At 41.5% G+C, this 72,089-nt stretch overlaps 1 protein-coding gene across 2 annotated transcripts; it reads left to right on the top strand.

The window, feature by feature from the left end:
* Positions 1–35,642: 35,642 nt before the first annotated feature.
* Positions 35,643–61,237, top strand: BLACAT1 (BLACAT1 overlapping LEMD1 locus). Of its 2 annotated transcripts, XR_012475684.1 has the most exons (3): positions 35,643–36,092; positions 50,105–50,317; positions 55,592–61,237. XR_012475684.1 is itself a non-coding variant. In XM_074222489.1 (2 exons), the coding sequence occupies exon 2, from the start codon at positions 50,143–50,145 to the stop codon at positions 50,242–50,244; it is 102 nt and encodes a 33-aa protein (XP_074078590.1). In that variant the 5' UTR covers positions 35,644–36,092; positions 50,105–50,142; the 3' UTR covers positions 50,245–61,196. The 2 variants fall into 2 exon arrangements, 1 of the variants encoding a protein (XP_074078590.1); XM_074222489.1 differs by having other exon boundaries at positions 35,644–36,092; positions 50,105–61,196.
* The last annotated feature ends 10,852 nt before the right edge of the window (positions 61,238–72,089 follow it).

Genomic DNA, 72,089 nt, shown 5'->3' with positions numbered 1-72,089 from the left:
AAAAAAGATGTATAAAAATTTACTGAAGAAAAGAATTGCTCAAATAGAAAAAGAGATACAGAAGTTCACTAAAAAAATTCCCTTAAAAATTAGATCAAGTGGAAGGTAATGACTCCAAGAGAAATCAAGCAACATTAAAACAAAATCAAAAAATGAAAAAAAAATGATGAAAATATGAAATAGCTTATTGGAAAAATATCTGTCTTGGAAATAAATCAAGGAAAGATAATTTAAGGATTATTGGACTACCTGAAAGGCATGATCACAAAAAGATCCTGGACATCATATTTGAAAAAAATTTTAAAGGAAAACTTCCCTGAAATCCTAGAATAGAAATCTGAAGAATCTACCAATCACCTCCTGAAAGAGATCCTAAAAGGAAAACTCCCTGGATTATAGTCAAATTCCAAAGCTCCCAAGTCAAAAAGAAAATATTGCAAGTAGCCAGAAAGAAACATCCAAACATTATGGAGCCATTGTAAAAAGTCACCCAGGATTAAGCAGTTTTTACATTATGGAATCAGAAAGCTTGCAATATGATATTCCAGAAAGCAAAGGAATTAGAATTATAGCCAAGCATCACCTACTCACAATCCTTGAGGGGGGAAAAAGTGGATATTCAATGAAATAGAGGACTTTCAAGCATTCCTGATAAAAAAGACTAGAGCTGAATAGAAAATTTGGCTTTCAAATGTAAGATTCAAAAGAAGCATAAAAAGGTAAATAGGAAAGGGAAAACAAGAGGGATTCAATAAGATTAAATTGTTAGTGTTCCTACATGGTAAATTGATACTTGTAATTCTTAAGAATTTTATCACTATTAGAGCAATTAGAAGGAGTATACTTAGAGAGTTTAGATATAAATTGACTTTGAAGGGATGATATCTAAAAAAAAATTAAGGGATGAAAAATAAGAACACACTGACAAAAGGGAAGGAAAAGACCTATTACAGTGGAGGGAAAGATTGGGGTGGTGGTGGGCAACATTTGAACCTTTCTCATCTCAAGTGATTTATTTTATTTTTTATATATTTTTTATAATTAATATTTATTCTCATTTTGTACAAATAATGTTTTTAATACATTAATAAAATATTCTTGAGAGTAAACAAAATACCCCCCCCAAAATATAGACTCGCTTGAGCAATGAAGGGAAGAGAAAAAAATTAAAATAAAAAATAATAGTAATAATTGTAGGTATGGCCAGGTGGCGCAATGGATGGAGCACCAGCCCTGGAGCCAGGAGCACCTGAGCCCATATCTGGCCCCATTCACCCAAAAATCACCCAGCCGTGTGACATGCAAGCCACCCCAACCCCACTGCCCTGCAAAAATCATAAAAAGGAAAACAAAAGACCCAAAATAAAATAAAATAGTAATAATAGTAGGGGTGTCTGGGTGGCGGACAGAGCATTGGCCCTTGAGCCAGGAGCACCCGGGTCCAAATCCAGCCTCAGACACCCAATGATCACCCTGCTATGTGGCCCCAGGCAGGCCACCCAGCCCCATTTGCCTTGCACCCCCTGCCAAAATAATACTAATAAAAAATGTGCTTCAGTCTTTGTTCCAACACCAACAACTCTGTTGTGGGAGAATCACATTCTTTATGATAAGTCCATCACAAAAGTTACTTCCATATTTTTCCACTGTTGCCATTGCTGATTGCAACTCCCTCCTTTTTGTATTTCTCCACTACCATGTATTATATTTTCTCTCTCCTTTTGCTCTGGCTCTGCTGTAGGGTCGCTGAGTGGCGCAGCAGACAGATCCCTGGTCCTGGGGCCAAGAGGCCCCGAGCCCCCATACCACCCCTTAGGCCCAGCATCCACCTGGCCCTATGGTCCTGGACAGGCCATCTAATCCCAGCCCCTTGCAAGAAGTAAAAAAGAAAATGTGTTATATCTGACCACTCTCCCCCCCATGGTCCATCCTCTCTTCCTTTATTCACATCCCCACCCCTTCCCCCTGCTCCCCCCCTCCTTCTTACTCCAGATGTCTATACCCCATTGAGTATATATGTCGTTTCCTCTCCTAGCCACCTCTGATGAGAGCAAAGATTCCCTCATTCCCTCTTGCCTCCCCCCTTCCATATCATTGCAATAGCTCATTGTAATAAAGAAAAATCTTACAATATGAAATATCTTGGCCTATTCCCCCCTCTCCTTTTTCTTTCTCCCATTACATTTCCCTTTTTTCTATTGACTCCATTTTTACACCATATTTTATCTTCAAATTCAGCTTTTTCATGTGCTTCATCTATAAAAGCTCCTTCTACCTGCTCAATTAACTGAGAAGATTCATATGAGTATTATCAGTGTCATTTTTCTATGCAGGAGTACATGCAGTTCATCATCATTAAGTCCCTCATATTTCCCCCCTCTCCTCCAATCTCCATGCTTCACCTGAGTCCTGTATTTGAAGATCAAACCTTCTGTTCAGCTCTGGCCATTCCAACAGGAACATTTGAAATTACCCTGGTTCATTGAAAGTCCATCTTTTTCCCTGGAAGGGGACATTCAGTTTTGCTGGGTAGTTGATTCTCAGTTGTATTCTAAGCTCTTTTGCCTTCTGGTATATTGTATTCCAAGCCCTACGAGCTTCCAATGTAGTTGCTGCTAAGTCCTGTGAGATCCTGACTGCAGCTCCACGATATTTGAATGGTATCCTTCTGGCTGCTTGTAATATTTTCTCTTTGACTTGGGAGTTCTGGAACTTGGCTATAATATTCCTAGGGGTTGGTTTTTTGGGATTTCTTTCTCGGGGGGGGAATCGGTGGATTCTCTCCATTTCTATTTTGCCCTCTGCTTCTAGGATATCAGGGCAATTTTCTTGTAGTAATTCTTTGAAAATGATGTCAAGGCTCTTTTCCTGATCATGACTTTCAGGTATTCCAATAATTTTTAAATTATCTTTTCTAAATCTATTTTCCATAACAGTTGTTTTTTTCAATGAGATGTTTCACATTTTCTTCTAATTTTTTATTTTTTTGGTTTTGAAGTATTGAGTCCTGATTTTTAGTAAATTCATCAATCTCCCTGAGTTCTATTCTTTGAAGGATTTGTTTTCCTCAGAGAGTTTTCTTATCTCCTTTTCCATCTGGCCCATTCTGCTTTTTAAAGCATTCTTCTCCTCTCTAACTTTTTGAACTGTTTTATCCATTTGACCCCAGCTGGTTTTTTAACATGTTATTTTCTTTAACTTTTTTTTGGATTTCCTTGACTAAGCTGCTGACTTCATTTTCATGTTTTTCTTGCATCTCTCTCATTTCTTTTCCCAGTTTTTCTTCTAACTCCCTCATTTGATTTTCAAAGTCTTTTTTGAACTCTGTCATAGCCTGAGCCCAATTTCTGTTTTTCTTGGAGTCTTTAGATGCAGGAGTTTGTGCTTCCTCATCTTCAGACTGAGTATTTTGATCCTTCTTGGGATCATAGATAATGTATTTCTCAATGTTGTTCCTCTTTTTCCTCTGCTTGCTCATTTTCCCAGCCTAAGCCTGTGTTTGGGGTGCTTCCTGAGCTTTTGGGACACTCCCACAAGGGTCTCAGTGTGAGAGGCTCTGTCCTCCCTCGTGGTCTGTGAATGACCATAAGTGCCCCCCTCTGCCACAGGGCTGAGGGGGGGGGGGCCCTGCTGTTCTATTGGGGGGGGGCTAGACTGGGATCAGGATCTGAATGTGAGTCCCAGAGTCCTGTTCCAGGGACAGAGGACAGAGTTTGGCAGTCTCTCTCTCTCTTCACTCCCCTCCCTAGGTTCAATGGACTCATGTCCTGGGGGCTCCTGCTTATGGGCTCTGCCTGCTTCCCTTTCCTGGATCTGGAATGCAGTGGTCAAACTGCTTGCTGTGTACCCTGAGGGCTGGGCTTCAAGTGCTCCTTCTGGCACAGTCCCCCACTGTTCCCTCAATCCCTTAATTTGTGCCTGGTAGGAGAACTGCCTCACTGGGTCCCTCTGTGGGTTCTATCTCTCAAAAATTTAGTTAGAGTCTTTAGTTTCAAAGATTTATGAGAGAGCGCCGAAGACAGGATCCGCTCTTGTTGCCATCTTGGCTCCACCCTCTCAGAGGGAATAATATACACACTCAATTAGGTGCAGAAATTTATCTAACCCTATAGGTAAGTAGGAGGGGAGGGAAATACCTGAAAGGGTGGGGGACCTATAGAAGGGAGGGTAGATTGGGGAAGACTGTAGTCAGAAGCAAAATACTTTTTTCTTTCTTTTAAGGAATTATATTCTTTTCTTTTTTTAAGAAAGATTTTATTTATTTTATTTGAGTTTTACAATTTTTCCCCTATTATTGCTTCCCTCCCCCCACCCCCCCCCACAAAAAGCATTTACATTGTTTTCATGGTATACATTGATCTAAGTTGAATGTGATGAGAGAGAAATCATATCCTTAAGGAAGAAACGTAAAGTATAAGAGATAGAAGAATTACATAAGAAGAAAATGGTCCCCCCCCCCCAAAACTGAAGGTAATGGTCTTTGGTCTTTGTTCAAACTCCACAGTTCTTTCTCTGGATACAGATGATATTCAGCCACAAATTGTCCTTGATTGTTGCACTGTTGCACTGATGGAATGAGCAAGTCCATAAAGGTGGATCATCGCCCCCATGTTGCTGTTATGTGTACTGTGTTCTTCTGGTTCTGCTCATCTCACTCAGCATCAGTTCATACAAATCCTTCCAGGCTTCCCTGAATTGCCATCCCTCCTGGTTTCTTAATAGAACAATAGTGTTCCATCACATACATATACCACAGTTTGTTAAGTCATTCCCAATTGAAGGACATTCACTTAATTTCCAATTTTTTGCCACCACAAACAGGGCTTCTATGAATATTTTTGTACAAGTAATGTTTTTACCCGTTTTCATCATCTCTTCAGGGTATGGACCCAGTAGTGGTATTGCTGGATCAAAGGGTATGCACATTTTTGTTGCCTTTTAGGCATAATTCCAAATTGCTCTCCAGAAAGATCACAGCTCCAATAATGCATTAGTGTCCCACATTTCCCACATCCCTTCCAACACTGATCATTGTCCTTTCTGGTCATATTGGCCAGTCTGAGAGGTGTGAGGTGTTATCTCAGAGATACTTTTTTTTTTCTTAGTTTTTTTTGCAAGGCAAATGGGGTTAAGTGGCTTGCCCAAGTCCACACAGCTAAGTAATTATTAAGTGTCTGAGACCGGATTTGAACCCAGGTATTCCTGACTCCAAGGCCGGTGCCTTATCCACTATGCCACCTAGCCGCCCCTCAGAGATACTTTTATAGTAATTTAGAGCAATTTTTCATGTGATTATGGATTGTTTTGATTTCTTCATCTGTAAATTGCCTTTGCAAATCATTTGATCATTTGTCAATTGGGGAATGACTTGTGCAAAACACTTTTGAGGAGGGACAGAGTGAAAGGAAAGAGAAAGTGGAAGATAAATAAAGGAAGAATAGGATGGAGGGAAAAAAACAAAGTAATCATAGTTGTTAATGTGAATGAAATGACTCACCCATAATTTTGTTCTTCATTTTCGAAGAAGACTACAACATCAGGGAGGTGATACCATGACAAGCACATGAATTGGATTTGCATAAGAGTGAGTGCTGTGCTAAATCACCAGCCTCACTTTCTCCTCCAGCACCATCTGGATCCAGTGGTCAGATATGAATCAGGATGACTAGAGATGAATCTGCATGTGAGACAGAGTTCAGTGACTTGTCCAAGGTCACCCAGCTAGTAAGTGGCAATTTCAATCTAATTGAAAGAAATAAGGAAGGAAATCACATCTGCTGAAAAGTATCTTAGACAGTGAAATAATATAAGTACTAAACATAGTATAATAGCCAAAATTTTAAAGAAATTAAATGAGTTATAGGAGAAAATAGACAGGGAAAAACTGTACTGATGGGGGCCTCAACTTTCCCCTCTTAAAAACTAGATAAATCTAATAAAAAAAAAATAAGAAAGAAGTTAACAAGGTGAATAGAATTTTAGAAAAGTTAGTTATGATAGATCTCTGGAGAAAATTGAATGGAAATAGAAAAGAATATACCTTCTCAGCAGTACAAAATGCCTCCACAAAAATTGACCATATATTAGGGCATAAAAACCTCACAATCAATTGCAGAAATATTAAATGCATCCTTTTCAGATTATAATGCAATGAAAATTACATTGGGTAAGCAGCCATGGAAAGATAGATTAAAAATTCATCAGAAACTAAATAATTAATTTTAAAGAATGAGTGGGTCAAAGAATAAATCATAGAAACAATCAACAATTTCATTAAAGAGAATGGCAACAAAGAGACAACATACCAAAATTTATGGAATATAGCCAAAGCAGTACTTAGGGGGAAATTTATATATCTTAATGTCTATATCAATAAGCTAGAGAAGGAATAGATGAATGAATTGGCTTCTAGCTAAAAAAAAACAGTAAAAGAACAAATTAAAAATTCCAAATTAAACACTAAATTGTAAAGATTGAAAATCAAAGAACGGATTAATGAAATTGAAAGTAAGAAAACCATTGAACCAATAGATAAAAATATGAGCTGGTTTTATGAAAAAAAATCCAATAAAATAGATTAAACCCTTAGTTAATTTGAGTTTTTTGTTTTTGTTTTTGTTTTTGTCTTTTTTTTTTGCAAGGCAAACGGGGTTAAGTGGCTTGCCCAAGGCCATACATTAATTTAAGTTTTAAAAAAGAAAGAAGAAAACCAAATTAATGTCAAAAATGAAAAGGATGGGGCAGCTAGGTGGCAAAGTGGATAGAGCACAGGCCCTGGAGTCAGGAGGACCTGAGTTCAAATGTGACCTCAGACACATGATAATTACCTAGCTGTGTGACCTCGGGCAAGTCACTTAACCCTATTGCCTTGTCAGAAAAACGCCCAAACCCCAAAAACCTTATAAAAATGAAAAGGATGAACCTACCACCAGATGAAGAGAAAATCAAAACAATTATTAGCATCTATTTTGCCCAATTAAATATCAAAAAATCTGACAAAGTGAAATGAATGTTTATGGAAATATAAATTTCCCAGATTAATAGAAGAGGAAATAGAATCTCAGAAAAAAAATTGAACAAGTCATCAATAAACTCCGTAAGAAAAATATACCTAGGGCCAGATGGATTCACAAGTAAATTCTACCAAATAGTTAAAGAACCAGTTCCTATATTATATTAAATTATTTGGAAAAAATATTTAAAGAAGGAATCCTACCAAATTATGATGCTGATACCTAAACCAGGAAGAGCAAAAATTTTAAATAAAATACTCTTTCACTTGGTGATCTTATCATCTCTTATGGATTCAACTATCATCTCTATGCAGTAGTTTCTCAAATCTATTTATCCACACTCTGCTGACCTCCATTCTCCCATCTCCAATTCCCTATTAGAAACCTCAGACTGAATGTCCTATAGACCTTAAACTCAGCATGTCCAAAATTGAATTCTTAATCTTTTCCCCCAAACCCGCCTTGCTTCCAAACTTCCCTATTACTGACTATGGCAACACTATTCTCTGAGTCATTCAGTTTCACAATCTCAGTGTCATTCCCAACTCCTTACTCTCCCTCAATTCGTATCTAATCTATTGTCATGACATGTTGATTTTACCATTATAAAATCTCTACACATTTCTATCTTTTTAACATCTCTCACATATGGTATATGCTTTCTTCTCTCCTCTGACTCTACTACCGTCTTGGCATAGGCCCTCATGTTCTCACACCTGGACTATTGTAATAGCCTTCTGAATGGTTTGTTTGCTTGGAGAGAGTTACAAGTCTCTCTCTATTCCAGTCTACTGGGCATGAAACTAAAAAACAAAACAAAACCAAAAATCTATAAAAAGAACAATTTTAAAATCTCCAATTAAACACCGAATTGGAAAAAAATCTAAAAATCAAAAAATAAATTAATGAAATTGAAAGTAAGAAAACCAAAATGATTTTCCTAAAGCACAGCTCTGACCTTGTCATTCCCCTAATAAATAAATTCCAGTGACTCCTATCACTCCCAGGATCATAAACAAAATCTTATTTGGCACCCTTCATAAACTAACAAAACCCTTGTGTCATTTTTCCAGTTTTTTTACACCCTAAATTCTATCCCAGCACCCCCCAGCACCCTACACAGTCTTTGATCCATTGACCTCCTTGCTATCCTTCAAATTAGACACTCCATCTTCCACCTCTGAGCAAATTCACTGACTCACCCTCATGTAGGAAATGCTCTCCCTCCTCATTTCTATCTCTTGGTGTCCTTTAAGTCCTTGATGAAATCTCACATAATCCCTCTTGATCTTAAGATCTTCTGTCTATTGATTATTCCTATTTAGCCTACATAATTTGTTTGTACATAGTTGTTTGCATGTAATCTCCCCCATTAGATTGTGAATTTCTTCAGGGAAGGGACTATCTCTTGCCTTTCTTTGAATCCTGAGGGTTTAGCAATGTGTCTGGCATAATAGGCATGTATTAAAACCATTTCTTGACTGACTGCTAAGTCTTGTCAATACAACCTCCACGATATCTTTCTCACTTACCATCTTCTTTCCATTCAAATTTTCCCTGCTGGCTTAAGCTCTCATCACCTCTCACCTGGGTTATTTCAAAAGCTTTTCTTTGGTCTCCCTGCAGCCAGTTTCTCTTCTCACCAAACCATCCTTCACCTGGCTGCCAAAAGAGCCCAGTCAAATCATTCCTCAATTTAAAGGGAAAAAACCTTTAGTCCTTTGCCCCTATTGTCAATAGGACAAAACCTTTAGACAGTCACCTAAAACCCTCCACATCTGACTCTAGACTGCCTTCCCAGAAATGTTTTATGGCACTCCCCTTTGGGCTCGCTATGCTTTAGCCAAATTAGATCAGTAAGTATTTCCCAAACTCCCATCTCTTCTCTTTTGTACATCGATACAACTATTCCCCAGACTTGAAATACACTCCCTCCTCATTTCCAATTTCAGAATCTTTGTTTTCCTTCAAGTTAGAACTCAGGAAGCATCACTTCAAGCCTGCCATTCTCAGGTTTTAGTTGTCTTTGACTTCATAATAGGCTCAAAAAGATCAATGGCTTTAAAGGAGAACATGAGTTCAAATTGTGCCTCTGTCCTTTACTGTTTAACCTTGGGAAAGTCATTTAACACCAATGGACCTTAGTTTCCTCATCAGTAAAATGTGGGTGGGGGTTCTTCCAGATAGTCTTTAAAAGTCCCTTCTAGCTATGGCCTTCAATAGCAGAGGATCTTTAGTAATTCATCTGAACAAATGAATAAGCAAGCATTTATTGTGTTTGCTATGTTACAAGAACTGGGTTAAGGGAAAGTGGAAGACATATTTATATAACATCTACTATGGACCAGGAACTATGCTAAGAACTTTTTATAATTTCATTTTCACACATACTATATGAGGTAGGTGCTGTTATTATCTTCATTTCTACAGACGATAAAACTGAGATAGAATGACTTACCCAGGGTTAAGGAGCTAATTAGTGTCTAAGAAAGGGTTTGAACTCAAGTCTTTCTGACTCAAAACCTGAGCTCTATCCACTGTATCATCTAGGGATACAAATAAATCAAGACAGTCCTTGCCCACAAAAACTTACATCCTAATAGGGGAAAGACAGGACAAAGAGAAGAGCTAGAAAGTGGAAAGTAGGAGTATGTATAGAAACATGGGACATAGTTCTGGGCAAGATAAACTGGAAGCTGATCCATCAGAGACCAGGGTGATTCCGGGGGCATATTCCAAGGTGAATTGGGATAATGGCTAGTGAGCAGGCAGCATGATTTGTAAATGATGGTCAGGAAGTTTAGTTTACCATGTGATTTGTAAACATGTTGTATTCCCTTATAATATGCAATTTCCTTTAGGACATGGACAATTTGGGTTTTGTCTTTGTATACCCTAAACCTAAGACAGTACTGTATATAAAGCAGGCATTTAATGTTTGCATGGGGTTGTAGTTATTTTTTATTGCAGTCATGTGTGACTATGGTCATATTTGTGGCTGGGACTGGGGTTGGGGTTATGAATATGGCCATGGTTGGTAGCTGTGGTTCCAGTTTTCACTGCAGCTTTGGATATGGCTATGGTTGAAGATACCATTATGTGTGCCACTGATGTCTGGGGACGTGATTACAATTGTGATTCAATTATTGAATCCCACTAGCTTTCCAAAATGATGGCAAAATTCCCAAATCCAGTGTCATATGAACATCCCAGGCCAAGAGAAGGCCCCTGGCTTTGGGGAATTTGACTCCTTTGTAAGAGATTAATCTTACAGAACCATCATCTTCCATTCTTTCCCTAGCAGGGACCCCAGAAACAGAATAGCTAGCCTAAGGGCTCATGGAAGGGCTAGATGGGTAGTATGGCAAGGTTCAGAGGTTCTGGGTGAGAGCAGAAGATTCACTTTAAATGGGAGAGAAAGAAGGAAAATGGGAAAAAGCAGAGCTGGGAGCTCTTGGATTAGGAGAAGGTGCAGGAGGATGCTGACCAGCATGTATGGGCACAAGGATGGGGGGTGGGGCAGTAGGTCTCTGAAGGGTATGGGCTGGGCCCTGCCAGGCCACAAGGGGATATTGATGAGATTTCTGTTGAGAAGTGACAGAGCTTGTGGGGATGTCGTAATGAAGACAGATGATCCTAGGCCCAGCTCTGATCTTCATGCAGAAGGAGGGAGACTCATAACCCAGACACCACCCCATCAAGCAGCTGCTGTACCCTCTCCCCCACCAGTGCTTAGCCCTTTGACTAGGGGCTAAGGTCTTTCCCCTCTCCCTTTCCCTCTTCTCATTAACTTCTTCTCTTTCTCTCTGCATTCCCCACTTTGCCCCTCCTCACCACCTCTCTTCCCCCACCTTTTCTTCGCTCTCTCACTCTCATGCCCACCCCAAGCCTGGTCTGTTTCTCCTCTTCCCTCCTTCTCTCTCCAGCCTTTTGACTTCTTATTTTTCCCTTGTCTATTTTTCCTCATACCCTCCCTTCCTCCCTCCTCTATTTTCTGTTTTGTTCCCTGGGATGGTGATTTCTCCAGTTCAGCATGTTACCCTTCCCCAGGGGGTTTCCTGGCCTGTGGGGGAGACAGGCCTGGGAGGGAGACTGCCCTGGAAAAAGACTGAACAGCAGCCAGCTCCCATTAATCAGCCAAGAAGTATTGAGTAAACAGCTACTACTGGAAAGGCAAGAGCCTGAACTCATGTGCTGATCTGGTTCTGAAAAGAGTTTGGGGGTGAGAATGAGGGGAGGGGAACAAATGGAGCCACATTCAAATAATGAATATTTGTGTGTGCATCAAAACAGAACACTGCTGAAGGGACCAGATACTGTAATTATCTCTAAAGGAGGGGAGATTGGAAAAAGCTTGGGAACTGGATGGAATCAGTTAAACATGCAGAATTCATGAGCTTGGTTAATTAAAAACCTTAAGTAAGAATCACAGAATCACAGCACTGGAGAGTAGGAAGAGATGTCAGTGGCTATCTAATCCACCCTAGTCATGAAATGAATCCCCAGTGTAGCATCCCTGGCAAGAAGGAAAATGGAGTTTCTTTAGAAGACAGCTACAATAGAATGTAAACTACTTGAAAAGAGGTATTTGCAATGCCCAGCAGTGTCTAAAATATAGTAATAAATTGCAAATGATTCTTCATTCATTTATCAGTAAAGCATTTATTGAGAATCTACTTATCATAGCATTAGCCACAGTGTAGGAAGCTGAGGATAGAAGCCCCCCAAAATACGATTTTTGTCTGCCTTGAAGTCATAAGCATTTATTAAGCTCCAACAAGCACTATGCAAAGGATTAGGGATACAAATAAAAGCAAAAAAACAGTCCCTGCCCTCAAGGAGCTTACAGTCTTTTTTAATCTTTTTTTTTCTTCAGTTTTTGCAAGGCAATGGGGTTAAGTGGCTTGCCCAAGGCCACACAGCTAAGTAATTATTAAGTGTGTGAGGCTAGATTTGAACTCAGGTACTCCTGACTCCAAGGCTGGTGCTCTATCTACTGTGCCACCTAGTTGCCCCAGAGCATGTAAAGTAGTTTTCAGCATTCAGTTTTCTTTTCTTTTCTTTTTTGAGGCAACTGGGGTTAAGCGACTTTCCCAGCATCACACAGCTAATAAGTGTCAAGCATCTGAGGCTGGATCTGAACTCAGGTCCTCCTGACTCCAGGGCTGGTGCTCTGTCTTACTGCACTACATAGCTGCTCCTCAACATTCATTTTTGTAAAATTTTGAGCTCCACATTTTTTACCTCCCCCCTCTGCCCTCCCCCCTTCATGACAGCAATTAATCTGATATGGGCTATATGTGCACAATCTTATTAAACATATTTCCATAATAATCATGTTGTGAAAGAGGAATCAAAGGAAAAGGAAAAAAACAAATTTAAAAGAGTGAAAATATTATGCTTTGATTGACATTTTCATTGTATGTAGATGACATTTTCCATCACAGGTGTTTGGAATTGTCTTTGGTCACTGCATTGTTGAGAAGAACTAAGTCTATCATAGTCGATCATCACAAAATGTTGCCACTGCTATATACAATTCTCTCCTGGTTCTGCTCACATCATTCAGCATCAGTTCATGTAAGCCTTTCCAAGGCTTTTCTGAAATCCACCTGAGGAGCTTACATTCTAAGGAAGACAACATATACAATGGAATTGAGAAGCAGATGGTGTCCAGAGAAGCCAAAACATATCTGGAGAGGTAGGAAGGATAGCTGGCTTGGGGTCCTCCCTCAAAATGGACTAGGAGGATCAAGCATACTCACAGAAAGGCAAATGGGAAGGGAGGAAAGTACAAACAACTGAGGGTATCAGAAATGACTTCTTGATGAAGATAATATTTGAAAGGAGTCAGAGCTTTCATGAGGCAGAAAGGAGAAATAAGAACATTTCTGGCTTGGGGACAGTAAAGGAACAGAGACCAGAGATGAATTAGAGAGTCTGAGGAGGAGCAATTAGACTGGTGTAGTTGAAGTGTGGAATGTGTGAGACTATGGAATGAGCATTAAGCCTGCAATAATACTCACTAAACATTCATCATGCACCTACTGTGGGAAAAGATATGCTAAGCTCTGAAGATACAAGGAAAGACCAAAGACATTCCTTATTCTCAACAGGTAAACCTCTATTACCATCATGATATAAATGGAATAAATTAGAAACAATCATCAAAGGGAAGACATTAAAATTGACATCAGGAAAGGTTTCCTGAAGAAACTGGGATTTTAGCTGGGACTTGAAGCCAGGATGCAGAGATGAGGAGTGATAGTCTTTTGGACATGGGGCATAGTGAATGGAAGCCCTGGAATCAAGAGATGAGTATCTTGTGAAACAAATAGCAATACAGTGTCACTGGATTATCAATATGCATCAAGATGTAAAGTGTAAGAACACTGAGAAAAAGAGACAGGTTTTGAAGGTCTTTGAGACCCAAATAGAGAATTTTTATTGGATTTCAGAGGTGATAGGGAGCCTCTGGAGTTTATTGAATAAGGGAGGTCAGAGGAGAGAAGAAGTCATATGTGAGAAATGTTATAAAAGTAAATCAATAGTAATAAATTAAAAATGGGGATGATAATGAGGGAGTGAAGATCCATGGATGAATATTTAGATTTCGAGACTGGGTGTCAGGAAGGATGGTGTAACTTCAGTAGTAATAGGGAAGTTAGGAAGAGGGATAATTTTATGGAAAAGAAAATTCAGCTTTGATGTATTGAGTTTACAATGTTTATAGGACATCTCATTCAAAATATTTAATAGACAGTTGGAGATGGGAGATTGGAAATCAACAGAGAGATTAGTAAATTGTCTCAAAGTTCAGAGCATCATCCCCTACATAATCTTGAATTGAAGTGAATTTTACTCTTTCTTCTGGGTCCAATTTAATTCCCATCTACTTCGTGAGGCCTTCCTGAATGGCTCCAACTGAGAAGCTTCTCTTCTCTGAATTCTTTCAGTACTTAAAGTAAGTACAACATAGCTTTTTCAATTTTTTGTCCAATTTCATCAGTTTTGACAATATAGCTAGAGTATAAGTCTATGGAGGGTAAGAATCATGTCTTAGACTTCTGTATTTCCACAATGTCTACAGTGGCAACCCTATAAGGCCATCATAAATACTCTGTTAGTGAGAATGTGATCAAAGTTACTTGGAGGAGATCAGGAGTTCTAAACCTAGGTCCATGAATTTAAAAAGAAGATTTTTTAAAATTTGGTTTCTTATGGACTTTATTTTATGCATTAATGCAGACTATCCATTAAATAAATCATTCTGCATTAAAATATTATTCTGAGATGGGGGTCATGAATTTCACCAGAAGGGGGGAGCCATGACATGCAAAAAATAATGATCTCTCTTTTCAGTTTAGGCATCTTCTAATATCAAAGAGAGATATCAAGATCCCCAACTGCCAAACCACTCCCTTCAACTTCACTCTTACCCCATGTATGTGTTGATACTAGGCAAGGCAGTCCAGACCCACAACCTCCCTGCCATCATGGACTAAGCCAAAGAAACCAAGATGAAGTCCCAAGAGCTGGATCTGGATTCTGGCTCTGTCATTTCTTTAGGTTATGTATCCTCGATCAAGTCACATCTATTCCAATTGATTCATTTTACTAATAAGAAAGCTGAAACCCAAGGGGAAGTGACTTACTCATGGTCACACAATTTAAGGAACTAGAGTTTAAAACCAAGTCTTTGGACTTCACTTAATGTCTCTAAGCTTCAAATTCTTAATTGTAAATTAAGTGTTGTTTTTGTGTTCTCCTTCCCTCTCTGCCCTCCTTCTTCAAAAAAGCAAAAGTACATGTATGGAACTGATATGCACTGTATGAATGTAGATTATTACTATTTCTCATGATCAGTTTCTGAAATGTCACTGTGCTCCCTAATGCATGTGACTGTAGAATCATAGAGACCTGGGATCAAATCCTATTTTTGATACTTCCAAATCTCTGTATCTTTGGGCAAATCCCTTAACTTCCCTGGGTCTCAGTTTCCTTATCTGTACATGGGGTCATACTTGTATTCTTTATATCACAGTTTTGTTTTAAGGAAAGATCTCTGAAAACCGTAAAATGTTATAAAAATGTTTGTGGAAGATTTTTGATTTGGGGTCAGAATTGCTATTTCATGGGCATTGACACTCTTAGTTTTAGAAAGGTGCCTGGGAGTATCTATCTAAAATCATCACTAAGCATCATATGCAATGTGGATAAGCTAAAAATATTTCCAATAAGATCAAGGGTGAAACAAGCAAGCCTATTATCACCACTATTATCCACTATTATTCTAAAAAATGTTAGCTTTAGTAATAAGAGAAAAAAATTAAAGGAATCATTAATAGGCAAATAGGTTGTCTTCTCCATTAGAATGTAAGTTCCTTGAGAGTAGGAACTGTCTTATTAGCCTGTTTTTATTCTCAGTTCTTCCACAACAGTAATGATTGTTCAGTTGTGCCCTGTTCTTTGTGATTTCATGGACCACAGCACACCAGGCCCTTTTAGCCTTCACTGTTACTTAAAGTCTGTCCAAGCTTATGTTCTTTGCTGCCACTAATACATCCATCCCATCCTCTACCATTCCCTTTTCCTTTTGTCTTCAATACTTTTAACATCAACTTCATCATCATCATCATAAGTGCTTTTTTCATTCATTCATTTAATGGCTCACCATTACCTATAGGATAAAGGAAAATTCTTTTGTCTGTTATTCTAAGGTGCCAGCCTGCCTTCCAGCATTGCCTCCCCTCTAGGTCCTCTAAGCTATAACCAAACTAGATCATTTTCTTTTCCTGAAGCAGTTAGGTTCGGTAGATGAAGCACTGGACCTGCAATCAGGAAGACCTGAGCTCATATCTTTTCTCACATGCTTACTAGCTGTAAGTCACTTAAGTTCTGTCTGTCTCAGATGCCTCATCTCTAAAATGGGGATAATGATAATAATAATAATAAATTATGCCTACTCACAGGGTTGTTGTGAGAATAGAATAGTAGCTTTGCAAACCTTAGAGGGCTATATAAATGCTAGTTATTAGTTTTATTCCCTACTCTCCAACTTTTCCAAGATTCTGGCCTTCTTTCACACCCAGCAAGGGACTGTGACCCAATCCCTTGACCAGCTCTCCTCTTTTTAAATTCCAGTGGCACCTCTTTCTCTGCTCTCCCCAACTGATATTCCTCCTCTTTCTCTTCCTCCTCCTCCTCCACTATTTTGTCCTCTTCTTCCTCCTTCAAACTCTCACAGCACTTTAGATTTTTTTCTCTGTACTCATCATATTCTAATTCATTCATTCATTTAGTTAGTTAATTAGTTTCTAGTTATTTATATGCATGTCTTATTACTCTACTACAGCTGAAAGGGGCTTTGAATCCATCTACTCCTCCCTTTTAGTTTACAAAGGAGGCTCTTCCTTCTCCTCAAGCTAGGGTGATTTTTATTTTTCAGGGTTCAAGGTGCCACCTCTCTCAGTCCCACTGAGAAATAAGATCCAAGTTTCTCTTTCCCCTGCTCAGCCAGCGGGTTCCCAACTTCCAACTCATCAGATTTTTCAGGGCCCGAGGGTGGCAGTGTAGCTGGGAAATGATGAACAAGAGAGCAGAGACACTGATTTTCCTGCACTCAGCCTCACTTGTAAACCTCCTGGGGCCAACTGCGTTTTTTAAAAAGAGAAATAAAATATCAGAGCAAATCCAAAAACATTTTTTGCTTCCCACTTAAATCCAAAGTCCTCCCTTGGGCAATCCTGGGAGCTGTGCAGATGAGGGAAGGAGTAATCATTTGAGGCCCGGATGACCAGGTAGGAGAAGCAGAAGGGCCCAGGCTGGTCCAGCACCTTCTCCTCCTCACCTAAAACTTGGAGTGGGGCAGGATGATATGAACTGCTGTGATTTAATTCATCATTCAGCAGTTAATTTATTTCTGTGTTAATAAGAAAGACTATAAATAGAGTTTATTCCCTGAAGGTGAACAGAGGAGCTTCCTGGTTGTGTCAATAATAGCTGATGTTTACATGATGCTTTAAGCACTTCACAAACATAGCTTCATTTGATCCTCACAATGTTTTGATGAGGTGAGTGCAGTGGGGGGAAGGCCATTTATATTCCCCATTTTACAGATGAAGAAACTGAAACTCAGAAAGGTCAAATGACTTGCCATGGTCAGACAGAAGTGGAATCAAATTCTCATTTTGATCCTCATTGTTCAGGAGTCTTTTCATCTGCCATTTCAAGTCACCATGTGTTCCTATCGGGGTAAAGGAACACACTGATCTCCAGGGAAGCTCTGGAGAGGAAGGAGATTGAAATTCAGTATGTGTGTGGAAAGATTTTTTTTTTTTACTTCTCCCAGGCCATTTTAGAGATTCTAATGAGTGACAGGTATTAGAAGTTTCTAGTTGGGAGGGAAGATGAATGGGCTTACTGTCCTATTCTGAAACCCCAGTACCTAGAGGGTAACAGGAGAGAACATCTTCTGCAGGCTCAAGTCTACTTTGCATGAACCAGTCTCAATTTCCCCTCCCCCCCAACCAGATGCATTTGGCCATACCAAAGGAGCAGAGCTAAGGAAGCAAAATTAGGGTCTGTGTTTCTCTAGTAGCCATGGAGGTGGCCGCTCAAGTTCAGAGCTAATGCCCATCTTCCTTTTCCATGCCCCTTCCCTCCCTACTGCCATTTGGGAATACAATTCTCCACTGACTGAGGCAGCTAGGTGATACAATGGCCCTGCTATGTGACTCTGGGGAAGTCACTTTCCCTTTGTCTCAATTTCTTCTACTGTAAAATTGAAATAATTATAACATCTATTTACAGGGTCATAGTGAAAAATTAAATGAGATAATATTTGTAAATGGCTTGGCACAGACATAGGTTAAGCATAAATGCTTCTTCATAGGGGAAGCCCTGATGATACAAAGGATTTGTGATCATAGAGAAATCTAAACAGGAGAACTCATTTTGCTAACAAAGATCACAAGTCTTTGACTAAGGCAACCTCTAGGAGAGGTTCAATGACTTGTCCAGGATGTCACAAATTAGTAAGAGTCAAAAGTGGGATTGGAACTCAGGATTTACTCACTTCAATCCTAGGGCTTTATCCACTGTGGCATGTTGGCTCTCTTTTTAGAGTTATAAAAAATTGGATGAAACCCCAAGGTACCATCCATTAATTAATAAATCTAATAATAAAATAATACATTCACATCCTTATTTTTCAGATTAAGAAACTGAGGCATAGAAGAGAAAAGTGACTCAGCTAGTCACACAAAAAGGACCAAAAAGGAGCCTGAATTTTAATTCAGGGTCTTGATTTGCAAACCAGGTCTCATTGCAATGCCAACTGTAACTAGTATGGTGGTGGATAGCATAATAGTCACAGGAGAAACTCTACCAGACTCTCCAGACTGTACTCAGTATCCAAGGCAAAGTACCTATATGATAACTCTTTGTATCCTCAGAGTCTAGTCTAGTGTTCTATCTTTAGCAAAGCTTAATAGTAGCTCACACACACACACACACACACACACACACACACACACATACACACACATATATACATATATATATAAATGTATAGTGTTTTATGGTTTGCAAGGCATCTGTTATATTATGTATAGTATATATACACTATATATGTCTATTTTATTTATATAATCTATACATATTATATGTTATACACAATATATTTTATATAAGGTATGCTTGTCTATTTTATTGTTATATATATTCATATATATGTATAGCTATACATATATACACATAAACACACACACACACACACACACACACACACACACACACACACTAATTCTCACAACAATTACGGGAGGTACTATTATTATCCCCAAGGCAGGTAACACAGCTGGGCCTGGAAACAGGAAGATCTGAGTTCAAATTCAGTCTCAGACACTATCTGTATGACCTTGAGCAAATCACTACACCCTGCTTGCCTCAGTTTCCTCATTTATAAAGAATGGAGGAGGAAATGTCAAACTGTTCTAGTATCTTTGCCAAGAGAATCCCAAGCGAAGCTGAGAGAAGTTACATATTCATGTAACAGTGGTTGTCTAACCATTACAGAGTCTTATAATTTGGAGATTAAAGAGACCATTAAAGTTCACCCCCTGAATTTTATAAATGTGGAAATTGAAGCACAGGAATTTGAAATGATTTCCACAAGATCCAGGATTTAAATCTTGGTCATCAGACTCCAAAACCAGAGCTCCTTCTCCCATGACATATTGCCCCTGCATCCCAGTCTTGCTTTTCATAGTGAGATGATTATTTCTTCTCTGGTAGAAAACTACAGAACCCTCTTCTCTTCTTTCTCTCTTTCAACACTGGTGATCTCATCAGGTCACATGGCTTCATCTTTATGCTCTAGATCCATCCCTCCTGAATGACCTGATGAGATCACCAACATTTTGATTTAGATGTCCCATGTTATTCGATTGTGTCCAACTCTTCGTGATCCCACTTGGGATTTTTCTTGGCAAAGATACTGGAGTTGTTTCCCATTTCTTTCTCCAGATGATTTATAGGTGAGGAAACTGAGGCAAACAGGGTGAAGTGACTGGCTTAGGGTCACACGACTAGCAAGTATATGAGACTGGATTTGAACTCAGGTCTTCCTGACTTTAGACTCAGCGTTCTAGCCACTGAACTATTCCTCGTAGGTCCAGTATGCATATCCTACTTCCCATAGGTAAAACAGAGCTGCTGTTATTATCACATAATCCTCATTTCCTCCTCCCTCCTACAACTTCCTTATTTCTATTGAGGGTGCCACTATATCCTTCTAGGCAGCTAGGTAATGCAGTAGAGCCAGCCTTGGGTCTGGAGTCAAGAAGACCTGAGTTCAAATATGACCTCAGACTTTTACTAGCTGTGTGACCCTGGGCAAGTCACTTAACATCTTCTGTTTGCCTCAATTTCCTTGTCCGTAAAAAGGGGATAATAATGGCACTGACCTCCCAGGATTGTTTGAAGATCAAATAAGATCATTGTAAAAGACTTTGTACATAGTAAGTGCTGTAAAAATATTAGCTATTATTATCAGTTACCCTAGTTCAAAATCTTATTATTCCTGATGCCTCACTCTCCCTCATACGATATATAGATGGAATCAGTTGCCAAGTCTTCTTGCTTCTACCTCCACATCTCTTGTATCAGTTCCCTTCTCTCTGGTCATGTGGCCATCTCCTCTCATCATCTCTCACCTGGACTTGTACAGTAATTTCCTAATGCTTCTCCCTGCCTCAAGTCCCTCCTCTCCTCAATCAATCCTCAAGGGAGCTGCCAAAGTGATTTTCCTAAAGTAGAGGTCTGACCAGGTCACTCTCCTTCTCAATGATCTCCAGTGACTCCCTATTGCCTCAAGTACAAACTTCTCTGTGTGACCTTTAAAACCTTCACAACTTGGCTCTTACTTTCCCTGTCTTCTTAAACATCACTCCCCCTTGTACATTCTATACTCCAAACAAACCATTTTACATATTTTTATCCAAAATATAATAGACATATGCATGTTATCTCCCCAATGGAGAAGCTTCTTGAGGATAAGGACTGTTTCACTTTTGTCCTACACAGTGCCTGCCCTCTATAGTAATTGCTAAACAAATGCTATTAATGGATTTATTGTTGTACTGTTGTACAAACTTGGGGAGCAGGGGATGAAGTTGGGGAGGAAGAGGGACTACTTACTCTAAGGCTATACAAAGCCAAGGATGATGAGTCCCTCTTCCCCACTCTCTCAGATCTCAACTGCCCCACCTTGCCTTCTTGTTCTGTGTTCAGCTCTGCTCTTCTTTTCTATCCTTAGTGAAGAAAAACAGGTGATCTATGATCTTCAAAAATTAACTTTTTAGACTTTTAGGTGAATGACATTCTGGCCGCTGGTTCTTTCGTTCTTACCACCTGTGGTCTTTTCTTCCTCAGGATCAATCATTCCAATCCCTTGACCTTTTCTTCCTAGCTATTTTTGGGTCCCTTTTTGCCTCCTTCTTTCCCCCACCTGAATTAAGGTTCTTCTCTCTAAGCTTAGGGTTTTACCTCTGCACTCACTTCTGAACCCCAGCCCCAACAGTTTACCCATAAAGAAATTTTCCTTTTCCAATCTCCCACTGGGAAAGGGAACCCAAATCCCTGACCCTTTTTTGCATTCCCCACCCACTGTCAGGGCTGTCTCTCCCGCCATGAGGCGTGTCTAAAGAGGCCTAGCCTGGCCTTTGTGTAGCTCAGAGAGACTTGCATTGTGCTGCAAGATGAATAGTCTTACTGTCCCAATCCGGGCCCTCAATACCTGGAGAGTAACAAGAGAGAGCCTGCTCCCTTCTGCAGGCTTGCACCTGCTCGCACCAGCTGTTCTCATTTTTCCTTGGGGGCCTCGGGATGTTTGGGGAGATAGCTGACCCATAGGAAGAATGCTAAGGAAGCAAAGCCAGGAGTTTGAGTTCCTGGCTCTCATAATCAATCCCCTCCTGGTTTGGTTGGGCCACACTTGGGATCTAGTCCAGATCCTTTGGCCTTTTTCCTATTTCCATAACCCTCTCCCTGCCATCTCAGCTAGAAATATGGTTCCCTGCTGTGTGACAAAGGGTTATAACCTTGCAGTCTTGTAGCTGAAAGATATCTCTAGATACCCTCTGGCCCCTATCCACAGCTACAAATTGGAAAACTGGTGTTCAAATCTTCTGAGGCAGGAAACTAAACTTCTTTTTCTTAGAAATCTCTAAAGAAATAACTCTGACCTTTGGTCTAGTTAATTTCTCCAACCCTCAGTTTCCATATATATTAAATAGGGGTAATTACAAAGATCTACAAAAAAGAAATGATAAATTTCAGTCAAAAATAAATAACAAAATTTTTTTTTCCTATCAAATTTTATAGGTACCCTGAAATCTGTCTGTGGACCTATGAACATCATCATCATCACAACAATGCTTGTCCTTCATTTTCTTTTTTTTTGTTTTTGTTTTGCAAGGCAATGGAGTTAAGCAATTTGCCCAAGGTTGAACAGCTAGGCAATTACTAAGTGTCTCAGACCAGACTTAACTCAGGTCCTCCTGACTCCAGTGCCGCTGCTCTACCCACTGAGCCAACTAGCTGCCCTTGTCCTTCATTTTCTAAGAAGACCATGACATCAGGGAGATGATGCCATGACAATGCATGAATTGGATTTGAGCAAGGGGGATGCTATACTAGGTCACCAGCCTCACTTTCTCTTCCAGAGTCATCTGGGTCCAGTAGCCAGATATGGATCAGGATGACTCGAGATGACCCTGGCAATCAAGGTGATCAAGGTTATGACTTGACCAGGGTCACCCAGCTATTAAGTGTCAAGTGACTGAGGCTGGATTAGAACTCCTGTCCTTCTGACTCTAAAACCAGTGCTCTATCCACTGCACCACCTAGCTGACCTCCTTTCTTGCTTTACTTCCTTCCTTCCTTCTATTCTTTTCTTCCTTCCTTCCTTCCTTCCTTCCTTCCTTCCTTCCTTCTTTTCTTTATTCTTTTTCATTTCTAACCACATAACTTCTTTGCTACAGTGCTTATGGCAGTAAGTAATACTTGCTTCACTATGTGCAGAGATCTGTGTCCTATGAAAAGAGTCAGAAAATAGTTGAAATACCCAAAGACTTCTTATCAAGGATAATGAACTCCAATAGGAGTTGGGAAGTCAAGGTTCTGCAGCTATTTTTGCTACTGACTAAAATCGATGACCTTTGGTCTAGTTGATTTCTCTAACCCTCAGTCTCCAAATATGTTAAATAAGGGTAATCACATAGATCTATGAGAAGGACATTATAAATTTCAGTTAAAAGTCAATGGCAATATTGTTTTCCCATCAAAGTTTATAGGTCTCCAGAAATCTGTCTGTGGACCTATATAATATAATAATAATGATGATGATAATGATAAATAGCATACTATTGCTTTAAAATTTCCAAAGTGCTTTACAAATATTTTCTAATTTTATTCTCACAACAACCCTGATAGGTAGGTGCTATTATTATCTCTATTTTACAAATAAGGAGACTGAGACTGAGTCTGAGAGAGATTAAATGATTTGCCCAGAGTACCACAAATAGTAACTATGTGATTCAGGATTTGAACTCAGGTCTTACTAACTCCAGGTCCAGTGCTCTTTCCACTGCATCCCTTAACATTATTAATAATATGTATATAGGGACAGATAGGTGGCGCAATAGATAGAGCACTGGCCCTGGAGTCAGGAGTACCTGAGTTCAAATCCAGCTTCAGACACTTAATAATTACCTAGCTGTGTGGCCTTAGGCAAGCCACTTAACCCCATTGCCTTGCAAAAACCTAAAAAATAAAAACCTAAAATAAAAAATATATATATATATGTGTACTATATATCCATATATAAATGTGTATATATATATATGTCTATATGATATAAATATATGTGTGTGTGGTTGTATATATATAATAAATAGGAATTAAACAGGGAGATATATTTGACAATATAGGTTGCCCCTGTCCCAGCAGATATCCAAGGTAAGCCAAAGAGAGATTCCCTTTAGATCAGGGCTTCTTAACTTGATATTACATCTTTATTGTTGCTGATCTTTAATTGAAAGTTATTATGCCTGCCAACTATGAACATAGGCAATTAACAATATTCTGTAAAAGGGTATGTCAGTGGACACACACACACACACACACACACACACACACACACACACACACAGTTACAAAGTCGTGCTCCAGAGTAGAGAACACCAAATGCTCTTGTTTGCAGATGATATTGTTCTGAGTGAATCAAGTCCAGGAACAATACAGAGCTTCCTGAATGAAATCAATGTCACTTGAAAGAGTTTTGCTTAACTATTCACACAAGAAAAATCAAATGGATGAAGAATGTGTATTATCCAGACATGCAGTTTGTAGGCACAAACTGTAGAACCCTTTGGTTAGTATATATGTCTTACACAAATAATGAAAATGAATAACATAAACTGGGCCTAGAAGTGAACAGTAAGAAGAAAGATGCCTGACCTGCCTTTGGGAAATGGGTGAATTTTTTTAATGGTCTCAAGCTTCTCCTAGAAAAAAGGGCTACTTTAAAATTATCAATATTTATCTAGTGTTATTTAATAGCTATGGGTCATTGAAAACTATAATCTTTGAAGGATTGAAATAAAAAAAACATTCAAATGGCAATGGAGAGACATGTGATGGGTGTAAGCCAACTGCAATAAGGAATAAATTAAAAGAAATTAAGAAATTAATTAGGAGAAAAAGAGTAAAGGATGCTACTTTGAAAATAGGAACAAGTACTGGATCTAAGATTTCCTTGATATAGGAAAGTCCCTTTAATCAATATAGATCAGCATCTTCTTAGTCACTTAAAAAGTCTCTTTAAGAGAGTTTCCTCAGTGGATTGATGGGGATCAAGTGACTAGTAAAATTGTATAACCAGAATGTGTTTTTGTGTTTGAAAAAGACCACAAAACAAGGCACAACTAAAATACTTGGCTGATCACAAGTTGTTTAAAATCATGACAAAAATAAAAAGAGATATAACTATTGTGCTACATTGGTATCTTCACAAGGTCAAGATAAATGGAGTAGCCCCAGCATATTAGGGGGTCCTCTATGATGAACTGATAGCAGAACAAGAGCAAGAGCCTAACATGAGGGACGATTACAGATAAATGTCCATCTGTATCTTTGGTGATCAACAGAATCATCCGAATGTGTTTATATGTATGGATGTGTTTGCAAACATACATATAAACATATCCATATTTATGCTGACTTAAGGTTTTACAAATGTATTGAACTGCCTGTCATAATGGACAGAGTTCTGGGCTTGGGATGAGGACTATGTGGGTTCAAATACTGTCTCTGAGAGTTGTGTTATCTTGTAGAAGTGTCTATACCTTTATGTGCCTCAAGCAATGCCCTAGGATTTATCCACTAATCATAGACAATTTGGATAAAAAGAAGTTCCTACACTGATATGCTTTTTCTATTTGCAAAAGGCTTTCCTAACAATAATCTCCTCAGGTAGGCATTGAAAATATTATCCCTATTTGACCCATGAGGAAACTGAGGCACCAGCATGCTCTTAGCCAGTCAATGAGCATTTAAGTACTTACAGTAAAGTGGTGAAGTGAATAGAGGCTTGGAATCAGGAAGACATCTTCCTGAATTCAAATCTGGCCTCAAACACTAGTGATCCTAGACAAGTCACTTAGCCCTGTTTGCCTCCAGTTTCCTCTTCTTGTAAAATGACCTAGAGAAGAAAATGACAAACCCTTCCATTAGTTCTGCCAAGAAAATCCTAAAATGGGGTCAGTCACAAAGATTCAAATGTGACTGAAACAACTGAACAACAAAAAGTGCTAAGTCCCAAGCACTATGCTAAGCCCTATGGAAAGACAAGACAAAACAAAACAATTCCTGCCTTCAAGAAGCTAACATTCCAGGGCAGCTAGGTGGTGCAGTGGATGTGGAGAAAGCACCAGCCCTGGAGTCAGGAGGAACTGAGTTCAAATGTGACCTCAGTCACTTAATAATTGCCTGTGTGACCTTGGGCAAGTCACTTAACCCCATTGCCTTAAACAAAAAATTTTAAAAGAGGAAACTAACATTTCAGCAGACATCATGTGGATAACTAGATACATAAGTAAATACAGACTGAATAGAAGGTAACCTTAGAGGGAAGGAACTAGGAGTTGAAAACTTAGAAGGGTCTCCTGAGGAAGGTGAGATTTGAGCTGTCTTGAAGAAAGGAAGAGAAATAAGGGATGAAAGTGAGAGAGAATTTTACAAATGGGTGACAGCCAGTTTAGAGGAACAGATAGGATATGGGAAGTTCTGTGCTAGGAACAGCAAGGAGGCCAGTATGGATGGGTTGTAAAGTGTATAGAGAAAAGAAAAGTATAAGAAGACTGGATCAGAAGTCAAACAGCTAGTCAGTGAAGGGGTTGTGTGGGGGTGGGGAAACAAAGCTCCAACTCTACCTGCCCTGCAGTGATGTGAAGAATCAGGAATAATTGTGGGAGTGTTTAGAAAAGCACATTGACAGGGTCCAAATGTCAGCATAGTGATATATTGGAATACTTATGACCATAGGTTTATCATGTCTGTAAGCAGAACAGGAAAGGAAAAGATAGAACAGAGATCTCCCAGTCCATGAAGATGCATCTCCCTCATTTGGTGGGTGCCCTTCCTCTAAACTGGACAAGCATTCTTCCTCAGCCTGTCACTACTCTTTGGTTTGGAACAAACAATTTGGACATCTTAAAAGAAGAAAGGAAGTTAAATAGGAAGGAACAAAGAAAGAAAGAAATGAAGGAAGGAAGAAAAAGAGGGGGGAAAAGGAAGGAAGGAAGGAAGGGAGTTAGGAAGGAAGGAAAAAGAAGGGAGGGAGTGAAAGATGGAAAGAGGGAAGGAAGAAATAATACTTCAACAAAGAGCCTTAGTTGGGGAGGAGATAAAGTTGAATGAGGAGGAAGTGGGAATGAGATGGTATATCTCCAAAGTCAATACCAGCCCACATCCCAAATTAAAGGGGGGAGGGTGATCAGAGCCAGTGAGTTTGCCCCCCTGCTTTGGAAGCTCTGTGGATTTCTCGGGATTTGAGAAGGTTCAATTAGCTGGGACTGGAGCCTTGGAGAGAGGGGATCTGCTTGCTGTGCATCTCTTTGTTTTGCTGTCTATGTTGAGGGGTGGAGGCAGACAGGGAAGAGTGCGGGTCAGTGGGGGGGTTGTAACTGATTTCTAGAGATGCCTATTAATGCCTTGGCTTTGCCAACTTGGATCTGTTCGCAGTGACTAGCCCCCGCTCGCAGTGACTGGTCCTTCCTTTTATTCCGGGAGGGTGAGGTCCTGAGCCCCCAAACCTCTCTTCCTTCCTTCTTAATCCCAAGGACACCGGTTAGAATGGGAGGGGGAGGTTGGGGAGCCTGGCAGGGCAGAAGCGGGGAGTGGAGGATGGGGGGCTGTGCATTGGGACGGGGGACCGGATCCTTTAGAAGCCGGGCTGGGTCTCCTGCAGCGGAGCCCCAGGGCTCCGGGTCGCACCTAGGAAGGCCAGTCCGGAGCTGGGCCGGTGAAGGCGCGGGCTTCCCTTCCCCAGAGCGGCCGAAGCTTCCCTGGGCCACAGCCCCGGGAGGAGGGAGGAGATACTTTATCCTCTAATCCCGCATTCAGATGCCGGGCTCCCCGGTGCGGGCGACGGGGGAGGGGGGCTGCTGGTCCGCCCTGCCCCGCCCCCCACCCCTCTCCGGGTCCGCCCTGCCCCGCCCCCCACCCCTCTCCGGGCCACAGGGCCGGCCACCCTCCGCTGTGCCCGCTCCCCGCCCCCCATACCCCACCCCTCTCTCGCCGGCGCGCGCACGAGCGCACACACTCACACACGCGTACACAGACACACAGATACACACACACACACACACACACACACACACACACACACACAAACGAGCCCCACGTTTCCCGACAATTCCGAGCACACCTAGCCAACCCCGCGCTCAGCCGCACAGCTTTGTCTGCCGCCCGCCCGGCTCAGTCCGGGCTCGGTCCGGGCTCGGTCCGGGCTCGGTCCCGGCTCGGTCCGGGCTCGGTCCGGGCTCAGTCCGGGCTCAGTCCCGGGGCTGCGGCCGGGGCTGCGTTAAGTGGCTTTGGAGAAGCTCTCCTCAGGAATGCGGGCTTGGCTGAAGTCTCAAAATGAACTCGGCCACCGGGAGCCAGAGAGGGGCAGGAGGGAGGCAGAGAGGGCGAGGAGGAGGAGGGCGGGAAGGATGGCAGAGCGGATGCGGGGATGGGGGTGGGGAAGGGAAGGGAAAAGAGAAGAAAAGGAAAAGTGAGGCAGCTTTCCCCTCCCTTCCTTTGTTAGAATCCAGTCTTTAAAAATGTGTGGAGTGAACTCAGGATGGGAGGGGGAGTGGTGAATGATGAGGGAGGAAGGGAGGGAGGTGGTATATGATGAGGAAAGGGGGGTATATGATAAGGAAAAGGGGGTATATGATGAGGGAGAGAGGGAGGGCTATATGATGAGGAAAGGAGGGGGTATATGATGAGGGAGAGAGGGAGGTGGTATGCGATGAGGAAAGGAGGGGGTAGATGATGAGGGAGGGAGGGGGTGGTATGAGATGAGGAGGGGACGTGGCTTTGCCTGGATTCTAGTTGAATTGGATTTTTGCTCTCTCTAATTGGGACTTTGGAACTGCGGGCTGGTTGAGATCCCACTGTGGTCTGGGTCCTGAGAGGCTCGGGTTAGGAGTTAGCCTGAGAGAAGGTGCTGGGTGGATCCTGGTGGGGGAGATTTCTGGGACTGGCGGGGGGGGGGGGGGCGGTGTGTGGATTGAAAACACCTGGGGGAAGCTCGCTCCCCCGGCTCAGGAGTTGCTGTATAGTGTGAAACTAGAGAGGTTGTGTAGGGTTTCCAGCAGTGGTTATCACATAGAGAGATGGAAATCGGAGGGGGATGTGGTATAGAGTCCTTTTTACCAGCAGGGTGACTTGGGGTGGTTGGGGGTGGGGGGAGGCGAGAAGGAAGGGGGAGGGAGCGAGACTGAATCTGTCTAAAGGCCAATTCCCTCAAGTACAGCGCATCGGTTGTCATTTCATACCTTAATACATATTTATGTCTGCGCTGAAATAGGTTTCATAATTAACTCTCGGAGTCATCCGCAGAGGTTAAAGGGACCCCAAAGATTTGTGCATTGATTGGGTACCACTGCTGTGTGTGCGTGTGCGCGCGCGTGTGTGTGCGCCCCGTGCTAACCCATTGAGAAGAATAATTATTTTTCTCGACTGGAAGCTACAGCAGAGAATCAGACAAGGGGCAGAGAGAAGGGGAGGAAGAGAAAGACAGGGAGAGACAGGGGGGAGAGGGAGAGGGAGAGGGAGAGAGAGAGAGAGAGAGAGAGGGAGAGAGGGAGAGAGGGAGAGAGGGAGAGAGAGAGAGAGAGAGAGAGAGAGAGAGAGGAAGGGAGAGGGAGACAGGGAGGGAGAGGGAGAGAGGGAGGGAGAGGGAAAGGAGAGAGGGAGGGAGAGGGAAGAGAGAGGAAGAGAAGAGACAAAGGGAGTGAGTGCAAGAGAGAGGAGAGCCGACTTAGCATCAGAAACTGTGAGTACCGAGGGAAAACAAACAGACAGAAAGTGCTGAGAGTCAGGGACTTACCAGCTGGGATTGGGGCGGTTGGGGGTGGGGTGGGGGTGGGAGGGGGAGGCTGGAAATGATTCTTTGCCGTTGGGGTTTGACTGGGGAAGGGGGAGAATCTTGAGAAGGGTTAGGGGGAATTGGGGATGAGACGCTCTGAGGCTGTTTATTAGCCCCCCTAGTGCTAGCCTGAATTTCTCTTCAGTTTGCCAATGTGAGCTGGGAACCCCTGCTCCCTTCACGTTGTCTTTGTTCCCCCTTAAGATTTCTAGCTAGTGGGATTCGGAGGGCAGTGTAGGAGAGGAATCTCCTCTGGTGAGACAAGTAGCCATGTTTCAGGATGCCCAGCTGTTTTCTACCTTTGCCCTTTTGGGGATGGGTGGTTGTTGGTTTTGGACAAGCTAGATGGACTTGCTACCAGGGGATAGGGGGTGTGGGCAAGACTTTTTGAGATACTTGCATGTATGTTTGTGTCAGAGAGGGGAAAAGTAGAGCTGCTCTCTAGGGATAGTCAGATAGTCTCCAGGGATCTTGAGGGGGGCAAAACAATTTTATAGCCATCCCCAGTTACAAAATTAATTAACTAGGGCTATGTAGCAGGCAGCAGTGTCTTTGGGGAGAGGGAAAGGAGATGTCACCAATGTTCCTCTTGTTGCCTTATTCCAACGTGTATTAGCTTGGCTATAAGTGCTCCAGGTTTCTTCACTGGCACATCGCCTCCTTCCCCATCCCCTAAAGCTTCATTAGATCCCTGCCATTTCAGGGTTCTCCCCATTTCAGTATTAATAAAGGGAGGTTTTAGAGACTAGAGTCTGGGGACTTCCCAAAGAAAGGGTGGAAGCTTGGGATTTAGGAAGGGAAATGAGGGATGGAACTGGGCTACCATCCTTGCAGAATTCACACAGTGATGACCACTGCTGGGCAAAACCTGACTAGTTATCACCTCTCCACCTTTAGTGAGATTACCTGAAGGAGGTGCTCTGGAGCCCAGGAGGAAGAAAATTCTACTTGCCCAAGCCCTGGGTTTCCGTTTTGCTATAGATTTCTTTGCTTTATGCTCCTCAGAAGCTGGGAACTAAGAGAAGGGGCTTTGTTCTTGCAGTTTCTCTGAGGGTGTGACCATCATCTTCCTCACCCATGGAAGACTAATTCGGATTTGTAGAAGAGATAGTAAATTCTCCTAGAGAAGCGACTTCCATAGCCCTTGTTCATCCACTCTATTTTCTCACTTCTTTGCCTGTCCCTCCTCCCATCAAGATGTTCTTTCTTATATCTAATATAAATCTTTCCTTCTACCCTGGCTCTGACCCACTCCTATGGGTCATATATTATAACAAGCTGGTGCAAAAGCCCCTGTCCCCTCTCTCTAGCTCATCCTGGGAGTAATGAGAAAAGATAAAATTCCCAATTATAGGGTATAGGGCAAGTCTACCTCCTTATAGTTTCTCAGGTCAATTCTAATTTCCTATCAGTCCATCCAGAACTTTAATTTCATCAGTAGGGAAAGCAACTAGTATGGAAATAACGTCTCAAATATTCATCGTCATCTATAAATCCTAGTTATATGGGGCCATTGAGACATTCAATGACTTGTCAAGAGTCAAACAAGCAGAACGTGGTCCTGAGGCTAGACTTTGAACCCTTGAATCTTAAGTTTTTCAACTCCATGAGCATGAAGGTACCTAGTGTTTGTTTCTTAGAGCTAAGAACTTCAAGTTTCCTGAAGAGTCAACTCTGGGTCCTCTTTTCCAATGAAGGGCCTTAGGTCAGCAGTCCCATAGAGGAAGAAGAAATCATGCCCCAAGGAGAGATGGTCAATTCTACATGATTCAAAATGATAACAAATTAGAGACCACAAAGATGATTTTTGCCCAGCTTCCTCAACCCACCTCTACGCCTTTTCCCAAGACAGTTTCCTTTTTAATCCTCTTCCTTAACATACCCCTATTTGAGAAAAATGTTCTGGGAAGGCTCTTAAGCATTCAAGTGAGGATGAAAACCATTTGAGAGTCTAGTCATTTGATTTGGGGGGAAGGCAGTAGGTAGCATCTTAATGGGTGGGTGCATTAGGAGAAAAGGAAAAGAAGCCAGTGAAGAGGGAGAGAATCTGATGAGTGAGGTACAGCAAAGAGAGAAGAAATTGTGAGGATTTTCATTTAGTTTTTGCTTAAATGAATGATAAAGATGTGCAACAGTCAAAGACACTTTTTCTGGGTAGCAGAGCTGTCTTGGGAAGAATTACTGATTGAGGCAGGAAGCCACTGCCAGAATCACTCTCACTATCATCCCAGACAAACAGGTTAAGAGATAAATAACAAAGTACAGGACTAGTCCAACCTAGGATGGGTAGAATTTATTGGTCCTTACCTTTCATTTTTTTCCTTTCTTTTAGTTTCTCTTTGCCTACCTTTATCCCCCTTGGGGAAATTCTTGGCCTTCTTTTTCCCTAAAGAATTCAGTAGCTCTAATAGCCTTTTGGGTCAGACTAGGTCAGGTATCTTTATGGGGAGTCAGCTTGGTCACCTGCCCTTTTGTCATAAGAAAATTTAGAACCAGGATGGAAAAGAGGAAGTGGTCCAGAAAGCCTTGCTCAATACTTCTCTGCTTCCTAGAACCCCAACATAGATACTAATTTAACAAGGAAGTTGAGAAATTCTTCCTCCAGAGGGCAATGGGATATATACTTATATTCTCTGGAAGAATCTGCCCCTTTTGAATTTTTTTCCTCCTTAAGATAAGGGCCAGAGCCTTAAGAAATTCTAACCAGTAGGATTAATATACTTACCTTACCTGTTCAGGGGACATTAATCCAAGTTGGGAATAGGTACCTTGGCTTATCTTGTCCAAGATTTGAAGCATAATAGGCTATCTAGGTTCCAGTTCATCCCCGGGAATTCACAGAAAGTGAGCTCTAGGATCCATTCTAGATGAAATCTTAAACTCAAGAGATAGTTCAAAAAGACAGCATTAATCTGGCCACCTTAGAGTTCCTCTATGGGGTTGATCTAGAGTCAATTGACTTCCAGGGATGGTGTAGAATTTTACCCTGCCCACCCTTTCTACAGTCTTAGCATGAACAGATTCACCTCCTCTGAATTCTCAGGGACAGGAAAGAAAGACTACAGAATATTTCTGGGCCTTCAAGAATAAACTACCCATCCCCAAATTATTGCCTCTTTACCCTTCCCTTGTTCCTTATTTCCTATCCAACTGATTCTTAAGTCTGTATCCCCAAAAAAATTTTAAAAAAGGAAAAGAACCTACATGTACAAAAATAATTTTCATTCATTCAGTAGATATTTATTACTATGTGAGACACTGTGTCTCTCATCTGACATTCCTGGGATAAAGGTCTATGCTGTCAGATTAAGTGATGTTAATATGCCAGCCAATCTTCCTCTATGTCTCTTCATCCCTATGTCCCTAGGAGAGAAAGTCAGCTTTTCATCTTTGGCAGTAGAGAAAGCTTTTGAAGTAGAGAGAGCTACCAGTTTTAGTGTATTCCAGAAGAATTACAGAGGGAAGGTTTCAGTTAAGGCTTTGAATTATGGGAATCTTTGAGTTGTAAACCACCTTGGATGATACCTCAAATAATTCCCCTTCCAGGCAGGAATCCCAGATATGGTGGAGGCCTTTCCATGAACACTTTGTGATGTTCACTATTTCCCAAAGCAACCCACTTGTAATGGATAAAGCATTAAACTTAGGAGTTATGGGCCTGTATTAAAATCTTACTAAAGACATTTCCATGGGCAAATCACTATCTGTTCTCAGGGGATCACTTTGCTTATCTATAAAATGGGAATACTTGGTTTAGCTTCCTTTGTAAATCTTAAACTGCCATACAAACGCAAGTTGCTTTGATAATTTCTAGTGGTTAGAGACTTCCTGCTTTTTGGTGAGTTAAAATCAATCTTCCTATACATGTCCCTTATGAGACAAGAGAGTTTCATGTCTGGGAAGAATTGAAGGCTCATTACATTTCTCATTTCTCTCTCCTCCAGAGATAGATTTCCTCTCCCAGAACCATTTCCCCATTCTGTTTACTCTTCCATTTGGATCAATGGAATCATCTCCAGCTCTGCTTCAGTTGAGGCAGGATTGGGTGGGATAAGGAAGGAAATGGTCTGCAAACTTTAAAACACTCTTGAGTGTAAGCAACCATCAGTAATAATGATAATAATAATAATACACAATAGCAATCAGAATATCTAAGGGTGCATTGTATCCTGGAGACAAGAGAGTAGGGTACCCACTGGGACTGGCAAAGGTGAGATGGAGGACAGCTCCCAGTGGTAATTAGAAGAATAACACTTCCCAGACTCCTAGAAAAGGATCTTGGGGTTTTCTTGTGAAAGAGGGCTTAGTTTTAAGACTGGATTCTAAGGTGCAGGGGATTAACTGTTTTTTCTGGAGGGACAGATGGAGTAGTGATCTTTCTTAGCGGGGTGATTCCAGGGAGGTAGGAATAGGGGTGCAGGATTACCAGATAGGGTTGTTCTCATAGTCCCTGCTTTGCCATCAGGGGAGAAATAGCAGCATGAGGTCAGGGTCACTCTAGCCCTTTCCTTGTTGTATCTTCATTCTCTCTATCTCACTGTTTTCTTCTCTTTCACTTTCTATTCTTCTTCCCTACCTCTGTAGCACACACTTCCCCTTCTTAATTTTTCTCTTATTTCCTTTTCTATGTCAATTTTCTTCTGGCAAGCTTTCCTCTTGTTCTTTTCACCCTTATTCTTCCCTTTCCTCTTGTTTGTCTAGGTGTGCTCTTTCGCAAGCTTCCTCTGTCCAGCTTATTTTGTCCTTTCCCTCCTTGTCCGTTTTCTCTTCCCTCCTTTTCTGCTCCTTTCATTCCCTCCCTCCTTCTTTTGTCTTCCACCTGCTATTTTCTCCTTTCTGAGCTGCTCTCCCTCAATTCAGTTTCTTTCCTCTGAGCTATCCACCGCCACCTCTTCCCCCACCCGCCCACCCCCACCTTCCTATCTTTCCAAAGGCAACAGGACCGGCCTTGGACCAGTAGGCAGGGCAGTCAGCTCTCTCATTAGAGGCCTGAGAATGTGTAGTCATGAAGAACAATAAGAGCTAGAGGAGGAAAGAATGAGGCCTCTGTCAGGACAAGAGAAGTTCCCTAAAGCCCTGGAACTGGGCTGAATAGAAGCACCTGAGGGACTGTTGGGGAGAGAGAAACTGAGAGGAGGCAAGGGCAGAGCTGAGACATGTGGGTAGCAGGCATCCAATGCCCTTTATAGTTGGCAAGGATAGAGAACATGGGTATTTGTTAGAATTTCAGGGAAGCTACTCGTACTTCTTTCCTTCTATCTCTGGAGAGACAGTGAAAAGATCCTCCAGGATAGAGGGGATGTGGTTCAGGAAGTCTAAACAGGGAATGTGCCAACCCATAAAGGTGAAGGCTTGCTAGATAGAGATGGGGAAGTCAGAAGGACAGAGGTAAGTGGTTCTGGGACCACTTTCCTATAATTGACTTGACGCTCATGTGATTTTTTTTTTTTGAGCCCAATGTATCTCCCACTCTTCCATTTCCAACTATCAGCTAGGGCCTGGATCCTAGAGATTAACTGGAGTTCCAAGATGGGTTTAGAACATGGGGTTGTTGTAAACTAAGGAACGGCAGTGATGACATTCAGATTAAGCAGGATGATTTTTGTGGGTATGAACCCTGATCTTAATTGGAGAATCTTCAACCTTAACCAAGGCTTTTGGAAGAAGTAGAGGATGCTCTGCCATTGGGATTAGGCTTGAATAACCTCTCCCTGCCAAAAGAGTTCAGGGTCAATAGGAACAGCACCTGTTACCTAAGGTCCAAATGATCTCAGGACATCCTTCAGAAAGAAGCAGCGGCCCATCCAAGGCGCACCTGGCAGGTCAGGGCCTTGAGTTCACTCTTAGTCCTATTTCTGTTGACCAGAATACTCCCTTTGGGAGGAAAAGCTCACATTTTGTCTGATCTTCCAACTTCAGAATGTCCTAAGAGTCAAAGCCAGAGTTCAATAGATTTTTTCAAGGTGTTTAGTCACACTCACAGGAAGGGTGGTAGGGACAAAGATAGAAGGAAGGGGGGAGGAGAAAGTATGACACTCAAGGGGGGGGATCTGTGTCGAAAAAAGGATATAATGGAAACAGTCAACTAATCACTCCTCAGGAGAGATTATTCAACTGGGAAAGATTAGTTTAATATGCGTCTATTTGGAGGGAAGACTAGTGGTTAGGGAAAGGGGTGGGAGGGAGGTCACAAACCCAAAGGAGTAGAAATGGGAGGTGGTGTTGGGGAGAGGGGGGAAGATCAAGAATCAGGATAGGGGACCCCAGGAAGCTGCCTTAGGTCTCATGTCCATAACAAAACAATAACAACAAGCATGGAGTGGGGGAGGCAAATAGTTCTGAAGGGAAGAAAGGAGGAGAAAAAGAAAAAAAAAGGCATAACAGGGAGATGTGAGTAATACACAGGATACAGAGGGAATGAGATCAAAAGGGAGTGGATACAGAGGTTTGTGCTTCACAGACCAAACAGAGGGCAGCTCAATGAAACCTTTGTTATTCAAGTACCCTAGAGTCAGGGTTCAAGGAATACCTGACCTGGACTCCTCCCTGGTAACCGCCCCTCTGCTACTGTAAACCCAAGCTCCCGGTTCACTGGAGGAGACAAGAGGGAGAAGAGTGGGAGGGGTGGATGTGTTTAAAAAATTAGTCAGGCTGATCTAGGCACTGCCCAGATTGGATGGTGTCTGGAAGGGAGGAGGGGGAAAAGACTTGGGAGGTAAAGGAGGAGGACTGGCTGACCAAGGTCCGCTCACCCCAGGACCAGATAGAATGTGGAAGTAATTCTCGATTAAGAGAAATAGAAGAAAGGAGAGTGAGAAGTGCTTCATCAAGCAATGCAAGGGGACCTCTTGGGAGCTGTGTGAGTTGCCAGGAGCCAGGTGAGCTAACTGCCGACCCTAGGGATCATCTCTCTTGTTCTGCACTTGGGAAGAAGAGAAGGAGAGGGAGGGAGAAAGGGGATTGAGGGGAAGCTGATTGAGGAGAGCCCTTGCCCGCCACCCTGGAGTGAATCTTGGAGTTAGGGAATGCTGAAGCAGGGAAAAGAAAGAATAGAAGAAGTGTGAAGCCTGTGGATTGGATTCCTTCTGGTAGATGATATGAATGAGGAACATGGAGGGTCCTGAAGTCAGCTCTTTAGGCTAAGAAAGAATCTGCAGAAAACATGAAATCCCATTAGAGAGAAGATACTCTTGCCAAAGTCTGGGAGAGTTTGACAAAGAAAAGTGTCCCCATGAGTCTAGACATTGATTGCAAACATGGGGATGGAAAGAAATCTCTTTCTAGGGTAGATGTCTCCCTGGGAGAAGTGAAAGTCATTTGGTGGGCAGCTGATAGCAGTGTCCAGGTTCCGATGGGCATGCAATGCCTGCGGTGTGAGTCCAGCTGTCTCTTTCTAGCCATTACTAGGGCAGGTAAGGAAGGAGCTGTGCTATGGAGTTCAGGATCCCATGGACATTCCTGGAAGCCAAATAAGGAGGAGCAGCTGGGAGGCCCCTAGCCAGTGGTTTCTGAGAGATTGTTGCTAACAGAATGCATTATCAGGATAAGAAAAAAGAAAACAGCCAAGCTTTCCAAGATCCTGTCTCACTAATGGAGTCAAGAACAGAAGTCTCCCCAGTACTCTTAGATCTGAAGCCACATAGGGAGTTCTCTCTCAGCTCTGCCTGTTGCTTCAACCCTGATGCCATGAATGAGAGTGGCTTAATTATTCATGTTTGCCAATTATATAACGAAGAAAAGCAATCATTCCCTACTACCTCCACTACCATTGCCTACTTCCCCCCACTACTGTTATCAGGGACAGTATAGATCCTCCAATATCCCTCAGTAGCTAGTATCTTAAGTCCCTTAGAAACACCACCAACCTCTCCCCACCTTCTCTACTTTCACTCTAGGTCAGAAATAACTATTCTCTCCTGAGAAGCCCTTGAAAGGATGAAATGTGCATCCATGTTAACCTAACACTGAAAATCTAGGGTGGGGGGTTCTTAACATGGATCTAAATATGGATGAATTTGTTTTTAAGTACTATATTTTGAGTACTATATTTCAGTATAATTGGTTATTTTTGTAATCTTCTGAATTTTATTTTATGTACTTCAAAACATTATTCTGCTTCACTATAATCTGTCAAAGGGGTCCATGCCACACACAGACACACACACACACACACACACACACACACAGCTCTCCTCGGGTAGGTTGGCACTCCTAGGTCTGCCAAAGCTTGAGGGCTCTGGGAAAACTTGATCCATCTCCACAGAACTCAAAAAGGATGGGAAGGTACCTTTCCCTAATCCCAATTATTGCCACCAAATGGACTAGAAAGGGTTAATGTGTGTAGGGACCTATAACATCTGGGGCACAGGGGCAGTCTAACATTGAAAGAATTCATGTTCTGGGGGAAGGGGGTAGGAAATATTGAGATCTCCAAGGCAGGGGGTTTGAAGCTAATTAAGGGAATTAAAAAGTATCCTTTATGGCCAGGAAGCCACCATCACCACCTCTAATAGCCCAGAGTGACTACCATTGTGTGGAAGCTTTTGTGGAACAGAGAACTGAAGACTCATTACAAGACTGGCTTTAGTATTCCTGGGGCTAGGGTTGGAGGACAAAAGTGAAGAATGTTACTTGGGGGGCCTTGGACTGAAGCCAGGGTAATCCAGTTCTGGGAGCCTGAGGAATGGTGGGGTGGGATAATTTTCTCAGGTATACCCAACAACCCATTTCCTTTGGATTTACCACCGACGGATCCTCCCTTAGCTCTCTGCTGTGGCTTATGGCTTTTCATTCCTATGTGATTGCTGTTTCCAATTCATGTAGGGCTAAAAGCCATGGGCTACAGGGAGGGGAGAGCCTCCTCTTCTGACAGCTCCTGCGTCTCCCCTTGGAACCCAAGTTCTGAGCTTCACTGGGAAAAAAGGGGGCACTGGAACCCCCAGGGTTCTAGTTTGGGCTGGTGATGGAAGGAGGGCAAAGATAGATTTATATAGCAATAGTATAAAGAATGCTGGAGTCAGAAGCTAAGAGTTCTGGTCCTAGCTTTGTCACTAACTCAATGAGTGTGCCTTGGGCAAGTAACTTAGCCTCTCTAGAACTCACTTTCTTCATCTATAAAATGGGTGGATTGACCTAGATCTTTTTTTATAAATCATATTTTATTTTTTTCCAACTATATGTAAAGATAGTTTCCCACATTTATTTTTTATAAGATTTTGAGTTGCAAATTTTTCTCCCTCCCTCCTTCCCTTCCCTCACCCCTCCCCAAGATGGCAAAAAATTTGTTATGGTTTATACATGGGAAATCATGGAAACCTATTTCACCATTAGTCATATTGTAAAGGAAGAAGCAGAACAAAAAGGAAAAGCCACAAAAGACAAAAAAAAACCCGAAAAGGTGAAAATAATATGCTTTGATCTGCATTCAACTCCATATGAACAAGATTTTTTTTTGTAAGGAAGAAAAGTGTGTCATTAGGAGTTAAAAGGCCTATGTTCAAATCTCTGGCTCTGTCACTAACTATCTACATATCCTTGGATGAGTTCTTCAATTCTCTAGGGCCTCAATTTCCTGAACATTAAAGAAAAATGGGGGGGGCAGGGATTAGATTTGATGATATCTAAGGTTGGTTTCAACCCTAAATCTATGAGCTGATGGTTGTTCCCCTCCCATCTTTCCCAAATAGAACATAAATTCCTTGAGTACAAGCACTGTTTGGGGTTTTCTTTTTATTCCTGTTGCTTTATACTTAGAGGATGTTTAAATGTTTGCTGCCAGAGGCTAAGTAGAAAGTGGAGCATCTAAGGTGCCAAAATTCTGAGATTTCTGACTCAGGTTATAACTACTGGCACATAGCTCAAGACAGGAGAGATTTTTTTTTTAGGCAATCAGGAGAATTTTAAATCAACTAGTGCCCTAAATCTCCAAGGTCATTGTAATAAGATCATGTAATTACAAGGGACTTCAAAGGTCATCTGGTTCAAGTTGTCCCTAAAAGATGAATTTCTTCAAGGATAATCTCCCTAAAGCAGGCATCCAAACTTTTGAAAAAGATCTTTAGATTGGGGAAATACCATTTGCTGAGACAGTGAGTTCCATATCTGGACAACTCTAAGGATTAGGAAAACATTTTGTAAGTGATAATAATAATCATGAATACATGCCATCCTCATTATCCTCATTCTCATTTATAGAACCCAAATTGGTCTATTGGTGCATCCAACCTATTTAGTCACAGTTCTGCCTTCTAGGGCTGAATGGTTGATTGGTTGGTTGGGGAGGGGGTACTTGTCCTTTGGTAACTATTAGCACAGTGGGTATAGCTTCAGCTCTGGAATTAGAAGGATCTGAGTTCAAATCTGACCTCAGACACTTGACCTTGGGCAAGTCATTTAACTCTGTTTGGCTAGCATTCTGGGCCATCTCCTGTAGAACCTGATTCATATAGGATCAAGGAGAAAGTGAGACTGGTAACTAGTATAGCACTTCCTCACTCAAAACCAATTCACTTGCTTGTCATGGCGTGACCTCCCTGATGACATGATCTTCTTCGAGAATGAAGGACAAACATCATCATCTTGTCCTTCATTATGAAAGACCAAAATGACATTACTACGTTAGAGACAAGTTTCAGTGTGTCCAATATGATCAGAACAACATGAGTTTGGAATAGCTTATGTGAATACCTGAGTTGTCAGTGTAATCCCTTGTTCAAATGAGGAATAGTGTCTAGAAGAAGGAAGATGCATCATTTGGAGAGTATCGGGGCAAGAGAAACTGGGGGAGCGGTGAGAGGACCAGAGACTGTACCACTTGAGGATTGACTGAAGAAATTGGGGATGTTTAACTGGTAGCGGAGAATACTTGAGAGGGAGGGGAAGACTGATTTTGATTTTCAAAGTGTTTCAAGGTTGTCATGTAGAAGAGAGATTGGTCTTGTTTATTTTGTTCCCAGAGGATAGACCTAGAATCAATGGGTGGAAGCTACAGAGAGGCAAATTTAGGCTCAATATTAGGAGAGAAAAAAACCCCAAGAAGTAGAACTGTCCAACAATGGAATGGACCTTCTCAAGAGGTGGGCTTAAGGGAATCACCAGTGAATTCTACATAGGTTCAATGACTATGCGAAGGCTATTTGATGAAGATATACTTTTTCAGGTATGAGTTGGACTTACTGAGTTCTAGTCTATTGAGACATACTTGAAAATACTTTCTATTTCCTTTCTAACTCTCATATAGCTTCAGTCAATTTTTTTTCTTAAAATGTAGCTTTCAAAATTGAACTGGTTGCTCCAAAAGTACTCTGATTAGGACAGGGAACAGTGGGGCTATCACTGACCTCCTTCTGGGCACTGTACTTATATGGTGGTCTCTTGGGTCTGTCAGTTCATCATATACTTAAGTGCTTAATAAGGGTAAGGTGTTGTGCTAGGCAGTAATCATCAAAAAGAAAATCTAAGAAAACATAGACCATGCCCACATGGAGCTTCTATTTTCCTGGTGGGACATAACATATAAAATTTAAACATGTTATATCATATTGTATCACATCAAATCACATATCTACACATATAAATAGACAGTAATTTGAGAAGAGAGATAGCACTAATAGCTAAATGGATTAGAAAAGATTATCTGTTGGCAGCTGAACTATAAAACCTTGAAAGGAGCTAGGATTTCTAAGAAGTGAAATGGGAGTTGATCTTTGAAGAAGAACAGAAGAGTCACTCCTGAGAGCAATTTAGTACACTATTTAAGTGAAGGCAATATGGTTTAAAGGAATGTAGATGAGGAGACAGATCAGAGAGGAAAGGGTGTTAAGGTGGCAGATACTAAACAAGGGCAAGACTAGTTTTTCTAGTTGCAATGTCACACTTGTGAATTTCTTCTGAGCTTATGGAATACAAAAATCTCCCAGGTCTTTTAAACACAAAATGTATGTTTGTTGGTTTTGTTGTGTGTTATATTTCATATATGTAGTATAATAGAGTTTTTGAACCTAGGTACAAGATTTTACATTTATTCCCATCACATTTCATTTTCTTTGCCTCATCCTACCATTCTAGTCTGGTAGAATGTGTTTGGAGCACCATTCTGTCATTCAGTAAGCCTTCCCTTCCAACTTTGATTTGGTAAGCATGTCATCTACATAGATCTATCTATAGATAAAATAGGGAATGGATTAACAGCTTTAGCTGACTTCACTACTTCCCCTTTTATGGTCACTGACCAGAATCTTCTAAGTTCCTTCTATATCTTCCCTGCACAAAACATTTAAAAGTATAAAGCAGTTGGGGGTGGCTAGGTGGTGTAGTGGATAAAGCACCGGCCCTGGAGTCAGGAGTACCTGGGTTCAAATCCGGTCTCAGACACTTAATAATTACCCAGCTGTGTGGCCTTGGGCAAGCCACTTAACCCTGTTTGCCTTGCAAAAAACTAAAAAAAAATTATAAAGAGGTTGAAAAGATGGGCACTGTGCCATCCATAGAAAGAAAAAAGAGACTCATTGTAGAATTTGTGGTTATAGTGAGGGTCCTGGAAAGGCAGCACATTCACCTCTTGCTTAGAGAATTCTGGTGTCACTTTGTGCAGGAAATTTTCTCTCCTTGCCCCTCCTCATAAAGATGATTCTCCCACTAGACCAGGTCACAGATCATTTCTACACCTTAGGCAAGGCTTGAAAAATTTTTGTCCCTTTTCTCTGAAACTATACTCTTTATTGGATGCTTAAAGTCTTTGTTATATAATACAGCTCAATTTACCACAAAATAAATACTTACTTGATACAAAAAGCATAATTTCTTGAATTAAAATATGTACAGTTGTAAACAGTAGCAGTAAAATAACCCTCTTTCCTCTTCACTCTCCATTTCCACTCCCACCTGTTTCTCTGAGATTATTTACCTTATAGCAGCATGGAGCAGTGGATTAGAATCCAAGCCGAACTCCAGTGAGGAAGAGTTATGTTCATATCCTACTTCTGCCACTTATTAGTTCTTTGACCTTGAGAAAGCCACTTTAACTCTGAATCTTGTTTTTTTTGCATGTAAAATGGACATTATTATACCTGAAACTTCTGTCCTATGGGGATGTTGTGAGACTCAAATAAGATAATGCATATTATAAGATAATGTATCAGTTATTATTATACTCCTAATTGGAACCTGACCCCTTGCCCCAGCATCGAAACCATCTAGCCATTCACTAGAGAATTCCCTTCCTGCTTTGATCTGAGCAACTTTACTCTCAAGCTGAAAGCTTCCAGGAGACAGAAAGGAACTTGGGATGAGTGACTACAGAAATTATCTTTACCTTCACTCTCAACCTCATATTCATCTATGCTATGAGTAACTACCAAAGAGAATTTGCAAGGGGTATACTTCTGAGGAGATCTGAGGGAAGACATATGTCCATAATGTCACTCATGGGACCAACTCCATAGCTCTTTAGTTACTATCTATTTCTCTTTATTAGGACTAGATATAAAAAAAGAAAAAATTAGAAAGATATCCCATCCAAGACTGACTGAGATTAGATAATGGAGATAGCCAGGCTTTCCTGGAGCTCAGCACCTCAGATGATGCTCAGCTTCTTTCTTTGATTTAGAGTCCCCAAGGATGAATGGTGGAAGAGAGAGAAATCAGTATTCATAGTATCTCCCAGACTCTAAGTTCCCTCTCTTTCAGAGATCTGTACCTTCCCTAATAAGTTATCTGCCTTTCCCTGGAGAATGGTCTGTTCCCTTCATGAAATCTAGCTTTCTTCACCTACCCTATCATTCATCATCAGGGTCTACTTTCCTGGGTGAACTGAGTCCCAGGAATCTTGTTTCTGAGCTTTCTGGGAAGAAGACAAGGACTGCTCAGAGGTTATATCTCTTAGAGTTCTAAGGAAGGAAAGAAGAAGCCAGAACTGAAGGTATGGAGATCATGTCAGAGAGAATAATTAAAAAAAAAAGGCATTTGAGGGGTGGCTAGGTGGCACAGTGGATAAAGCACCAGCCCTGGAGTCAGGAGCACCTGGGTTCAAATCCGGTCTCAGACACCCAACAACTACCTAGCCGTGTAGCCCTGGGCAAGCCATTCAACCCCACCTGCCCTGCAAAAAAAAAAAACACCTAAAAAAAGGCATTTGTGTATTTTAGGCAAAGTCTGGAAATGATGTCTCCCTCACTGGAAAACTGATTCCTATTTTGACATGGGACTGGAGACTTTTGAGTTTTCTCATATGTGATGTGACTTATTATACACACAAAATGTATGTACCATGAACAGGGGAATATTGCTATCTATGCAAATTTGTAAAATTGTTAGCATTTTAGTGAACAAATTTTTATTAAATTCCTATTATGTTATACTTACTACTGGGGATACTAATGGGGTGGGGGGAGGGAACAGTTACTGCTTTTGAGAAGCACAGTATGTTTTTATAGCATTAAAAATGTCTTCGTTGTGTCCTCCCTGAAGTTGGAACCTGAGGGCTGCCAACCTTTCATACTCTTGGTCTGGTCTTTGGAGAAGTGCCAGGAGAATAGCATTAAAAGAGAGCTAGGGAAATGGTTACAGAGCTAGGCTCCATCAACCCTAACAACAAAAACCTGGCTTAAAAGCCACCCCCATCAATCACATCTGCTCTTAGGGTCTTCTAGAACAGGGCCAGAGTTGAATTGGAGAGGATGAACCAGATCCAAGCATCTTATTCCTGATTCTTGGCCTATTCTAACCCAGTAGGATCAAGTGTACTTAAGGAGCATGGATCCTCTGTCTTCTGAGGATCCACAAACAAAATGTTCCCTGTCTAGGTAAGTTAAACCTTCAATCATCCCAGATTCTGCTATCTCTCCTTTCTCATTAAAATCTCCAAGCAAGTCAATTCCATGACATTCTTTAGTAGTAGGATCTCCCTGTTTAACAACTCTGACCATGAGTGCTGATCAAGATTTAGTCTGAATTCCTCTTGTATCTATCAGCCCATGTTTTGATGGAGATGAAATCCTGGTCCTCCAACCCATCTTGTCCTAGATGTGAATACTATTAGAAAAAGCACCTTGGCCTTCTCCCTCTAGAAAAAAAAAAAAGGGTTAGCCTAGATGAACTCTAAGCTCTTTTCTAGGTTTAAAATGCCACATTCTATATTCTTAGCTGCAGCTCTGTTGCAAGCTGACAGTAGAACCAATGATCAGAGCTCAGAAGGGTGTGGCAACTTTCACTGAGCAGGAAAGGAAAAAACCCCAGAATGTCAGCATACAAGGACAGAACTTCAAGAGTCTAGGTCCACTATTGTGTCCATGCTCCCCACAAAGTACCAAAATAGCAGGCACTGTTGAAGGGACACTGTAAGGGGGAAGAAGGAGGAATGGGGTGGGGGGGGTGGATTTTGAACTGCTCTCTAGTAGAATCTAGAAAAAGAACTCTCCTTTTTCTTTTCCATGATTGAGTAGGTGGGAAAGGAGTCCTAAAATGCTGGGGGAAAGAGGTTGCTTTCCCTTGAGTTGAGGGGTCTTTTCTGACCAGGAAGAAGTCTCCAAGTCCCTCAGGAATGAAGGTGTTTTCAGCAAGAAGGAATCAGGGTCCCTTTCTCAGTTGGGCTGAGAAAGAGTTAACCTCTGAAAAGAGCCCAGGCTTGAGCCTGGTGCCCAGCTCCTGCCCCAGCCCCTGCCAACCATGAGAAGAAGCCTTGGGATCTGTAGTCAGTGCCACCACCTACCCCTGGCCTAACAGTTTATCAACATCTCCTAGCAGACTACAGCTCCCAGAAACCTACTCTGAATAGGCTTTGGGGGAACAAGGTGGGGGAGGTGTATGGGGAGCGGTGGCAGCAGGAGATGAAGGGAGAGGGAGGAGGTGGCAAGACAAAACCCAATTTTCCCCCCTTCCTTTTTAATTCTTTCTTCTGGTGTGTCTGCTCCACCGCCCGGCTAATCCCCCAAATCCGGTCTCCTAAGCTGCAGCTGCTTCCCTGCCGCAGTGATGAATGGCTCAGGGAGGGAAGGTGAATTCATATTTTAATTACCGAGGTGCGATACCAAGGGGGATCTTGGGGAGTTTGCTTCTCTAGAGCTGGGGAGGGGGATAGAGTTAGCTCTGTGCATGAGGGCATGACCACAGGATCCCCCCCTCTTCATCTAGGGGCATCTCTTTCTTATTTGATTCCTGATGGGGTGGGAGGGTAGTATCTTTCCAGGGAGTTACTATATTTCTTTCTCAAGAAAGAAGTATCTCTCTTACTTCTCTGCTAATTCATTGCATGTCCCATTACTTGCTTCTAAATATCCCCACCCCCATCCTAACACAGACACACTCAAGGCTTTGAAAGGGGGCATATCTAATATCAGAGAGATCCTGGAATTTGGTGACTGGGAGTCTGAGGATCTGCTTTCTTTTTGGCTTGATCAGGAGCCTGTTCAGCCTGTTTTCTGTAGGTTTTCCCATCTGCACAATGGGGGTGGTATACCATCTCCCCACTCATGCCAGAGACAGAAGAAAGGAGAGGAAGGGGGAGGAATGGAGACAATATCTGGCCTGAAGGGACAGGTGGTTGGGGTGGGCAAGGGAGCACCTAGCCCAGCACATGCAATACAATCTAATATTTGGTTTATTATATTGAATTGAATTGCAAGGGGCTTAGGGGAGGGAGCGAATAAGTAGTGATTTCTCCTGGCTGTTTGGAATGATGCTTTCCTCATCTTTACAAACCATCTCTGGACTATTGAATAGTATATTGCTAAAAGAGTATTTTAGATCCTCACATCAAAGACTGTTTTGGGCCACTGAATACTGGTGAAAATCTTTAAGGAAAAACCAGGGAAGAGAAGCAGGACACAAGTCACTGCTGAGGCTTTGAGGACAAATAGAATTTACCTTCCATTGCCCAGGGTCATATTCTCTTTTGGGTAGATTATACCTGTCACCACCATCCTTCTACTCAACCCATTGTGTCCCTTCAGTTTTTCCTGCTCTGGGCTTTGGGGCTCTTTGTTCATTAGTAATATGTTGTTAGTAAATTATAATTACAAGATGAAATGAGATTTTAAAAAATTGTCAATTTTAAATACTCCAATCTCCTGCTGTATAAGTGCAGATTAAAAAAAAAACTATTGAAAATCAGACAGGGCGATAGACCCTTCATATAGAATCAGAAAAAAAATCCCCAAGTCCCTCAGGAATTAAGAGCATTTTCAGCAAAAGTTAACCTCTGAAGAGAGCCTAGGCTTCTCTAGGCTTGAGTCCAGTGCCCATCTCTTGGCTCTGTCACTTGTCTATAAATAAAGTGACAACAGGATAAAATTCAAATAAAGATGAATTTATCTTAGAGTGATTTCTGCCAGTGGAAACCAGGAAAGGGGCTGTAAACTTATATAATACTTTATGGTTTGTAGATCACTTTCCATACATTATCTTATTTGAGTCTTCAATCAGGTGAAGATGCTATTTTCATCTCCATTTTACTGTTATTACTTGAGGGGTTCTATTTCTTGACACTGTATTTGAGAGTCAATGGGAGGGACATAATGGGATTGGGTCTTCTGGGCTCTTCTCCCAACCAAGGGCTTCAGGATCAACTGGAGAGATGGTCACTGAGAAGGTCCAGGGGTCTGTGCTAGAATAGTTGGCATTTTGTACCTTACTAGGGCGTTAAATTTAGGAGGAGGCTTACGGAAAGTACTATCTGTAAATAAGGTTTTGTTTCTCATTTTCAGCCTTTTTTGATATATTCGGGAAAGGACATTTCTAAAGAGTCAGACAGTATAAGAGGAAAAGGGAAGGTAGGAAGGATGGGAATGGAGTTAAAAAGTTCTCTATTCTAGGCTCAGAGGAAGAATAGCTGGATATGGGGGAGAGAATCCTGTTCTCTCCCTTAACACAAATTCATACAGTGTTCTAGGTAAGAGATCAGATGAAAATAACCAGCTCTTTTTCATTAGAGGCCTCTTTCCCCCAATCACAAAGGTCACCCAACAAGATGCTCTCCTTTCCATCTGGCCAAAACAGAACTAAAATGCCTATAGCGAGGAAGTCAACAATGACATTTCAGAGAGCCTTGGACCAAACTTCAGAGCTTCTGGATCATTCCTTCTTTCCACTGCTACTGTCTTACTGCAACTTGTCATTCTAAACTTTCCCACCTGATTCATGTGGAGTTATTCTTAAAAGGACAAGACTTTCATATTTTGCTGCATGCATTCTAAGATCCCAGAGAAGGCGCTGTTGTTAATGGGGGCAGGATGGAGAAAGAATCATATTTTAAGTGAGAAACTGAACTGGCAGAAAAGGGACAGGGAAGTACAGGAGAGGGATGGCTATATAATCAAGTCGAAAGGTGTCAGAGGAACAGCCTAGGAAAGCAGAAAGGAATTCCTGTCAATACTATTTCAATAACTAATAGTTGTATAGCTCTGTCCATAGTTTTCCTTTGTTGATTTCTACCTGTATTTTTGCCCTTACAATTTTAATAATACTTTGTTGATAGAGGATGGACTAATCCAAGCAGGACACATTGGAGGATTACTATGGGTTCCTATAGCTATCCCCTAATCCAAAATCCTTAAAAGCATATGGTCAGACCCCTTTACCTACCCCCATTTACATCTTAGTTAGAGATTGAGTTCTAAAAAATGTTCAGTGTTAAGATCTGCATAGTCAGCCCCTGGCATTTTTGAGCTAAAGAAACCAAAGCCCAGAGAAGTTCTCTGACAGTCCCAAAGTGACTCAGCAGTGGAGCTAGGAATAGCAAGCCAGGTCTCCTGACTCCTAGTATACTCGGTGTCTAAATTGGTGTCTGTCTGTCTGCTTCTTCTCTCTCTCTAGGTTTGTCATGGGAAAGCTCCTTAGATAGCTACAGTAGGTACATCTAGAAATATAGTAGTTTTGTCTCCACGCTCTATATATATCCTGGAGATTGCTCTCTGGTTTCTATATTTACTCCAGGCGAGTGGGTGTATGAATAGCACTAGAAAATGGATTATTAAGTAACTGGTTTCCCTGCCTGGATTCACTAAGACTCAATTGCCTGCCCATCCTAGCCAGCCATTGGAAATTTATTGTACCTATTAATTATAACCATTAACTACAGCTGGTGAAATTTTTATAAGGAAGACCCTGGTGACTCTGTCGTCCTTGCAGCAAATTAACTGGGAGAGGGTAGGAGGGGAAGAGTCCCATGGGCACCTTGGGCCCCACTGTGGGTGACTTTTGATTGGGGAAGTTCTTGCCTAACCCTCTGTTCCTCTGTGTAAAGAAGCATAAGGGATTTTTTTTCCTCCAAAAGGAAAACAGATCAGGGCAGACTTGAACTTCTGGATTTAAATCGGGCTCTGACTTCAGTCCAGCCCCTAGGACCACCTCTATAGTCAATCCAGTTTGAACCTGCTTCCAGATACTGGCATCAAGTAGACTCAGTGGGGCTTTGAGAGGTGTTACTTGTGGGGGGGTTGGCTCCAGTCTATGTTACAAAACAAGGAAGTAGGGCTGATGATGCTTAATTATAGCTTTTCTGGAGTCTCAGGATGGTACAGTAGACAATGCTGAATGTGAGTCAAAAAAGTCTGGATTAGGAGGCAGCTAGGTAGTGAAGTGGAGAGAGCACTGGCCCTGGGGACAGGAGGACCTGAATTCAAATCGGATCTCAGACACTTAATAATTACCTACCTGTGTGACCTTGGGCAAGTCACTAAAACCTCACTGTTTTGCAAAAACAAAAAAAAAAATTCTGAGTTTGTATCTCACCTCTGAGACTAGTTCTCTCACACAGTCTCTCAAAACCATTCCTCATCTGTAAGATGCAACAATATCTTTAAAGGGCAGTTGTGGGCATGAAATGAGATCATTGCTTAGCTCTGGAAAGAACCTTAGAAACTTATCAAACAATAAACATTTATTAAGCACCTACTGTGTATCAGCTGTGAAATAACAGAGAAAGGGCCCTGGAATTAAAAGGAATTGGGAAAGGCTTTCTATAGAAAATGGAATTTTAGTTGAAACTTAACAGAAGGCAGAGAAGTCAACAGTTAGTAAGGAGAAAGGAAAAGAAATTGCAGACAGGAGTTCTAAAAAGGACCTAGCATCCAGTTTGGCTCTCTCAAATAAGATTAAGTGATTCATCTAAGGTTGTATATATATCAAATGACAGATACTGGATTGTGACAGATCCTTTAACTCCAAATCTGAAACTCTTTCTCATTATATCCCAACATACCTCATAAGGCAGTGTGATATAAGTGAAGAGAGGACTGGAGTCGGAGACAGGAAGGCATGAGTTCAAATGCACCAGTTATTTCTCTCTCAAACTTTCGGATTTGTCAAACACTTTCTTCACAATAGAAGCAAAAGTACTAGTATCCTCCTTTTAAAGAGAGAGAAATTAATACTGAGGTGTTGTGACTTGCCTATGACCACATGAGAGCTAGTAAAAATTGGAGGAAATGACTCAAACCAAAGTCTTCTGACTTGTCTAACACCAAGTTGCAAAAAAGAAAGAAGTAGAAACAGTACTCCTGGCTTGCAAATCAAAAATAATTTTTGGTCAACTTATTTCTCCATTCCCCAGCCACAGGTAGGTGTCAGTGAGCTGGGAGGAGAGAGAGGTTTTTCTTTTGACCACCCAGAATTTATTCAGGTTCTAACTGGAAACTAATATTTGCTGGCCTCAATCCTCCAGTTTTGCAGTTAACACCTGCAAACAGTCTCGAGGACTCAAGTTTCAGAAGCATTCCCTTATTCTTCCCTTTGTTTGGTCTAAGAGGAAAAAAAAAGAGACAAGTGAAGTCCAGTTGCCCTCATCTAAGGATAGGAGGGGTGCCCCAACCAGTAGGCTTCTAGGAACATTAACCGTAGGCTGCCTTGTGTCTTCCTGTCCTTTTTCTATTCCTCCTTCCCCCCTACTTCCCTACAGATCTCCTCCAGTGAATGGCCTTCAGCCAGGAGTAGGGAATGCCCCAGTTCACCTTTGCCTGCTTTTGTGGACTCCATGGCTTCTGCAAAATGAAGAGGAAGAAAGAAGATACCCATAGGCATCGGGAGACAGCAGTATGAGTGGAAACAAGGACTATACCGTTTGCCTGGTCAAGTTATCCCTTTGTCTCATCCTGAGTAACTCTTTCACCAGGTACCTTTTCAGATTCCAGATGTAAGACTCCAACCTGGGGGTTGGAACTTTGAAGTAGAAGATATAGTTTGTTCTTTCCACATGCTTTATATCCCTATGCCTCATCTCATTTAGCTCTGAAGGAATATTGGGACAGTCCTGGATGCAGAATGGAAGTGTTTGGGATGGTCTCAGGTGATCTGAGAAGTAGATACTTGACTCAAAGACAAAGCCAAGGGGTCCTTTTCTGTTCAAGCTGATTCAAAACCTAAATGTCCCCTCAATTAACCCCCCTTCCCACTTTCACCTTTCCTCTGTACCATCCAATCCTCCAGCCCATACCCAAGAACCTTCCTACTTGTGGGAGGTATGGCAAAGACAGGATGAAGATAACTGAAACATAGAAACTTCTGTCAGACCATCAAGAGATAGATAAGACTTCACAACACATGGAACACATATTCTACTCTGAGAATGAGAATTCACTGGAAGCAATACATTGAGACTGAAAGAAGAACATGAAGCCATGGACTGGGACAATTATTATAAAATCAACAAGGTGGGGAGATGGCCAACCAACTTCTTTTGATTAAAAACATGAAATTATCCCTTATTAGGATTGGGGAGGTTGGAAAGGAGACAATGTCTTCTTTGGTGGGTTTTAGTGGGACTAATGTAGAAAAAAATAACATTTTTCCAAGACCTAGGATGGATATTGGGGTTTAGAATTTTAGGGAGGAGCTTCTAAGGGCTGATGGGAGGACAATGGAAAGGAATTAGCTCCATGTCTATTCTTCCACTCTTCTTTTGGAAAAATCTTTTCCAAATTCTGTTTTAGGATTCACTGGAAGTTAGAGTAGACAAAGGTGGATGAAGGAGTCAAAGAGCTTTTAGCTGCATAACCTTTGTCCTTACTCTCAAGGTGTATTCCATTTCTATTGGGTTCTTTTTCCTCTCATCTTCGGTTGTTAACTTGGCTTCTTTCTAGAAGGCAGAAGTTTCTTTTCCAGCAGAGCCAATCAGTGTGGTCATCTACTTCCACAATTTCCAGGGCAGGGAGAATGATTTAAGCAATCCTGCCTTTCTGCTGAACCCATCTCTCCTTGTGTGACTATCTATCAGGGATTGACTGAAGACCCCTCTTTCTTCATAACCTCATCTGCTTACCTTTCCCTGTTCTTAAAGCCATAGTAAAAAGCCTAAATGCTGTGCCTTTGGGAAGAGATCTGGTGGGGTGAGGAGAGCCTTGAGATATGTAGAGATATGTAGTCATCCTTGATTTTCTTCCCTTGCCTAGGATTTAGTATCTGCCCTCCTTTCCCAAAATATAGGAGTCAAAGGAGGAAATAATTCCTTCTTTATATTGTTTTGTATGCAAATAGACTTTTGTCACTGTGCCTGAGACACTTGTCTGAAAGCTAGAGGGAATAAAAGAAAAGAAGGAAAGAAAGGAAAGTAGGGAGGGAAGAAGAAAGAAAGAATGGAAGAAAGAAAGGAGGGAGGGAGAGAAAAGAAAAAATTGAGGGAGGGAGAGTGGAAAAGAAAGCTATAGATAGATAAACAAATATCTTGCATTTGAAAGAATGCCCTTTCTCACTATAGGAAAGAGCCTGGAAACCATTTTTAAAAGTCAGGTGCTTGGAATTCAACTGGGAGAAAACCTTCCATTTAACCTAGATAAAGGGTAATTCCTTAAAAGCAGCCAAAAACATTACTGTGATTTCCCATCCCTTGGAGGTAGGTCAATTCCTTGGAGGCTCTTGAACAACTGAAACCTTGAAAGCTCTGGGTGATAGAAGTGAGTAAATCCTAAATCATCTGCCTTTACCAGGTCTGAGACTCTCTCTTCAGGGACATTTAGAGGAAATACTTGGATTATTTTCATGGAATTTAGGCTGCCTTTGTGGGGGTGGGGCAACTCTGAAAAGTTCCCCTATCTCCCAACACTTGGCCTAGTCCTGCAATATACCTTCCCCCTCCTTTATACCCAAATAGTTTAAACAGGATGTTCCCCAAAGAAAAGAGCAAAAAAGCAGAATTTAATGGATAGCAAAAAGAGAAACTAAGAATTCCTTCTGGCAAAAGTGTGGCAAAGAAGCTTTGAATATGAGAACACTGGGGAGGTAGGAAAATGAAACTTTCTGTAGGTCATCAGACCCTGAAACCAGAGATAGCTGTTGTGTTGTGTAGTAATTTTAAATGTTCTCATGAGTAGATTTCACTACCTTCCAAAACATACAATTCATATCCTGGTGATTACTTGGGCTTCAGGAGAATGCCAGTAGAATAGTTAAAAAGTCTTTATTTTATCCACAAAGCAGATTCAAGAAACATATACTGGTTGTCTCTTGAGTTCTGTGATGCCTTTTGAGACTGGGAGTCTCTTAAGGGATGGAGGGAGCAGAAGTTCCCTAAAGTCAAAAGTATTTCTGGGACAAGTCCTAGCTGACAGTTGAAGAAAGCAGTATAGTTCTTTAGCTGCTAAGCCTGAAGAGAAACATTATCCAGCTCTGTCCCTTTTTCAGAGCTGGGTTGAGAGTTATAAGAGGGAAGATTTAAAGGCCAGTATGGGCTTGCTGCTGCTCTGACTGCTGAAACTGAAATGAAAATAAGCCACATATAAACTCTTAGATTGCTCTGCCCACCTAAGATAATAATTTTTAGTGGCTTCTCTGGGCCCTGGTTTTCTTCCAATGAAAAGAGGGTGGCCATTCTCTTCCTTTGCTAAGAAAATGGTGGAGATGAATGTTCAGCCCTCTAACCCTTGAGAGAACTGAAAGAGATAAGATTAGAAGAGCAAAGACATAAGTGGTCCATGAAGATGATGGGAATTTTATTCTGTTATCACCCTAGAGATTTCTCTTCTACCTATTCTTTAGCCAACTTGCCACCTGCTGCTCTACTCTGTTTCTCACTTATTCCCAGAAAGTGAGGTAGAACTGTTTTGACCTTCCTTGCTTGGATCACTATCCTAAGTCAAAGTTCCTCTGCAGTTATGGTCTCCATATTATCTTTACTCTGTTCTGGATTTATTCCATGTCCATGTCAGGGTCAAGGGGGCTATGTGATAAGAGTGTTGGTTAATCTAAGGAAAATCACATCTCCCAGGTTCCATTCCACTGAATTTTTGTGTGAGCTGAGAGGATTCTTTTAGTTTCCCTGTGCCTTGGTTTCCCTATATGTAAGAAAGGGAAGGAATTGACTCTGTACACTTTCTCCCTACCCTGGTCCCCTCCCTTGCTATCAGCAGAAATGTGATTAGGACTTTTATGTGATTGGAATTCTTAGAATCTGATTGCTGTCCAGGGTCCTGGCTCAGGGAACAGAGGGGCAAAGGGATCTTAGGAGATCCCTAGCCCCTATCTCAGGTTGAATTTCTTGTACTTACATTGTATTTTCCCTTCTAATTTTCCAGGGAAGGGATTTCTGAATGTAAAGGGTGGGAATAGGGAGAAGATACATATATATTATATATGTATGTATATATATATACACACATATAATATTTAATGCAATAATTTAGTCAGCTGAAATATGAAGATAAAAATTTAGCCATGTCTAGTTAGTTCTTCACATCCTTTGTGCTCTAACCAGAGTGAGTGTTGGTCTGTGTTACTTTGGCATGGTGGGTTTGTGAGAAGGAATATATATTGGTATCTCTAAAAACATGGCAGGAGTTGAGGACACAAAGAACCGGTGCTCCTGTCCCTAGAATACCTCCAAGAAAATCCACGCTCTATCCATCCTTTCTTGCTAGAGACAAGCCTCTAGAAAGCCCTTATGACCTCTTTGCACTACCTTTTCTCCTCTCAAGCTCTGTGTTTGTGTGTGTGTGTGCACGTATCTCTCTCTGTTTCTCTCTCACACACACACACACATACACATATATGTTCATATATCATACATTCACATTCATGGGTACTCTGCTCTCACAACCTTACCTCAATCCCTACATCTCCAGACATATTTTTTAGGTTCTTGACTGAAATTGCTTAAAAGAATAAAGAATCAAGAATCATTCAACCCTTTTCTCTGCCCCATCTGAGGAAAATACTAGCAAACTATTGAGATTCATTCACATAATTGTTAGTGAGTCCATAGTCAGATTGCACAAATTTATCCCCTGATTTCTGAAATGGGTAAAATGAAAGCAAAGAACCTGCCCCCTCTACTGACTAAACATGCATTTTGCAAATGGAATTTAGGGATAGCAATGATGGGGTTATAGGGTGGCACAGTTGAAAGGGAATTAGTAGGAGAGACTGCAATGACATGAAATGGATTTATAATTGAAACACCTGAGTTTCTAAGCCAGTGCCAGTTCTGACTCCTGTGGAGCCTTGGGCAAGCTCTCTTTCAGTCTCAGTTTTCCCCATCTACCATTCCTTTTCTTATCAGACAAGGGTTATTAGGTTTAATCTGATCAGATTGATCAAAATGGTCTGAATTTAGAGAGCATTATTTCATAGAATAATTGGACTTAGAACAAAATGGAACCTTAGAAAACTTCCAATCCAAACTCCTTATTTTAAATGAAGAGAGTATAACCAAAATGAGCCAGATAGTTTTGTGGGAAGCTCATAAGAAACTTAAGAGACTTTGGGGGTTTTGACCCCATAAGTTATGTGTAGGTGAAGAAAATGAGTAACTTGCCACACAGGTAAAAAGTCATAGACTTATGGAAAGGGAAAATGGAAGGGATCCTTGAGGTCATTTAGCCTAACCTCTCCGCCCCATTTTACAGTTGAAGAAGCTGATACTCAAAGTAGTTATATCTTGCCCAAGGTCACACAGGTAATAAGTATCAGAGCAAGGACTTGAACCCAGGGGTTCTGACTCTAAATCTAGTGGTTTTTTCCCCCACTATAACAATGGAATCCACCCCAATTTATAACCATAAGCCTTCTCCTCAAGTAGGGTGAGTGCATTCTTTGCTCTACTTTGCTAGACTAGTCCATGAGGTCTTAATATTCATTATAGGAGTAGCTATTTTTATAGCAGAATATGTATCAATTCATATATAAGGTAATTAACTTGATGTGGTTGATCCAAGAAATACTCAATCTCTTCAGCCATGGAACAATGGTTAGTCACAGATGATTTGTTAAACCCTCCCTTTTTTGACCCTTTTCCCCCAACTTTGGGGAAAGGAAAAAAAAAGAAAATGTAATAAGCTAATCCTTGTTAAGAATCCAAGTCTTTTGAAGGGACTTCAGTCTTGGACTATCTACTGAAAGATCCTACCTATACTTGGCCCCCTCTTGTAAATTGCTTTTTTCATGTTCTGAATTTTAGGAGCTTTGGAATATGAAGACTAGAAACTGTGAAGTAAAGAGTTGCAGTTCAATGCTGATGGTATCAGAACGGCTCTGTGTGGCAAATGGTGGGGCATGAGGTCAGGGACTTACCCTGGGAGATGTCTGTGAAACTTTGGCTAGGGATAAAGAAGCCCAATGAGCCCTGATGCTCTCTTTCTGAATATGGATAATCTTAATATTCCTATATAATGTTCCCTCAGGAAGCTTTTATATTTTGCACAAACATTAGTTCTTCAGCTTTTCCCAGTCTTCCCAGAGGAATATCTGGTCACTCCCTGCCCCCTTTTGAGGCAGTCCCTCCTCTATGCCAGTCACTTCTTATATTCCATCTAAGATTCAAAGTGGGGAGGGGGAGGAGAGAGATAAGGAAACAGTTGTCAGAAGGAGATGGCTGGACCCAGGCGAAATCCTCAGGACTCTCCCAGCCTCCGTCACCATGGCAACACAGTTATTTTTAGCCAGTTACTCATGATGCTGGGAGCGCTGACTCTCTCTGCTCCAGAGAGGCCAGACTGGCCTCTGCCCTTATCCTTCTGTATTGTCCCTCCTTTCAGAGTCCTGAGGTGGGGGAGACAAATGGAGGGGCAGGAGGCCTGCCAGGTGACCTCCCAGCCGGGCATCTCAATAGGAACACATTTCTAAGAGCTTTCAGTCCCCCACACCTTTGGTTCTGTCTGTCTTCAGAACCTAATTCCTAAATGATCAAATGTCCTCATCCTCTCTCTCTAGGCAGTTACCCCAGAGAAAAACAGCTGTCATTATAGGAGAGTTATCACTCAGTGGATCTGAATAATCTTTACCCTGGTGGTTAAGCAAGCTGATTCTGAGGGAGTTCCTTGCCAGTCCTCTGGGAAACATTGTCCATGTCCTGAAAGGACATAGAGAAATTAATTTGGATAATTAGCAGTCAAGTAGAATGTTACTGGGAACATGTCTGATAGCTTTCCAGAATTAAAAACAAGTAGCAAAGAGGACTAATGTCTTTCTTACACCCAAGATTAAGATTGTGGCCAGCTTTGGGGCTAGGAAATGGAATCATGGATTCCTTACCTTCACAAGAAAAATCATGCTTCCATTTTCCTTCTCTTTTCATAGTTCTGAAGCCTAGCTAAGGTTCTGAGAGACATAATTGGGAAAATTTACTGGAGGGGTTCTTTCTCCTCCTATTTACACCCTTCCTACATCTCATCCTTTTCCACCTTCCCCTACCCTCCTCTTCCAGGATGGCAGGGAACCCTTAGGGAGACAATGGTGCTACTAATGTCCCTCATTATTTGTTTGAATATTATTCAATAGTTCTTGAACCCAGCACATGGAGCTAGGGTGAGGATGCTTTTATGCAAAACATCTAAAACCCTGGAGTTTCCATGAAGCCACAGCCTCAGAGACAGATCTAGTTCCTGAACCAATAAAGTAGCAAACTAGGTCTGTCTCTTGCCCTGAAGTCTTCCTTAACCAGGTTACCCCCTCAATTAATTCATTTTCCTGGGGTAGCAGGGACCCATTTACTCGGGTTGTAATTGGTTTCCTTGTGGCTCACATTGTCCCTTTCCTGAACCTATGCACCTGAAGTAAGCACTTTTCTCATTCACGCTGAAAAGCATGCCTGTAAATGCTGCTCTGTTAATTGCTGTAATAAATGGACTTTATTATATTCCTTGCAGTAAATGGATTATGGTGTCATTGTAGATGGGGCCTCCATAGTTATTACACAGGGCAACCCATGGCAGCAGAAGGAGCAAAATATTGGCTGTTGTCAGTGCTGTGGAAAGGGGGGTGAGGGGCGAGGAAAGAGAACCAACTACCAAACAACCAAGAGGTAGCTGAATTGAAGCCCTGCATGAGGTGTCTAGAGACCTGCCTTCTGTGTGGCCATGGGGGCCTTCCCTGCTACAAGCCTTACTTTCTCTTATCTTTTATTAGAGGAGAATCAATCTTTCTGTCTCCTTTCTTCACAGAAAGGAGCAGCTGGATGGAATTGACTACTCTGGGGAAGAAAGGCATCTCACAGGACATAGATGCATATAATAATAAAAGACCCTTTATTTTCTTTAGAAAATATGAGAAAAGAAAAGACTCCAGGCTAAAGGTACTCCAAGTATGACTAGCACAAGGGTTCAGAAATGGGGAGTTTTTTTTCAGACATAGTTAAAATGAATTTTTTTAAAAAAGGAGAATGCTCCTAATTGAAAAGAAATTCAGAGAAAGTGAATTGGACACTTCTTGGGAGATTATAGGGTGAAGAACTGAAGACAATCCTGTTAAAGGTTTTGAGAGGAGACAAGGAATTCAGGCCATACACCCCCCATCCCACACACACATAGACACTCACACACATAAATATAAATACACATCAACATCTACTTTCCTATTCCAAACTCCATCACTGGCCTAGGAAGAGGATGAGAGCATTTGAAATATCAAATATGGGCAAATCTTGGTTGAGATTGAGCAAAGAATACTCTTGCAATGGTGGCCTCACAGGCCCTTTCCCCACCTCAGTTATCACAGTCTTCTTGATGCATTCATGTTTCCTCTCTTTTCATCTTAGCCTACCCATGAACCTGTAGGCACAGGCTAGCTCAATCCATTCACATCCCCAGCCTCTTTCTCCTGAATGAAAGTTAAGAAGAACAGAGACAGAGATCAATCTAGTAAATTTATATCTAGTTCAGCAGGGAAGTGTGTCTTAATTTAATTTATTATTTTATTAGAATGCATATTCCTTCTATTAACATAGATCCCAAGATTGGTAGATGAATTAATGAATTTCACTGACCAAAACTATAAAATTAAATAAATTAACCTTTGAAGCTCTTTGAACTTAGTTTAGTCCATTAGATGGGTACTCACTCAGTTGGCACGCAGCCTTCCAAGATGAAGGACTATTTTCAAATCACAATTACATATCAGAGGAGGACCTAAAATGGGGGATACTGGACCAAGAAAAGTAAAATAGAATAAATGCCTGAGAGACATGCAAACAAAATATTATTTGGGGTCCCAGGGTGGAAGATAGGAAAAGAGGTCACTAAGCAACTTGAAGGACTGGAAAGACATTTCCAAGAGAAAGTAGCAGTTGAGCTAAGTAATGCCATGAAATCAACTCTTTCAAACCTATCACTTGAGAAGGAGTGATAGTAAATGGCCTCAGGGAGTCCATTCTAGGCAGGGAAACAGCTGAGTAAAGGTTTGAAGGTAAGAAAATGCAGAATGTGTATGGGAAAGTCTAGTTTGGATGGAGTTTAGAGTACTTTTTCAAGGGTTGAGTATTGGGAAAGCAATCAAAATCATCAATTAAGAGATTCTTGGTAACTTTGGACAGAATAGTTTCACCTGAACTAGCAAGTCACAAGCCAGGTTACAAAGGGTAGAGGAGTTAGAGAACAGAGAGTAAGCAGAAGCAAAAGGTACAGACAACTTTTCCTAGAAATTTAGTTATGAAATAAAGTGAAGACATAGGATGAAACTTTGAGAGGATTTTAAGGTGAAGAGAGGGTTTTTTTTTTTTTGTTTTGTTTTAAAGGTAGGGAAGACCCAGGCTTGTAAGCAGCTAAGGGCAGAAGAAACTGAGAGGTCAGGGGGTACTCAAATATGGAAGGTATTGGTAGCTTCATGGCCTGGTGGATAGAGTGCTGTGCCCCAAAAAACTGAATTTAAATCTGTCCCCAGATACTTAATAGTTTGAAATTCTGGGTAAGTCATGGGCTGCCTCAGTTTCCTCAGCTATAAAATAGGGGTAATAATGATACCTTCTTTCACTGGATTGTAGTGGGGATCAAATGAGATACTTATAAATCACATAGCACAGTATCTGACAGATAGTAGGTGCTTAATAAAAACTTTCTCCATTCCCTTTCCTCTGAAGGCCTGGCTGAGAAATATGACTGAGTACACAGAGAATAGAGTCACTGCATGGTTTTGAGTAGAGGATTTACATGATTAGACCTAGATTTAAAGCCAGAAGGGACCTGGGAGATCAAGTCCTACCCCACTTCAGTGATCACCTAGGCTTGCTCAGGTCATACAAAAGACATTTCATTTGAGGCAAGATTAAGACCCAGGTCTTCCTGGCTCCTAGGCCTAGTGCTATAAATTTGGCAACAGAATGAAAGATAAAGGAGATGGGAGAGAAGAGAAAGGAAAGAGAGTGGAAGAAAAAAGAGTGGAAGAAAAGAGAGAGAGAGAGAGAGAGAGAGAGAGAGAGAGAAATATGTGAGGGAAAGGGAAGAGTTAAAGAGAGGATTGAGCTTTAAAATTTGAGAGTGGGTGAATAAAAGCACAGGGGGGAAGACAAAGAGAGGAACAGTATCTTGTTTAAAAATATTGGCTTAGATTTAGACATATTGCATTTAAGGTGCTAGTGGGTAGAATTTCTAGGTAAAAAGAAAAATGTTTTGTAGGCAGATGAAGATACACATCTAGAGAGGTGAGAACTGGAATCATCAACATAGAGGTTATAGTTGAAACCCTGAGAGTAAGAAGTGGGAAAAAGGGCTAAGGAAGGAATCTTAGGCAATATATTTTCCTTATGAGATGGTGAAGAGATTAGGAACCAGAGAAAGAATGTCTAGAGAGGTAGGAGAACCAAAGAGTTGGTGTCTCTGGTGCCTAGGGAGTAGAGCTATAAGGTAGGAGTGAGTTCTCAACACTTTCAAATGATGCAGAAAGGTCAAGGAGGATGAGAACTTGAAATGAGGTCACTAGTTTTACGATAGGAGCTTATCTATGACCTTTAAGTTCTGTAGCTTGGTGAGGAGGGAAGCCATGTCACATGGGGTTCAGGAGAGCTAGAAGCATCAGCTATAGATTAATTTTTCCCTTAAGTTTGATTATAGAATTTAGGAAAGAAATGAAACTACAGCAGATTGTAGGTTCCTCAAGAGGTGATCTTTGCTTTTGTCTTCATATGCCCAGAATTTAGTACAGTTCCTAGTACAGTTTTTAAAGCAACTTGTGATTTTATCAAGGACAGGAGCTCATTCTGAAGGACTTCTTTTATCAATACAGATTGATAACCCTCCTGTACCTTATAGTCTTAGAGAGTTGCCTAGAACATACATAGATGGAAAGACCCATAGAGAGAACATTTATATTCTATATACTATATGCAAGTGATAAGAATGCAAAGACAAGTAAGCAAGCCATTCTCTACCTGAGAGCAGCTGATATTTTAATATATAGGGAAGTCTTCTATCAGAAAACAACATATAAAGGAAGGCTGGGGAGAGAGCATGCATCGTTTGGAAACAGTAGCCAGGAAGTGATGGAGAGGCTAGTTCAGGAGCAGAAGTCAAAATTCTTAATTCTGACAAAAATACTGTTGTATGCATAGGGAAGGAAAAAGAGGAGAATTTAGAGCACAGCAAGTTTGAAAATGGTAGCCAGAAAGTGACTTGGAAGTTATTTGCCTTGGGTTCTTTCAGTTTTTCTGTATCTGAGGAAGGGTTTGAACCCAGTTCTTACTGACTCAGAGGTCAACTCTTTATGCTCTATTCCAGGCTGCCTCTCATCTTGTTTACCTTGGAATTTAATAAATGCTCTAAATGGGTTAAATATGTGTATGTATGTATGTGTGTATATATATATATATATATATATATATATATATATATATATATTTAAAATTACACAAAGGAGAGACAACATGAAATAAGGATAGAGGAACCTCTTTTGGAGGCAGGAAGACCTGGCTTTAGATACACACTGGTTATTTGACCAGGTTCAACTCCTGTCAGTGCCCCTCCTTACACAATGAAATCACAGGTTGGTTAAAAACAAAAGTGGTTTATTATCCACATTATTTGAGGATGTTTCTATAATGGGAATAACCAAAAATGAAATCACAGATGTGGACCCCCAAATACATGTGTGTGTGTGTGTGTGTGTGTGTGTGTGTGTGTGTGTGTGTGTATAATAGCTGACTCTCTTGCTCAAATCCCTTTATGACCCAACTGGCTTATGCTGAAATCCCACAACTAGAGCTTAATTTCTTTGATAGGAATACCATTTTTACCTTTTTTTAGTCAAATACGCTTTAGTGCAAATGAGCTCACTACAATTTCTCCTGAATACAGATTCTGATAGGTATAAGGGGGAAGAAGTAGAAAGGTGCCAGTGTAGAAACAGGGGAAGCAGGTATACTGAGAGGGGTAAAGGTGGGAGAAAGGGAAAGGGAGATCTGAATAATAACAGAGAATCTCCATATTCATTTTCTCATTTGATTCTCACAATACTGTTGTATGCATAGGGTAGGTAGTAATTGCCTCATTCTGTAATTTAGAGATGTGGAATCACTGTTCTAAGGACATAGTTAATCAAGACCTTTGCCGGAACTGGAACCCAAATTTTCTGTCTTTCCAATAAGTGTTCTTTCTATTATATCAAACAAGTAATAATAACCAGCTCACATTTACATAACACTTTAAGGTTAGATATATTATCTCATTATGCTGTGAATTAGGGGCTATTTTTATCCCAGTTTTATGGATGAGGAAAGCAGAACTTAGAAAGGTTCATCACAGATAGTGCCCAAGACAGAATTCAAACTCGGGTCTTCCTGAATTCCAACCCAACATACTCACCATTAAATTTAACTTTGTAAACAGATTATTTTCTACCTTCCTCACATAAAACAATACAACCATACCTCCCTTTCTCCATTAACATTCTTTCACTTTGACCCTTTCCTCCAATGTGCAAGTTTCCCAACTCTCCTTTTTAGCTTGGAGTTGCTGCCAGGTACTCATAGCAACAGCTGCCCAGATGCCACTAGGAAAATTCTACCCTCAGTTCTTACCCATTCAGATCATATCATAGCTCAGATGCTGAGATCTTTGAGTAAAATCCTGCCCTCCTATTAAATTTGGATGGATCAGAATGAGTCTTGCAGAACTGAGTAGAAATGGATGGAAAGTGATCTACATTATCTTTCCCCAAAATTCTCCTTTTCTTCTCTCACACAGTTATCACCCTAGTTCAGACCCTCATCACCTTTTAACTGGTCTCCAAATTGATGTCGCTGTTTTGTCTCCCTCTTTCCAATCTATTTGCTAAATAGTTCCCTAAGTGATTTCCTGAATCACAGGACTATTTTACTCTCCAACTCAATAAAATACATTGGTTCCTTACTAACCATAGGATCAAATATGATTCTCTCTTTATTTCTTCTTGGAAAAAAATTTTTGTGTAAATTTTGTAATTTCCCTAATTATTAATATGATAAAACATGTATAGGGATGGTGATAGGAAATGCTTCTAGAATTTCTTTGGTATGGAGAGTTCTCTGCAATCTAGATATCCTTAGAGCAGTGAGGGGTTAAGGGACATACTCACATAGGGTCATACAGGCACTATATGTCAGAGGTGAAATTTGATCTCAAGTATTTAATAAAAGATTGGCTCTTTGGGCACAGTGGATAAAGCACTGGCCCTGGAGTCAGGAGTACCTGGGTTCAAATCCAGCCTCAGACACTTAATAATTACCTAGCTGTGTGGTCTTGGGCAAGCCACTTAACTCCATTGCCTTGCAAACCCCCCCCCCAAACCCTAAAAAATAAAAAAGATTGGTTCTCTATTCATTGTTCCTTTTTATGTATATCATTTGTAAATAAGCAAATATATACATTTTGGGGATGCATGCACAAATCTTTTTATACAATCAAAAGTCTGGAGACCACACAATACAAATCTTAACTCAGGTCCTTCTCACTATCACTTCAGGATTCCTTCCAGATATATAACAGGTGACTAATAAATGCAAGTTGATTGATATTTTATGTTGATTTTGCTGCAACATATGGCCTCTCTACCTTGGTTTCTCTATTTTTAAAACATGGAAAATCTTTTTTTTCAAATCAGAACAGAAAACAGATGGAAAAGTATTTGTAGCCTTCACTGTAACTGAATTGATTAACCATGGAAATTGTTCTGGACACTTCTCTAAGACTCTAAATTGCAGAGATTCTGACAAATGTTGGTGTAGTTCCTTTTAGTGCTGAAACCACAGGTTCAGTCCCTTAACCCTATTTTAGATCCATAGTCCTTGAACGTTAAAGCTAGAAAGAATCTTAAAAATTTTCCACGTCTTAGAAGAAAATTTCTCCATGAGACCCTTTTCTTAAAATAGGCAAGTAGCTATAAAATATGGCTGACTGGGCCTGGCTGGCTGTTCCCCAAGCAGGACTGCCTGGTAATACTGGATGAAAGAAAGTGGTGAATAACTGATTGAAACTCTGGTTAAGGGATCACCCTGCAGATGGCAATCTCTCCCACCACCTTAGCTTTGGCACATGAGGGGCTGGGAAGGGTGGTGAGTGGGGGGAAATGTGAAGGAAAAACAGCCCCACACGCCACTCACATATTTACATCTGAACTGTCAAAATAGTTATTTTTAAGTGGAGCCCCGTCTGCTACCAGTTTAAAATTAAGCAGAGCGACAGCGGGGGCGCCTGCTGAGACGTGAGGGCTGGAGGAGTCAGGGAGAGCCAGTGGCTGCTGGAATCTTCCTGCATGTGAGGATATATGTGAGCCTATTCTCTGCACGTGTATTCTTGGGTTGATGTATGTATGCATGTGAACATGCAGTGTGTGTGTGTGTGTGTATGTGTGAGTTACTCTTTCAGGATACAGAAACTTCTGGAGTTGGAGAACTTCTCTGGTTTGTCTTCATTGGTTTACCTAATTGAATGGGAGTACTACGGAAGTCAAGTTCATTCTTCTGTCTTCAGGTAAAGTGGCTTCTCTGCTCAGTTTATCTTCTCCTCAGCTAATGTGATCTTCCTAAAGTACAGTCTGATCATGTCAGAAACCTGTCGGTAAGTTAGGGGAATGTCTATCCCAAGCATGTGAAGACTTCCCTGGATTAGATGGGTGGATGAGAGCTTGGTCAGATAGCAAAGATGCCAAGCTCTTCCACTGCCTTATTATTCAGTAAACTCCTCCCAAGACCTCCACAAATATAAACTAGTCTATTTGGCTATTAAAGCCCCTTTTGAGCTGGCCCTTCTGTTCATAGGTCACATCTTACCACATACTCTACAAACTCTACTATCCAGTCATACTGGCCTCCTTGTTGTGCCTCGAACACTCCTAATTCTAGACATTTTTACTGGCTCCCTATCCCAGCAGCTCTCTTTCCCTTTTCCTTGTATACTCTCTTAGGTGCTTAACAGTGTTTGGCACACAAATGCAGAAATGTTATCTTGATTTACAAAAATATCTTGGTTGTTGAAAATAAGGAGTTCTGTCCTATTTGAAAAGATGTCTAGGGAAGAAAATTTCACAATTTGGTTTAATCATTCAATATTAGAAGTCAGGAATTTCTTTCTGGAATTCAAATTTCTTTTTTTAATTCTTTTAAATTGTAAAATTATTTTCCAATTATATGTAAAGATAACTTTCAACATTCATTTTTGTAAGGTTTTCTTCCTCCCCACCCTAGGATAGCAAAGTAATCTGATACAGATTATGCAACGTATTATTTATTGTGTTACACATTTTTCCATATTAGTCATGCTGTGAAAAAAAGAATGAGAACAAAAAGGGACAAAACACAAGAAGGAAAAAGCAAAAAACAAATTTAAAAAGGTGAAGATAGTTTTCCTTGATCTGCATTCAGATTCCATAGTTCTTCCTCTGGATGTGGATGGCATTTTCCATCTCAAGTCTCTTAGAATTGTCTTTGCTGTAGAATTGTATTTGGTTGCTGAGTCTATAAGTCTATCATAGTTGATCATCCCACAATGTTGCTGTTAAGGTGTACAGTGGACTTCTGGTTCTGCTCACTTCACTCAACATTAGTTCATGTAAGTCTTTCCAGATTTTTCTGAAATCTTATCATTTCTTATAGAATAATAATATTCCATTATATTCATCAACCACAATTGTTGATGGGCATCCCCTCCATTTCCAATTCTTTACCACCACAAAAAGAGCTGCTATAAATATCAAATATTTTTTTGCTACAACTTAAGACCTATTTTCTTTCCTTCTGAATTTAAAGAAATGACTGTAGATACTAGCCTTTAGTGAGAGTCATTGCCCATACTGACAGTCCCTCCTCATTCTCTATCACCTTCCACGTATATCATTTCCAGAGTATTGGAAAGCTTGGGGACTCTGAGAACATTTCATAGGCTTGTCAACATTTTGATCATTCTAGAAATACTGGAGCCTGTCTGCAAAGGCTATTAGGGCCTGAAAGCAGGAGTATGGAAGAGATGACCTCAGATGCCAGAGATGATATTTTCCTTTTGCAAAACCAGAGAAGGTGAGGGGGTTTTTGATACTCAGTAGCAATTTAACGCAAGACAGAAGCTGGAAGGTTCTGGTGTAATCAATATGTCTCCCCATTCCTGTCCAATCTTTTCTGGGTAATGAGCAGTGAGTGGGAATGTCACCTCTGTTAATGGGGGAAGATGCAACTGTGCACAGCAAGATACGCCTTTCCGTCTTCATTAAGCCAGCAACAGCCCCGACTGCTTTCCCTCCCACGCTGGGTAACAGATGATTCCGATTGAAGAGTGATCACCATCCTACTGCTCTCTCCTCAGGCTTCAATCCCAAGCAATGACCCTATACTCACTATCAAAAAACACTGCCTAGGAAAATGTATTTTGAGGGTAAAATACAGGAATGACAGATAAAAACACAGCCAAGAGGACACAAATAAAATTTTATTTCCAGGAACAGACACCAGTCTCCACTAGAGTTACGTTGAACTGTGTGACATCTTCTCCCTTTTTCCTCTTTCCCTTCCACCCATTCATCCAAAACTTTTAAAAATGAGAGCTATCGACCATTAACAAATCCTCTGATCTCTCTGAACCTCTATTTCCTCATCCATATAAAGAAGAGGTGTGAAGAAGGGAAAGGTAAACCACTTTGGTGTCTTTGTCAAGAAAACCTCAAATGAGGTTGCAAAGAGATGGACAGGACTGAAATGATTGAACAAAAAGAACATAATGAGGAGTTGGACTAAGTGATCTTAAAGGTTCTTTACAGATTTAAATTTCTTCCAAACTTCCCAATTATTGTGGAGAACATCTCAGGCACCCAAGTTAGCTGTCTCTGTGCTATTTAGGATTCCTCTCTCACACACCACAGATTTGATGTTTTGCCAATTCTTATTATTTCTAGTTTTGTAACATCTACACTCATAGTCACAATCCAATTTCAAGCCTTTAACAACTCCTGCCTAGACTATTGAAATGGCCTTTTAATCAGTTCCCCCAAGTCCCTCCCTATTGCTATCTTCCAAACAAACTAGTATCAAAGGGAGTTTCTTAAACTGTAGGTCTACTCATGTCAAACATCCCCTGCTCTATAAACTCTGGGGGTTTCCTATTGTCTCCTCTGGCATTTACAATTCTTCAAAATGTGACCTTTTCCTGCTTCTTCACTCTTCTTACCCTTCATGGTATGATCAAGTCACCCAGAGTTAATTGTTCTCCTTCACAAAGCCCCATCTCCCATCTGTGTGCTTTCAAACAATTAACTATAGTTAACTAGTCAGTTAATGATCAAAAAACATTTGTTAAACCGCTATTATGTTTTAGGCATTGTATTATGTCCTGAAGTTTCAAAAAGTGAGGGTAAAGGGGCAGCTAGGTGGCGTGGTGGATAGAGCACTGGCCTTGGAGTCAGGAGTACCTAAGTTCAAATGTGACCTCAAACACTTATTTAGCTGTATGACCTTGGACAAGTCACTTAACCCCATTGCCTTACAAAAATAAAAAAAAAGTGAGGTTAAGTCCCTGCCCTCAAGGAGCTTACAATCTAATAAAGGAGACAATATGAAAATGAGTGTGGGGATCTCTATTAGTAAAAGACAATGTGAACCCCTTAAGCACTAAAAGTCATGAATAATGTGAATTTCTCTGTAAAAGCTATGAGTAAGGTGTGTTTGCAAAAGTTTCTATTGATGAAAACTGTAAAAAACTGTTAAGGTCCCTATCAATAAAATCCATGAATAATGTAAATCAAGATTAATGTAAGCCAAAAGAAAGCACACAGATCAAGACATAACCAAGGAATTATTGATGTGTTCAGTCCATAGCCAGGATTCTAGCCCAAACAGCACCAGGTGTCTGGAACCTGAGTGCTGAGCAGAGTACACTCCAAAATTACTCTATATCTGAATTTTATAATTACTATAGGGATGTGGGGGGGGGGTCTTCTGGGAATCAAATATGTTGTCTGGCTGCTGCCCCAGATTGCCCCAAGTGAGTATCCCCCTTTGATTATTAAACTATTTATAGAATCAATCTGGAGCAACCCGGTCTCTCTCTTCAGCATCATGTTCGATCTCAAGTCTGGGACAAGCCTTGACCTTCCCACTGCAGGGGAGAGAGGCAGGAAAACACACCAAGTGTAAGGTGGTGGGATGCTGTCCAACATGGAAACCATGTAAAGACCGACAGACTGTTTTCTGTGGGGGGATGGGGGAGGGAAGTAAGATTAGGAGAAAAATAAAATTATATATATATGTAAAAATAAAAAAATCTTTAATAAAATTGTGGGGTGCGGAGGCTTAGGGCGGGCTAAATAGGTGATAATTAACAGAGAAGAGGAACAAGAATTAGGAAGGCTTGGGGGTAGAGAACCTTTTCTCCGCCCAGGGCCATCTTTCTCGGGCTACACTGGACCCAGCCCTCCCAAGCTGCTGGACCTGATGAGTTTCGAGGGGAGCGGTTGCCTTGGCGACGGTAGGGCAGCGCCCAGGGAGGCCGGGGGCTTCCGGTCGGGCTGGAAGGAAGCGGCCTGCTCTGTCAGGGGGCTCGGGGAGCCCCCCAACTCTCCTCCTCTGGGCCAGGCCTCCCCTCCCCCTCGGACCGGAAGCTCCCAGAGGGCTGGAAGCCCTCCTTAGACGCCCCGGGCCCCGGCTCCGAGGCCCGACTCCGAGGCCCGGCTCCGAGGCCCGGCTCCGAGGCCCGACTCCGGGGCCCGACTCCGAGGCCCGGCTCCGAGGCCCGGCTCCGGGGCCCGGCTCCGGGGCCTCTCCAGGCCCTCCCGCCGCTTCCCCTTCCATCCGCTGGTACCTGACCTGCAGGGCCCCGGGATTCCTGCCGGGGAGCGCCTCCGGAGCCGGGGTAGCCTGGGCTCTGCCTCGGGGGCGGCTGATGAACGCTCAGCCCAGGATCCTTCTAGAAGACCTCAGCGGCCTCCAGACACTCAAGACGAGCGAGGACTCTGGAGCCCGAGGGCTTGGGTTCTAATCGTGCCTCCAGCTCCCGGGAGCACTGGTCCCCGGATCCCCCTGGGCCTCGGCATCCTTGTTTGGAGATCCCTGCTCTCTTCGCACAGTATACTCACGCTCTTCTCCGGAGGCAGAAGTTCAAGGGCGGGGGTCGGAGTGGCACACTGCCCCTTTAAATCCAGGGCGCTTCTAAGTGACTACGGGGAAGTAAGACATACCAAGTGCAAAACAGGGGGGGTATACGACATAATTCCAGAATCTCTTTGGGAGTTTTTTCAATAATAAACCCATGAGAGCAATGCTTCACAAACTTTCCGTTACAATAACGGTGAGATTATATCCCCATAAACTAATATTTTTAACAGTTATAGTTAATAGTAATGGAGGAGCGGTTTTACCGCCGGGGAAGCATCCGGCTGGAAGTCGGCGACTTGGTACGGCCCAAGAGCGGGGGGGGGGAGGGGGGAGAGGGGAGAGGAGGAAGGTACCACGTGATTCAGGCAAGGGGGGCGGCTCCCGGTGGGGTGGGGCGGGCCGGGGAGCGAAGGGAGCCTCACGATTGGCCGCTCCCGCCCCCGGGGGCGGGGCCTCGCGCTGATTCTGGGCCGGGAGCCGCCCCCTCTCGGAGCTCCGTGGCCTCCCTGCAGCGGGGCTGGGCCCCGGCGGGCCGACCCCATCCCCTCCCATGCTCGGCTGTAGAGTGAGGGGGGCCCTGGGAAAGCGGCCGCGCCGGCCTCCGCCACGTTCGGTGGACAGAGGAGGAGCCCGAGGCCCGGAGGGGGAGAGGGACCCCGGGAGAAAGGGGGCCAGATTGGTGATGGTGATAATAAGTATTATTTCTGACTTATTATTATTTTATTATTATTATTATATTAAATATTACGTCAGTATACAAATCAACCGTTTATATATCACTGCGAGGTCTACACGGAGTTTTACAAGTACAGTGTTCTCTCACTCGGGCTTCTAGCAGCGGAGGGAAGAACTATTGTCCCCATTGTTTTACAGATCGGAAAACTGAGGAGTCCGTGAATAGAAGGACTCAAATCTCCCGGACTCTAGGGCACATGGTCAGTCAATCAATAAACTCCTAATTGAGCTCCTAAGGTGTTCTAGACATTGCTGAGCGCTAGGGATAGGAGGCGTGGCAAAAGACAGTGCCTACCCTGGGGCTGGGGGGACAACATGCAAGCAGCTATGCACAAATAAACTATAGACAGGATGGATAGGAAGTAACAGAAGGTACTAGAATGAAGAGAAACTATAGACAGGATAGATAGGAAATAGCATGGTACTAGAATGAAAAACTATAGACAAGATAGGAAATGACAGAAGGTACTAGAAAGAAGAAACTAGACAGGATAGATAGGAAATAATAGAAGGTACTAGAATGAAGAGAAACCATAGACAAGATGGATAGGAAATAATAGAAGGTACTAGAATGAAGAGAAACTATAGACAAGATGGATAGGAAATAATAGAAGGTACTAGAATGAAGAGAAACCATAGACAAGATGGATAGGAAATAGTAGAAGGTACTAGAATGAAGAGAAACCATAGACAAGATGGATAGGAAATAATAGAAGGTACTAGAATGAAGAGAAATCATAGACAAGATGGACAGGAAATAACATGGTACTAGAATGAAGAGAAACTATAAACAGGATAGATAGGGAAATAAGGTAATAGAATTAAGAGAAATAGCTATAGACAGGATAAATAGGAAATAACAGAAAGTACTAGAATTAAGAGAAATAAACTATAAACAGGATAGATAGGAAATAACCAAAGGTACTTGAATTATGAGAAATAAACTACAGACAGGATAAGTAGGAAATAGCAGAAGGTTCTAGAATTAAGAGAAATGAACTATACACAGGATGAATAGGAAATAAGGAAGTACTAAAATTAAGAGAAATAAACTAGACAGGAAAAATAGGAAATAACAGAAGGTTCTAGAATCAAGAGGGATTTGGGCAAAGTTTCCAGTGGAAGTGGGATATCAGCTGAAACATAGCTTCCCAAAAACCAACTAATCCCACCTCCTCGTTTTACAAATGAAGAAATTGAAACCCAAAGAGGTTTAATTGGTGTTCCCAAAGTCACTCAGCTGGTCATTTAACATAAGTGGTAAATGTAGAGCTGTGCTAGAGCATTCTGAGCTCATGTTGGTCTGATCAGCCATAGCCGGACATACTGTGATTTGTCTCAAATATAGTGATTTCATTTTGGTCTTCTTCAATAAGGAAGGACACGAATCAACCAAGATGTAGAGCTAGAAGGTGCTTTTCGAGCCATCCAGATCAACCTTATTTTTCTGAGGGAAAACGGATGCCTAGAGAGATTAACACCCAAAGTCACTGCAGTGGAAGATACCTGACATAGCCTAACCAAAAAAAAAAAAAAAAAAAAAAAAAAAAAGATTACTGTGTGCTGTAATTTGAGCACAGATGTGCTAGAAACAAAATTATTTAATTAGCCTCATGTTAGCCATTTCTGGACAACCAGATGGTACTCATGACCAGACAGTAGTCAAATTTGACCTCAAATATTTACTAGCTGGGTGACCCTGTAAAAATGAGCTAGAGAAGGAAGTGGCAAACCATTCTAGCATCTCTGCAAAGAAAAACCCTAAATGGGGTCACAAAGAGTTGGACATGATTGAACAACAAGCCATTTTTAGCTTGTAGAGATGTTCAATAGTTCCCCATGCCTTCTGACATGACATGACATCATATTCTCTACAATTTAGGTAACATTTATAAGAATCTTTATCAAGGAAAAGATCATGCAATATTAAAGTACAGTTTTAGGTTAACATTTCAGAATAGTTCAATTCAGTTCCTTCCTGGATCACTTCCCCTTAACCCACTTTCCACTGATTAGTATCTTAGCCTAGAATTTCAAGAGACACTCTCCCCAGGAGGGTTGTGACACTCCAGCTGAGTGGCAAGGCAATAATCCCATCTAGACTAGAGTTGAGTTTGATTATCATTCTTAATTCCATTTCAAAAGAAAGCCTTTGTTTTTGTTCTTACTAAAGGGAAGAATCTGGAAAGGGTTTAGGCCAAAGAAAATACTGTTTTAAAATTTATTTCTAGAGATACTATAAATGAGAGTTTCAATATGCATATACAAAGAGGATCATAGATTTAGAACTGGGTATGTTAGAAGCTGTCAAGTCTGATTCCTTTCATTTTACGGAAAAAGACTCTTTGGCCTAGAGAAGTTAAGTGACTTGCCTAAAGTCACCTAGATAGATTTTGAACTCAGGTCT

Source organism: Macrotis lagotis, chromosome 2 (genome assembly GCF_037893015.1).
Source record: "Macrotis lagotis isolate mMagLag1 chromosome 2, bilby.v1.9.chrom.fasta, whole genome shotgun sequence".
Classification (NCBI taxonomy): Eukaryota; Metazoa; Chordata; class Mammalia; order Peramelemorphia; family Peramelidae; genus Macrotis; species Macrotis lagotis.
This window is presented reverse-complemented; position numbering and strand designations above follow the sequence as displayed.

Excerpts from the sequence above, each read along its gene's own strand:
- BLACAT1 (XM_074222489.1), top strand. The coding sequence starts at position 50,143 with ATGCCCCAGTTCACCTTTGCCTGCTTTTGTGGACTCCATGGCTTCTGC.